Source organism: Paramormyrops kingsleyae, chromosome 9, assembly GCF_048594095.1.
Source record: "Paramormyrops kingsleyae isolate MSU_618 chromosome 9, PKINGS_0.4, whole genome shotgun sequence".
Taxonomy (NCBI): domain Eukaryota; kingdom Metazoa; phylum Chordata; class Actinopteri; order Osteoglossiformes; family Mormyridae; genus Paramormyrops; species Paramormyrops kingsleyae.
Genome location: NC_132805.1, coordinates 35887870 through 35956605, shown reverse-complemented (window position 1 = coordinate 35956605; position 68736 = coordinate 35887870). Strand labels below are relative to the sequence as shown.

The window sequence follows — 68736 nt, the reverse complement described above, 5'->3', positions numbered from 1 at the left end:
CTTACCTCTAAGCCACATACACGCATAAATACATACATATATAGGTATACATCCACACTTACCTCTAAGCCACACACAGGCACACACATGCATAAATACATACATATATAGGTATACATCCACACTTACCTCTAAGCCACACAGGCACACACGCATAAATACATACATATATAGGTATACATCCACACATACCTCTAAGCCACATACACGCATAAATACATACATATATAGGTATACATCCACACTTACCTCTAAGCCACATACACGCATAAATACATATATAGGTATACATCCACACTTACCTCTAAGCCACATACAGGCATAAATACATACATATATAGGTATACATCCACACTTACCTCTAAGCCACACAGGCACACACGCAAAAATACATACATATATAGGTATACATCCACACTTACCTCTAAGCCACACACAGGCACACACACGCATAAATACATACATATATAGGTATACATCCACACTTACCTCTAAGCCACACACAGGCATACACGCATAAATACATACATATATAGGTATACATCCACACTTACCTCTAAGCCACACAGGCACACACACGCATAAATACATACATATATAGGTATACATCCACACTTACCTCTAAGCCACATACAGGCATAAATACATACATATATAGGTATACATCCACACTTACCTCTAAGCCACATACAGGCATAAACACATACATATATAGGTATACATCCACACTTACCTCTAAGCCACATACAGGCATAAATACATACATATATAGGTATACATCCACACTTACCTCTAAGCCACACACAGGCACACACGCATAAATACATACATATATAGGTATACATCCACACTTACCTCTAAGCCACACACACGCATAAATACATACATATATAGGTATACATCCACACTTACCTCTAAGCCACACACAGGCACACACACGCATAAATACATACATATATAGGTATACATCCACACTTACCTCTAAGCCACACAGGCACACACACGCATAAATACATACATATATAGGTATACATCCACACTTACCTCTAAGCCACATACAGGCATAAATACATACATATATAGGTATACATCCACACTTACCTCTAAGCCACATACAGGCATAAACACATACATATATAGGTATACATCCACACTTACCTCTAAGCCACATACAGGCATAAATACATACATATATAGGTATACATCCACACTTACCTCTAAGCCACACACAGGCACACACGCATAAATACATACATATATAGGTATACATCCACACTTACCTCTAAGCCACACACACGCATAAATACATACATATATAGGTATACATCCACACTTACCTCTAAGCCACACACAGGCACACACACGCATAAATACATACATATATAGGTATACATCCACACTTACCTCTAAGCCACACACAGGCACACACGCATAAATACATACATATATAGGTATACATCCACACTTACCTCTAAGCCACATACAGGCATAAATACATACATATATAGGTATACATCCACACTTACCTCTAAGCCACACACAGGCACACACGCATAAATACATACATATATAGGTATACATCCACACTTACCTCTAAGCCACACACAGGCACACACGCATAAATACATACATATATAGGTATACATCCACACTTACCTCTAAGCCACACACAGGCACACACACGCATAAATACATACATATATAGGTATACATCCACACTTACCTCTAAGCCACATACAGGCATAAATACATACATATATAGGTATACATCCACACTTACCTCTAAGCCACATACACGCATAAATACATACATATATAGGTATACATCCACACTTACCTCTAAGCCACATACACGCATAAATACATACATATATAGGTATACATCCACACTTACCTCTAAGCCACACACAGGCATAAATACATACATATATAGGTATACATCCACACTTACCTCTAAGCCACATACACGCATAAATACATACATATATAGGTATACATCCACACTTACCTCTAAGCCACATACACGCATAAATACATACATATATAGGTATACATCCACACTTACCTCTAAGCCACACACAGGCACACACACGCATAAATACATACATATATAGGTATACATCCACACTTACCTCTAAGCCACACAGGCACACACGCATAAATACATACATATATAGGTATACATCCACACTTACCTCTAAGCCACATACACGCATAAATACATACATATATAGGTATACATCCACACTTACCTCTAAGCCACATACACACATAAATACATACATATATAGGTATACATCCACACTTACCTCTAAGCCACATACAGGCATAAATACATACATATATAGGTATACATCCACACTTACCTCTAAGCCACACACAGGCACACACACGCATAAATACATACATATATAGGTATACATCCACACTTACCTCTAAGCCACACACAGGCACACACGCATAAATACATACATATATAGGTATACATCCACACTTACCTCTAAGCCACACAGGCACACACGCATAAATACATACATATATAGGTATACATCCACACTTACCTCTAAGCCACACACAGGCACACACACGCATAAATACATACATATATAGGTATACATCCACACTTACCTCTAAGCCACATACAGGCATAAATACATACATATATAGGTATACATCCACACTTACCTCTAAGCCACATACAGGCATAAACACATACATATATAGGTATACATCCACACTTACCTCTAAGCCACATACAGGCATAAATACATACATATATAGGTATACATCCACACTTACCTCTAAGCCACACAGGCACACACACGCATAAATACATACATATATAGGTATACATCCACACTTACCTCTAAGCCACATACAGGCATAAATACATACATATATAGGTATACATCCACACTTACCTCTAAGCCACACACAGGCACACACACGCATAAATACATACATATATAGGTATACATCCACACTTACCTCTAAGCCACACACAGGCACACACACGCATAAATACATACATATATAGGTATACATCCACACTTACCTCTAAGCCACACACAGGCACACACACGCATAAATACATACATATATAGGTATACATCCACACTTACCTCTAAGCCACACAGGCACACACACGCATAAATACATACATATATAGGTATACATCCACACTTACCTCTAAGCCACACACAGGCACACACACACATAAATACATACATATATAGGTATACATCCACACTTACCTCTAAGCCACACACAGGCACACACGCATAAATACATACATATATAGGTATACATCCACACTTACCTCTAAGCCACACACAGGCACACACGCATAAATACATACATATATAGGTATACATCCACACTTACCTCTAAGCCACACACAGGCATAAATACATACATATATAGGTATACATCCACACTTACCTCTAAGCCACATACAGGCATAAACACATACATATATAGTTATACATCCACACTTACCTCTAAGCCACATACAGGCATAAACACATACATATATAGGTATACATCCACACTTACCTCTAAGCCACACACAGGCACACACGCATAAATACATACATATATAGGTATACATCCACTCTTGATGGTCCTGGATGGTGCCTTGTCAGTCTCTGTCCTGGCACAGGGCCCACTTTGTGGGCCATAACTGTGTGGCTTCCACATCCAGCACATTCGGTAATGAGTCACAGAGTCCCCATCTTAGAAAATGATATCCTCTGAAATTTAATTGAAAGCCCAGAAAATCAGCCAAAGAACTGTCTGGGAAAATGCTACTGTGCTGCCGGTCGCCTTGAGGGGGTTGTTGTGTGGGACAGAATAAGAGCAGTGCTTGCAGTCAGAGGAGAAAACACATTTATCACATTCCCCAGCAGGTATTACATAAACACAGTGCTACAGCTTGTCCCCCTGCCTGTCTGGGGTTAGGAGGGAGTCTCACTGCTTCAGTGTCCAGTTTGCTGCTGCCTGTGTTGCTTTGGATGGAAGCACTTACTGAAAAACCATGATTGTACAGTAAAGAAAAACCACGTGATGTGCGATTCATGAACCTCGGCGCTGCATTGCTACTGATTTTCAAGCTCTTGGTAACATTTCTGCTCTCTGTGAGGGAAAAAGCAGCTGTAGTTTTCGTTATCTTGTGAAAAGACCAGGCAGAAAACAGTCAGAAAGTCCAGTATGGAAAAAGGGGGGGGGGGCAGTGTGTTTCTGAGCTCTCTGGGTAATCGCTACGGCCAGAAATAACTGATGAATGTGGCCTGTGGCGCTGTCACATCTTTCGCTAGGAGCTGAATGTCAGGTGGGCTTGTTCTTCTTTGGAACGTCGTCATTATTAATGTTATTACTACACACTCACATTAGGGCGTCTTCCTCCAGGGCTACATTGTTTCGGGCAAATTAATATAAAAATGAGGATGGAACAGTTTCTAGTTACAGAGCCTGAGATGTCTGCTGAATCTGCAGAGGATCCTCCAGGGGTGTCAGCATTCACCGGCTCCGTGAGTCACGCTCGCCGCTGGGGACGCGGCACCTTTCTCGCGTTGATGCCCGTCACGTCCGTAGCCAGAAATAAATTTCGGCGGGGGGTGGGTTACATGCCTGATGCCCGTGGCTTTCAGGATACCGGCACAGCAATATCGCTGCTGATTCAGGAAACAGCTGCCCCACGAAAATGCAGTGTGAAGGCGGGGTCTAATACTCCACAGAGAGCTGACAGAATGCAGTGTGCAGGCGGGGTCTAATACTCCACAGAGAGCTGACAGAATGCAGTGTGCAGGCGGGGTCTAATACTCCACAGAGAGCTGACAGAATGCAGTGTGAAGGCGGGGTCTGATACTCCACAGAGAGCTGACAGAATGCAGTGTGCAGGCGGGGTCTAATACTCCACAGAGAACTGACAGAATGCAGTGTGCAGGCGGGGTCTGATACTCCACAGAGAGCTGACAGAATGCAGTGTGCAGGCGGGGTCTGATACTCCACAGAGAGCTGACAGAATGCAGTGTGCAGGCGGGGTCTGATACTCCACAGAGAGCTGACAGAATGCAGTGTGCAGGCGGGGTCTGATACTCCACAGAGAGCTGACAGAATGCAGTGTGCAGGCGGGGTCTGATACTCCACAGAGAGCTGACAGAATGCAGTGTGCAGGCGGGGTCTGATACTCCACAGAGAGCTGACAGAATGCAGTGTGCAGGCGGGGTCTGATACTCCACAGAGAGCTGACAGAATGCAGTGTGCAGGCGGGGTCTGATACTCCACAGAGAGCTGACAGAATGCAGTGTGCAGGCGGGGTCTGATACTCCACAGAGAGCTGACAGAATGCAGTGTGCAGGCGGGGTCTGATACTCCACAGAGAGCTGACAGAATGCAGTGTGCAGGCGGGGTCTGATACTCCACAGAGAGCTGACAGAACGCAACATCCAGAGGAGGAACCGCCTCTGCTGCCAAAAGTGGACCCACATGACCCAAGACGTTCTAAACGCTCTCAGTATGGCAACCTCCACATGCCCCACGATTACAATTTACCACAGCCAACAGTAATTACTGATGGGAAGGATGCCCAGCCACAGAGTCCTACGGGTAAAGGGTTTCGGGTAAGTGTGGGGGGTGAAACTGAGGTTAGATGTAATTGACTGGCATCCTGCTTTATCCATGTGTCTTTATGTAGAGCTGAGGCGCACAGTATGGGCGCTAAACTCGTTACTCATACAGTCCGCCAGCAGGTGGCGATATACATCTACATTTACTTGCTTATCTTACAGTTTTTTCCCACATGATATAAGCGGAGTTTATGTAGCAGCTCCGGTTAAAACCTGCAGCAGACTTCATGCTCTTAACCAGAGTGCCGTCCGCTTTCCTATGAAAGATACACAACAGGCAACAATGTAGCTTCCTAACTGGGGGCTGTTATTGCTGCTTCCCAGCTTAACATCCTTCCTGGTTGGTAGAAAACTTGGCACAACTACAGTAAATACATATAACAGAAAACGCATGTTTTTCATATGCCACTGAATTTTCATTGGATTAGATTTCCTGGGTGTGGGCAAGTTAAGATGTTTCTTTATTCCGGCTCTGAGCTACATAACAGGTCAAGCATTGTGCCTTTTTGCAACTATGATTAAGCAAATACTTTGTCAACAGACTGACAATTTACAAGACTTACTGACAAAGACTTGGATTGTCTGCTGGATTTCTTGTCCCCACAGATTAAGGTGGAACATCTGGCTTCTATTTTGGCAGCAAAAATGTCAAACTCATTCACTGATGCTGGTACAAGCAAGGAAACTGGCAAAAGCAGACCTCTATTAACTTCCCGGAAAAACAAAAAAGGAAGGATCTGGAAATTACTGTCTTCACTGAACTCTTAAAATATATTATTATATTAATTGGCATTGAAGCATCAATGAATTACAAAATCTCCTGTATGGAAGAGCTGCCTCATAGGAAACAAAATACAGAAAATGTCTTTTATAAATATTAATAAATGGTGAAGCTGAAGTATTTCAGCAGGGAAATCCAGTCAGGGGGGCCAGGGTATTTGATCCCTAGTCAAATTAGAAATCTATACATATGAATTATTAACTCCAACCGAAAGGATTATCAATCTCCCTCCCTGCTCTTGTGGCAACAGCAATTTGCAGTTTTCTTTTATAACCATTTCAGAGGACAGCTGTAATGGAATGAGTTCTGAATTCAGCTTCATAACTGGGACTTGTCAAATTCTTCAGTTCTTTAGATTTCATTACAATGAAGAAATACAAACTGGACATATAATTTTGTGAAAACAAGTGATTTCATATTTGACAAATATTTCATGAAATAAGTCATAAAATGAAGTAAACAGATAAGCTTAAAAAGAATCACACTAATTAAGCATAAAATAAGCGGTTTAAACTGTAAAGGTGTACATTAAATAACAGCTGGTAAAATGAAAAAACAGTCACATTTATGGACAAATGACTCTGGTGGTATAATCGCACCAAGCTGTGAATTACGTAACAATCATTTTAAAACTGCCACGCTCTTCATGCTGCATTATAAATGACCATCGTCAAGTATAAATTAAGGATAAACACACTTCGCTGTTGGGAATGACGTAACGGACGACTGGGAATGACCTGAGTAAAGCTGCAGCGGCCTCTGCTGGAAGAATGCGGTACTGGAGCTGCCACATTCAAATGACCTGCCACCATCCAGAAATTACAGCCGATGCCACATATGCGTATTAGGGAAAGCTCTGAAACAGCAGCTCCTATACTAGGCGAAAACAAAGGTAATAAATAGCTGGTTTTCATTACTGTTACAGGCATGGAATAATATTGTAATGTTGGTATTATGGCCATTAAAATAGCAGTCACATGAGACTGAGCAGTCTGTCATTTTCACCAGTCCTCACCGTAATATAGAGCAGACTGTGTTTGTCTCTGTCTTTCATTACCTGCTCACTAGCGCCACCCTGGACACTGTCTGCTGTGAGTCTTGCAGTAGGTGAGGGATGACTATATATATCTTGTCTGTGACCAAGATGTCCGCTGCACTGCTCATAAATAATTTACACACCGATTATGTGCGATGCAGGACTCACGGGAGCCCAAATCACTGAGCAATGGGGGCCGTCATGTGACCCACCATTCTCAACTTCTGTCACCCTTATGGGCTCCAAAGCCACTGGACAGAGAGAGACACTCAGTCCCCAGGTTGCAGTTACCAACCGGACAGCAGAACGGGGTCTGGAAAGTCTGCTGGTAAGAGCTGTATCTGCAGTGCAGCCGCCGGTCCGGTCTGTGGCACCACAACCCAGTGACCCATGTGTGCTGCTGTACTGCATTCAGCCGGTCTGTGGGGTCTGTGGAGTCTGTGGTTATATATCTACCCTGTAGCACACCTGGAAGGTCAGAAGAGAGGAAAAAAAAAATGGCTGCTTTCAGCAATGAGCACAATCAGCCAAATCAGGACACAGACAAACGCCATGATTATGCAGCACAGAGGGATCTGAAATACGATTTGCGGCCTCAAAGGCCATCAGCTCATAGCTGATACTTTGTGAGGCCTTTTCAAAGGAAATAACTAATGATGCAACTATTATGTCTCGTTTTAATGGCTCCTGCGGCATTTCAGAAGGCTGTGAATGCTTTTTGTTTTTACAGGTTTATGGAAAGGTTTTTTCCTCATTGGGCCCAAACAATCAAGTTTCACAGCTTTTATAAACGCCAGCAGCTTTACATGCAACTTCCCAAGCTCTGCTGGCAGCTATGAGAATGTGGTGCATGTTTAGGGCACAGCACTGCAGAATCGCTACGCATCGCCTTTTTTTTATATCTGAAGTTTCCATCCGTGATCAGATGCGGCGATGCCCTGCATGCACTGAGCATGGGAAGCAGCGTGCGGTCACATGACCCAGAGAGGGCCATGTGACCCAGTAAGCCCACAAGCAGCAAAGGCAGAAACCACATGTTACAAAGGTTACCTGCTGGCGGGCCGTGGCTGAGTGAGCGCCGCGCCAAACAGAAGCACATGAAGACAGAATTTTTCCTTTTGTCGCCGAACGTCGCTTTTTTATCAAAGAGACAGGCGGCCCCCACAACAGAGTCCGCGCCATGAGATGGAGGAGCAGACTGCTGCAGACGCTCACTGTCCTTCAGGCTGTCAGCCTCTTCCAAGGTAAGAGGCTCCGGCTGAGCTGCCGCATCCCTCAGGTCAGACCACGACGGACAGGCGGCTCGCCTGGGTGTCATGCAGCCCGGCTCTGATCGATCAAGGTAAGGGGAGCTGCCTCTTCTGTCTACTGATGGTTTTCAGCAAATCATTAACCTGGGTTTGTAGCTGTTGACACAGACGAAATCACACAAACAACCAGTCAGTGGTCAGTGGATAACAGGAGAAGAAGGATCCAATGTTCCGGCAATTTTGTGCTTTTCGTTTAGTTCAGATGGTAAATTTTAATACTTCGCTTTCATTAAACACTGATATTATCAAAGCAGAGACAGACACTGAGCGGGTCGGCAGTGTAACCATAAACAAAGTGCTTTGTTAAACATGCCACATCCCCTGCATGTCAATTAATTTATCCTCCATTGCCGAAATCTGAAATAGCATGGCTCTGTGCTGCGTCCAGTGCAGGTGACACACACAAACACTGGTGCCTGGAGGTTATTTTTAAAGACAAACCGCACATCTGGCTCGTAAAGCAAGTCCAGTGACCTGGATTCAAATCCAATTCAGAACCCAAAGGGAATTCCTTAAATTATTGTGCTAAATATTTTTTTTTTAAATAGTTTCCATATTTTACAGAGCATCCAAAATAACTTCGAGTGCATGTTTGAAGCGATACTTTAAACTCGGTAAACTTTAAAAACACACCTGAGATTAACTGCAACATATGTATCGGTGGCAGGTAATAGGTTTGGTAGCAATTTAAAAATTTGCGACATCGGAATGAACAGAGAAGTTGTTTCCGTTCAATGGACCGGAAGAGAAAAAGAATGGGTATTCCTACTTGAAGAATTTTTATGTGTTTTTATTTATATTTTTGCTTTAAACTTGTACCTTTAAATACTTCATTTAGTTTGCAATTTTTAAATATATATATTTGTAAATATATATATATATATTATTTGGGGAAATTCCTACATGGTTAGACACCACTGAACACATCTTCCTCAAAGTAATTAGCTGGAAAGTGCTGGAATTTCACAAAAAAGAGTAAAAGAAAACTGAGTATAGCGTGGTGAGAATCCTTAATGAAATACTGGATAAGTTCAGGATGGACTGAGTACGGGGGGAAGGTCCTTTGGGGAAGAACAAGCGAGTGTTATAACTGACTGCTGCTTTCACTGAGGCCTGAGGCACGCTTAGCACTCTCTGGTGATATAACCAGGACGACCACAGATGGGACACTCAGTCTGACCGCCGCGGAGCGTGTGAGCGTATCTGCGTGTATCATGGCCACTCTTCTCCGCCGTGCTTTCTGCCGGCCCCCCTGGGCACGTTAGCGAGCGCCAGCCCTCATCAAGGCATCGATTACACTCCACAAAGTACTGAACACGCAGAATACCCTGAATTCTGCCCAGACTGAGTCAGTGACTGAGAAATTGGCACCGGATTTGCCGTGCGTCCACATGGACCCAAACGTGTGCATCCTGCCTTCCTCGGGAATGAGACAGCAGCAGCTCTGCTTATTCAAACTGTTATTAACTTCTCAGTTTAAAACGAGTCAAAGCATGAATACATAAAAACATATTAATATATAAAATAAACTGCAAACCCTAATCCTAATTTTAAAAATCACACTCAACAGGATTTTAATAGTTAACAGGTGAAAATATGTATGTTAATTAAACGTTCAAGTCATTGAAGTGTAAATTTGGTTTAAAAAAACATCCAATGTTGACAAAAATCTAAGACATAGTAATCCATAGAGAAACTGGAAGTCAGATGTTTTCCGACGTAAAAATGAAATCCGAAGGTGACAGAATGTGACGGCGACAGGCCAGCTGAGCCGCGGGAACTCCGGGATGCGTGGCAGGTCCACATCAGACCCCCTGTGGCCTGCAAACGCTGGGCTTCTCGTTAGCTACGTCTAACAGAGTACCTAAGGGGAGGTCCGCTCAAAGGAGAAATGGCACAAAGCTCATTCTCGACGATTTTACCGATAAACATGGCAGCTCTTGGCTCCCTTGCCTGGATTATACCGATCTTTGTGACAATGCTGCTTCTTACGGCCTTGCGTGGCACCATGTCGGCTGCCGGTCTGGGCACAGACTGTCCTGTTTGCGTAATGGGACACCGATACCTGCTGAGCATGGACATAAAGAGAGCCTTAAACTCAAGTCCCAGATAAATGGGTTTGAGTGGATTGATAAAGAGCATTTTGTGGTAATGATGAATCACTGGACTGTATAAGCAAATAGGTAGTTGTGTTGCCATAGCAGGGTGTTCATTTATCACATGGAGTGTGACATTTTTCTGACAAAATGAAAACTACTGGTGCAACGGACTGTAGCTGATCCATGATCTGTGCGCACCCCCCACCCAGGTCCGGCAAGCACGTGAACTGAGGACCAATTACAAAGTTTAATCACAATAGTGTGAAATATACAGGGTAGGTCAAAAGTAGGTATACACTTTTCATTTTACAAAGTAAGGTTTTTATTTTACAATGTTATTATTTAAAGTAGCTGTAGAGTTTTTGTTTTACATTGATTGGGTCATGTTTAGTCTCTTAGGTGTTTGAAATGTCCTCTGTTAATGTTACATTCCTGATACATTAATGATACATTCCTGATACATTAATGATACATTCCTGCAGCCCGTCCCTGACACTGACACACTTTAGGTACCTTGAGAACACCTGCACCTTTCCACCGCATTAGATTGGGTGACTTGCCAGCATAGACTGGCCACCACACTCACCTGACCTGGACTTGGTAAAGCAGAAAAAGCAGAATGTTTTTGAGAGGAAGCCCTACACAGTGGATTAATCGAAGGCCTTCACCTAGTAAGCATTTGTAGACATTGATGCTACCCGGGATTTGTGTGCCACAGCGTCAGCGACAGGCTCTAGTAAACAGCAACGTTGACGGAGGACATTTCGAATTCCTAAGAGACTAAACGTGACCCAACGAGTACTGTAAATAAAAAACTGTGTACCTACTTTAAGCGATAACTGTGTAAAATGAAAACTTTGTACCTACTTTAAGCGATAACTGTGTAAAATAAAAACTCTACACCTACTTTAAGCGATAACTGTGTAAAATAAAAAAACTGTGTACCTACTTTAAGCGATAACTGTGTAAAATAAAAACTCTACACCTACTTTAAGCGATAACTTTGTAAAATAAAAACTGTGTACCTACTTTAAGCGATAACTGTGTAAAATAAAAAAACTGTGTACCTACTTTAAAAGATAACTTTGTAAAATAAAAACTCTACACCTACTGTTGGCCCACGCTGTAGTTTTACTGTCGCTGTTATTTTTTTAAGTAATAATTCACTAAATCTCAACGCTACAGAAGTTCATAGAGGACTTGCATTCAGAGCCTGAAATTCATTTTTCATAATGAGCTCATGGGGGGATCTTCACATTTTTGGTGGGAATGCAATTAAAAAAAGATCCAGTAGCATTTCTAGTGGAATCCAGCTCCCTTTTTCTCTGGACAAACGCAGCGGACATCTTGGTCACAGACATGATCTGATGTGTAATTACAATTCTGGTTTTCCAGAGAAAACTTTCGTTTTTTTGTGATCTCGAGAAAACAACTTCGGCTACGGTGAGATCATAAGAAAACATAACAAGACAGAAAAAGATAATGATGGATGTTCTCTGTGGACTTCCGTACGATGTGGAGTTGCAGTGAAGATACAGACAAAGCAGCCGTGTGTTCGTGTGAATGAAGCATATTAGAAATTCCCTGCTTTACGTTCTTTAGGCAATAAATGGAAAGCAACATTGTCTCCTTTCAGTCTCGATCCAATCCGTGACTGAAACACCATGATCCCAAACCATGAGTTTTTCCTTACAAAAATGGTTGGAAATGTGACCTGTGCTCTTTGACACGCATCTATATGTGGAATGACTGGCATTAAGGTTGTTCTGTCGGTGCTGTAGTGTCACCAACATGTCTTCATCAACACGCCCTTCAACCTGGAAGTCAGTAACTTTGAAATACATGGATGTTATTCCTGGGCATTCTTCTGTTGGAATAAAATGTCCTTTTAGGTGATGAATGTTTTGAACCATTCACTCTGTTCATGATTAAAGGCGTGTGATTCTGTTCTAGACAAGCAAAATGCTGAACAGAAGAGCCAGACATACAGTACCAGGTTGAGATTCACATCTTACATGACTGTTCTGGCCTTTCCATCGTAGATATATCCACATAGCTGAAAATTATTATTTTTGGATATAAAATATTCTTTGTTTTAAAAATATTTAAAATATTAAAAATTTTACTTCCTGAACATCTGATTAAATAGGACTGATCAGACAATTAATTTCAAATTAAACCCGTCAATAATAAGTAACAGAATGGTACCACTTTCTGTGTACGCCTCAGTATTTTTCGACATGATTTTCTTACCTGTCCCAGAAGTCATACAAACAATGATTTTGTTTGGTAAGCTTTTCCCCCCCCATCTATACGTATGAACTAGCACTTGGAATGCTTAACAGAAACTATTTAACATCCATTAGACTGATGAACTTAACAAAGATCCCCCAGACCAGGTTAGGGAATACTGGTTTGCATCCTTTTTACGTATAACAATATTTCTATAACCAGTTGAATCTCAGGATCATGGTAACGGGGCATAATGGTATATGTATGACTGACTCATCCCCAGGATTATCATAACAAAACACTGGTTTTACACCAGCAATTCCCAGTTTGATCTATAACCTTACTTCTATAATGATAACTGGGTACCACTCTACAATAAGACTATCCTTGCTTTAGAATGTAATTAATTATTCTAATTAAAATTTTATTTGTCACATACCAATCGCGCACCGTATGACTTCCAGTGCATGACACTCTGTGACAAAACACAACAGTGGGATTCAAATGTAGCATAATGATGAGGTACTGATGTGCAGTAATTAGGTTGTAAACACTGTAAAATAAACAATTATAAACAAATGATAAATTAATTCATTATTAATAAGGTACTAATGAGTTACTACTACTTATAAATGGCAAAAGCAGGCCCTCTTGTAAAGTGGTACGGATAAATGTAAAACCTGATACGGCTGCATTCCATTCTCCCTTTTTGATACATGACATAATGCCCCATGACCTCTACTAAAGGTCAAACTACAGGTAAAACTCCAGGTGACCATGACCGTACTAAAGGTCAAACTACAGGTAAAACTCCAGGTGACCATGACCGTACTAAAGGTCAAACTACAGGTAAAACTCCAGGTGACCATGACCGTACTAAAGGTCAAACTACAGGTAAAACTCCAGGTGACCATGACCGTACTAAAGGTCAAACTACAGGTAAAACTCCAGGTGACCATGACCGTACTAAAGGTCAAACTACAGGTAAAACTCCAGGTGACCATGACCGTACTAAAGGTCAAACTACAGGTAAAACTCCAGGTGACCATGACCGTACTAAAGGTCAAACTACAGGTAAAACTCCAGGTGACCATGAAGTAGTAATAATAATAATAATAATAATCATCACTTTATTAATCCCTGTGGGGAAATTGTCTTCACACCTCCCTCAACTTGCTCTTTGTAAGCAAGCTGGCTGTGAAGGGCAGCCACCCATAGCAGCGCTCAGGGAGCTGGGGGTTAAGGGCCTTGCTCAAGGACCTGCAGACATGCTGAGGCTGGGTTTGAACCGGCGACCTGATTACAAGCACACAGGCTTAGCCCACGGAGCCACACGCTGCCCCTAACTGAATGGTATTGCTGTAGGATGTGACTCGTCTGTGTCTGTGGCAAAATGTTTTCCTTGGAAAAAAAAAACTATGTAGGCTATGTGTTTAAATACCATGTCTGTGGTAAACATTTTTTTTATTAAAATGTTCATCGGCATTTGCCATGGTGCTGGCAGACCTGCCGCGGCGCGGAGGACGGTGCTGCCTCTTAACACGGACTGTCTGGCCGTTTGTCACCCCGCAGGGATCGGCACCCCACCCGAAAAGCAACATGATAAGCTCTCGAACGGCACGGAAGCGACCAACACATCGGCCGCACCCCCGGGTGAGTTTAAAGAGCCTCACTAACTTAAAAGCACACGTGCTTAGTGATACTTCGCCGCACGTGTCGCCTCTGGACTTGTTTGTTCAAACTCGTGCGGAACCCAAACAGAGGCACCGAGGTGAAACACTTAACCATAGATGGAAAAACTCTATGTCCTCCTGTTGGTCATACAGCCATTATCTCTGTGAAGCTGTCACCCCTGTTACCACAGAAACAAGCCCTGGTGCAACAGGAAAACAGAATAAAAGATTAACAGATAAAAAACAAGATAAAGCCAATTGTGCCTCATAATTATAAATGTATCCAGATGAGGCCATCTCCTGTCCTGTGACGTATCCAGCTCATCCACAACACCGACGCAGCAGCACAGATCACCACCGTGTAACATAAGCTGCATTCTGCTTGCGGAAGCTGCGCAAAATGTATACTTGTCCTGTTAATAGTTAATTTCACATTAACATGGCGCACAGGCAATTTTAGAGGCTCTCCAGCTCACTCTCCCCCGACATAGTAAAACTTATTACCATTATTTTAGTGTGAAGTCTAAGTAGGAGAATTTAATAAACACTAGTGCTTTTGTGAAAAGCAGAATACACAAAGGCGGCAGATTTTTCATTGCATCGCTCTGTCTAATCGGCTGCCCTCACGCCCCCCCGGCAGTCGGCCTCCTTGCCTGTCTGGTCGCTTCACCTCTGAAATGGTGTAACTGTAGTATACATACAGTACCTCTGTAACATTTCTTATTTTTAACTGAATAATGTTTTCTAAGGAACGAACGTCCTTGATTACAGCTGTTATCTATAATAATCCCAGTCTAGATTCTGGCTATCAACAGCATTTACAAGTTGATAAAAAAAACCTAACCCACCCACCCTAAAGCATCACAGCAGCAATTAAGTATCTGGTTGCAGCTTGTTTCTTATGTGTAAATGATATATGTGACGTGAGTCACATGCTAGACTAGCTGAGGTCTGAAGGTCTGAGGCCTGATGTCATGCTCAGGGTTCTGACAGCCAGACCTGTGACCCCTCAGTGAGGTACTGGGGGTCTGCCTAGGGTCTGCCTAGCCAAGCTGCATGGTGCGAGTGCAGAAGATTCCGGAAAGAGATCATGCTGTCGGCGGTCCCTCCGTGTATCTGGGTGTTTAGTCGTCATGCCTGCAATACTAATTTTATAAAAATGCCGGCAATCAGTCAGTTTTTATTTACACAATAACATACTCAAAGTGGCGTGGTTGTACTCAAATAGATCCTGGCAGGAGACCACAGACCAAGGACCGCAGAGTCATAGCTGTGATGTGCTGGAGTTGAACCACACAGCTTTGAGAATGTTATTGCTTATATACAACAGTTCATCTAGTAACATTTATAAGGTAACAGCAATAAGATGCAACATTTTTTGTTTGCTTACTTAAACATTTATGGGCCTCCACAAAGGAAATTAGTGCCCGTAATGTCAGAGAAAGTGGGACAGGCTATCTCTCAAACCCTCTGCATCCCCGGAAAATTTAGTCCATAGCCGATATAGTTTTGTGTGATGTCGCCGGTTACGGCAGTGAAACAGCTAGACAGCTTATTAGCGGAGTAACTTTGCACTGTAAATTAAAACCATGCCACAGGTCTAATAAATAAAATACTGTGGCACTTGAGAGGTGAAGAGATCATGAGGAGCACAGCAAAGTTCAGTTATTGGCAGAGTCTCTTTTATTGCGCGATCCTTAAAAGGACAGCGGTAACGCAATGAATAAACTCACTTACGCACACAGACAGGGAAGCCATTAATGAGACAAAACTGGATACAGGCAGTACAGACTGGGCGCAACGAGTCATACCCTGAAGGCTTTGTTTCGTTTGGCAGCTTATGAAAACTTAAAATCCGAAACAGATAAAAATAAATCCAACAAAACGGAATACATATGAGCCTTTACCTTACTCTCACTTCCACCTACATTCATTTTTGAAAGTGGTGGAAATGCGGGCAGGTTCTCGAAAGGCGCCGAGTGAGAACCAGCACAGCCCCGGCTCCATGTTGGTGGGAATGAGGCATATGTGATGGTTTTTAGATACACCTGTAGAACCCTGTGATCTGTGCACTATTAGTCTGAACGACACCCTTCGTTTGTGAGCCGTACACGGCTGTCATGGATACATCACTCATCTGGAATCATTAAAAGGAATAATAAAGAAAAATCATAGTTTTTCTGAGAATTTCATGGTGAGAATAAACTTCCCAGCTTCCATGAATACAAATCTGAGTTCACCGCCACCAGCCTACGACTGTGTGACCTCCGTGCCACGCGGATCACATGGTTTGCATCGGGGTGGAGGGGTGGGCTTTGCTGTTCTAAAAACTGCTCCGACCCGCAGACAAAGGAACGTCTGACATTTCCAGAGGAAATGAGTCACAGGATGTGGTGGCGGCGCAGATGGGCCCTTGCAGCAGGCAGGGGTGCCGTGCTCGGTGCATCGAGCAGCGCGGGCCGCAGCCGCCGGGCCCCCCCTCGCTCTCAGGAACCCTGCTGCCTCAGGAATTCAGCGTTGCTGGGGGAACTGCATGCCTCATAGGGAGACATTCTCTGTAATATATCAGATGCCTGTAACCAAGGAGACCAACATAGAATAACCCCCCACCCCTGCCCCAGCATGTCCCCATCAGGTCCCCATTATGTCCCCATCATGTCCCCGTCATGTTCCCGTCAGGTCCCCAGAATGTCCCCATCATGTCCCCATAATGACAGTCAAACAGGAAGGTGTGACAGTTCCTGTGTGTCTCCCACTCCCTCCCCTTTTCAGTGGGTTATACACCCAGACTGTCCAGCAACTACTCTGGGATCCTGGAGGTGTTTCACCACGGAAACTGGACCACAGTGCAACTCTCCACCGAGGACACGAAGGCGGCAGCAAGGACAGTCTGCGGGGGGGTGTATGAGGTCACCCGGGGCAGAGTGGCCCCCGACACCCTCTGTCTGATAGGCTGCAGCTATGGGAACGGCCAGCTGCTCTGCAAGGGGGGCTCGCTGAGTGTCTGCACCGAAGTGTCCAACATCACCTGTTGTGAGTTTGCATTTTAAAAAAGATACCTTGTTGGATCATTTTGAGGGATACCACCTCATTGGTGGGTCCGTGTGTCACTCAGGGCACGCTGACGTCCGATTGGTGGGAGGCTCGGACCACTGTGCAGGGCGGGTGGAGATATGGCAGAACGGGACCTGGGGGACCGTGTGTGACGACGGGTGGGATGAGAAGGATGCGCGGGTGGTCTGCGCGCAGCTGGGATGCGGCGTTGCTGTGGATGCGACGGGCGAGAGGGAGTCCTTTGGGCCAGGCAAGGGACGCATCACCATGGCTGAGGTCAAGTGTTCCGGAAACGAGACGCAGCTGCGTCAGTGCCCCTTCGAGACACACGAACAGTTCTGTGGCCATAAAGAGGACGCAGGAGTCGTGTGCTCAGGTAATCCTCACCTCTGCTAAGTGCATGGCGCCGATGTATGATTCATCTCAAGCAAATACATAATTAGTGAACAATACCTGAGTATTTAAGACTTCACATGCACAGCTGGCCTCTTCACCAGCAGGGGCATAATCAGTGTTTATTAAACGCCTCTAACAGCCTGTGCCAACAGGCAACATTGCAACTGTCTTCCGATGACTCTACCCATGTCTGCTGTTGCAGAATCAAAGCATCCCTATTCGACTACGGCCAACATGACACAGATGCCCGACAGCCCCACCTTGACCACAGGTGAAAGTGCACATGGCCAAGTTGCTGTTTCTCTGCTTCAGTGTTTCCCAATCCGATCTTTGGGGACTCAGACACTCCATATTTTTGCTCCCTCCAGGAGCTGGAAGGGATCAAAACCGTGGGCCGGCTGTGGGTCCCAAAGGACCGGACTGGGAAATACTGCTCTGCTTAATTCCAGTGTTGTTGCAGATGAGGCACAGACTTGGACCCACTAAAGAGTTCATGTGTTGCAGTTATGGAGAGCACGGTCATGACCACAAAAGCCCTGGCCAGACTGCCCCCCGCAGTGACCGGCTGCATCGTTCTGACCCTCATTCTCCTGATGGTTCCAGCTGTGAACATCGCGCTCTGCCGGTATTATAGGAATGGGCACGGTGAGCAGCCATTCCACACAAAACATCATCTCTGCCTCCTTTTGCTGATACATGCTTCTCTGCAAAACTACAACGTTAGGGCCATTTGACATGCAGCTCGAAAGGTCATGTGACTCCGGTCCTTATCCAAACACAGAGAACCAGGTGGTAGCCCAGTGGGTCGGGACCGCCCCCACATCCCACATGGGCAGAACACATAACCAGCATTCCAGACTGACACAGCTTTGTTTTCCTGCTTTGTTTCCACATTGACACCCCCCGACGGTAAGGGGGATCGGGAGAGCATCACGGGTTTGCACCGTAAAACATGCAACCTGTGCTTGTGGCTGTTCCTCGTTCTACTTTGCTGCGTGACTGACCTCCCTCATGTTCAGAATGTATCAGATAAGCAGGTTTTAGCCCAGATGTCTACATGCGGCTTCTTTGGACAAAATAGATTTTAAAAAATTGTTCCTTATTTAATTTTTTATTTATATTTATTTCATAACTATGGACTTCGACATGTAGCTACAGCTAATTTTGTGTTAACAACTCTGACATGGAACAAGTACAGAGACAAAATAATTAATGCTAAGTTTTTTCAAATTATGAGGAAGGATATTCTGAATCAGTCCTGCATCTGCAAGAGACGGAAGATCACAATAAGGAGATACGTGTGTTTTTAGTGAATACGAAGTCTATTGCACTGTGAGATAGTGTGAGATGGGTTGTAGCTGTTTTGTGTGAACAGTCTGATGTCTATGTTTCCTCCTCAGTGTTTGCCATCCTGAAGACAAACTCCGGCTTGCCAGCACCCATACAGCATGAAGAGCATCAAAGAAACAGCATCATTCAGATGAACGCCCCAGCCGACAGCCCCCCCAGCGGCGTGGTCAACGGGGGTCAGTACCACACGTGCAAAGACGAGACAAATGGCGCCTTGACGGACTTCCCAGCTGCCGACCTCTTTGCCCGTCACCAAAGCATGCCTCGTTTTCGCTGCCCACAGGCGTGCCAATCCCTAGGAGGCTGCAAGCCCAGGCCAGCGCTGACGCCTCGACGTCGGACAACTCAGAATACGAACACTTTGATTTCAGTCTGGAGCCTGCAGTTGCCATGGCATCCTATAAGAGTGAGACAATGCCTGTATTTCACCAAACACAGGTCTTTCGGGGTCTGGGAAAAGTAAAAAAATGCTCACGAAAATAGCACATTGAGGTTGATATAGGAATGGGTACGTGTTTGTTATCCGAGAACCCGGCAAACGCAAAATGCATTTATTTTCGCACCCATTAAGCTCAGGCTTGTAACTTTGGATTGGTATAACGCATAGACATTATTCACATATTTTTGCAGTCGAGAGGATGTTACATCTGTACAGAAGCATTTTTATTGAAATTTTAAGAAAAAAAACGTCCATCGTTCGAATTATACTTGACGCAAAATTTAGGCCATATTGCCATGCCCCAAGATGGTGCCTATGCTCCACATTAAATGTGTTGTTTGATCTAGTCTGTTTCTGATCTTGAACTGGTCTAGCCCTGCTTTGGTCTTGGTCTTGTCTCAGTCTCGATACACTCTGGTCTTGGTAATGACTTGGTCTCAGAATAGGTGGTTTTGACTACATCACTACTATTAACATAAATACATGAATACACATATTGATTTACACTATTAAAAGATGAACGGTGCGGTGCAGAGCATCTCAGTAACTGTGTGATTAGTCCTGCTGACCAACCCCGTGGCGTCGCATTATGTCAGCCAGTCGTGGGCAGTGAGTGGAATCATAACCAATGAGAATGTTTGCCTCGGGCTCCCTGCACAGACATACCATTGCATCAATTTCTTTTGACGTAGGTGACCACCGTAACCATGTTATCTAAACCCCAACTCTCTCTCTCTTATTCTGCTCCACCCTCCCATGAGCACTTAAATACTTAGCACTTGTTTTTTGTCAGATAAGTGAGCCCTAAAAATGACTATAATTCTCATCCCTAGTTGATAGACAGTAATATAATCTGAAGTGCCTTAAAAATTGAATCAAAAGAAAAACTGAATAGTTAAACTGAATAATTCGACTAAATGAAAGACATCCTCTGTTTCAGACTCTGTACGTGGCGGAACTGTGCAAAGCAGTGCAGTGATGCAAAAGCCAGCTTTTCACTGCCTTGAAGAACAGGGTAAGGAATGACTCAACTTACAAAGTAGTGCAAAGACAGCTTCAAGAACAGCCCCTCCACATCAAACACACACAAACGCAGTAAAGGTTAGCTTCACCTGGAGCTGGATTTTGATGTGTTAAAACTCATTTTCCAGCCAGCTGTCCCGAGAGCCCGATCTCTCCTCCACATCAACAAGCAGCGTACGAAGACAGCTCGAGTACATCGTCTGGAGAGAGCTACATCAACACCGAACAGAAATGCGACACCAGAGCAAACGGTGAGGATGCTCTGAGCCTCTGTAGCCCTACTGTCATTGATTAAATGCAAACATGGGTGTATCAGCCATTCTGGATAAACCCCCACTGCACTATTAGGTAACTATGCACAAAAAAGTGCCGGTATTATTCTGGATCCATCTCCCCTTCTCATTACATCACAGTGAACCTGCTTGACCACGATTCCTCCAGCACGTCATCTGGAGAAGAGTACAAGAACACCGGGCCTAACGCAGAGGAGCTACTCAAACAAGGTCTGCCCCCCTGTCCCCAGTGGCTCCAAACACACACAGCCACACTGCTGACTGCTGCTTAATTCTGTATGCGATTGACTTTGGCTTCCCTACACCGGCGTTCTAAGGAGCAGCCCGTGGGTGATTAACAAATACAGCAGAGAATCTCCTGTGCATTTCACTCAGAATTCGTTCTCTCTTCCCCAAGGCCACGGTGACGTCTCGGCCCCTGAGAACTCGATGATGCCTCCCGTCATCGACTCCCCATGCCCTGCGGGCAGTGGTGACCCCGGAGACCGTGGTGACCCCATCCCAGCAGCTCCGTGGAGTCCTGGTAATTTATGGTCCTGGCACCCGAGCCCTTGCGAGCCAAAGGGCCGGTGGGCCGATGCCGTGCCGACTTGAGTGATGGAAAACACGACTGGAACTTGAGCGTGATCCCGGTCCCTTCTGACGCATTCGTAATACTCTGGCTTTAAACCTGTCAATTAATATGCCAATTATTTTAATTTACCACTGCGGTTTTCTGCCTGGTTCTTAGCAAGAAACAAATATGGCAGGAAGGAGCAGGTGTTAAACTGATTTTCAGTTTTTTAATTGCTGATTATTTAAACAATAAACAGTGCAGCTTTAATTTGGTGACATGTCAATATTGAAATTTATGCCTTTTCAAAGAAACATATCTGTTAAGAGCAACTTCTCCCAGTTCCTTGAGTGGTTTTGTTCCATTTCCAAGATGGGAAGATTTATGGGGCTCCAGCCTGATACTGGATTGTCGTTCCTCTTCCAGAGAATTCTAGCACTTCCTCAGAGGATGACTACCAGAATGTGGGCTGGGATATAGCCCCCCTGCGAACATCTGTGAGCCAGGACCCAGACTGCTCCTCTGACAGTGACTATGAAAACGTCATGGACGTGCCGTGAAATGATACCCTGAGACTGACGTTTGCAAACAAGCGACATGAAATCTGCCTGCAGCTCTGTTGACAAGACAGTCAGTACCGTGGTAAACAAGGGGCAGACAGACAACCACCCGCTGGTGCAATACCTCAAGTGTTTACAATATCCCCCGACACAAGACAATGTACACGTGCCGAAGGGTGTGTTTTACATGATTTATTTGTTTGTTACAAATCATTCTAGTCACAGATCATTCCTGCTGTGTAAAAAAATAAGCATTTGTGACATTTCATACCAGACACACAGAAGTGAGCATGAACACAGCTACACTTTAGAACATTCTAGAAAGCAATACAAGTACTCCTAGTTCAATATTTTGGAATCTTAACCTTCTAATTTTCTTCGAGGCATTCAAAGGTTTTATAAAATTAGCTTCCAAATGTCATTTTTGTAATTATCTGTTACAGAGTCCGTCTGTCCGTCCATCTATCTATCCATCTATCCATCCATACATCCATTAAATTATCCTGCTCAGGGTTACATGAAGGCCTTGAGCCTATCCCAGGCAGCAGAGGGAATGAATGTTACAATGATGAAAAAATCCTACTTTTCTCACATAATATGACCCCTGAAAGGAGGAAGAAACACATGCAGAGTGAAGCAGAGGGCTTTGGTACAGCAGTTAAGGCAGAACCAGCAGGGTAATCCGGGCCTTGAAGTCAAAGCAGCCAACAGCAGCCAAAGAGATAAACATTCTGATGGCAAGGATTAAACATCTATCTGTAAATTAACTATGTCCGTTTGTATATGTACAATGAGCAGCCACACACGCATTTGTTAGATGACCATGTAAAGTAACCAGATGCGTATGTCTCTGTGAGTTTCACATTTCACATACAAATACAAATTCAGTTTAAATTGTGCTTTTCTCAATCCGAAGCTTCTCCACTGTAGGACAGGCAGCCTACACCAACAGATACTGGAGAAAATTATACGGCCAGTTTGAAAAGCTGAACAATATCAATGAGTGACATTGTTATGTGACACGAGGATACCATTAAGCACGAGAGAGTAACGGCCCTGACAGACGCCTGTCGGGGGTCCCCCGTGTTCACTGCCCAGACCCAGCATCTCACCCATCTTGCCAGGGTCCTGACAGCTGCTGTGTCTCCGCTCCAGCCCACCGAACGGCACTCTGCAGAAAGCAGGTTCCCTTGGTAGATTTCAAGGGGCGCCCAGGATTACTATGATTGGAAATTTGTCAATAAAAAAGGGTGAGAACACAAAGTGACAGAGTGGCCAGAACACTGCATGGGATCCCACTGGGATAAACATCAGCGGCTCATTATTCCACCCCAAACCCTGGATGATTAGGAGGTGTGGCCAAAAGAGAGGCCAGGCCAGCAGAACCTTATTCAATATTGTCAAATACGCAGACACGCATGTATGCGTATATATGACATATAAACACGCACATACACACTTGGAAGATATCTTTAAAAAGTTATTAAATTAGCAAAAATACCAAGAAACAGATGGGGATGGCAGCTGGCGGAGCCGGACCTTCAGCCCGGGTGCTTCCCGCAGACCCACTTCAGACGGGCTTCGTCCCTCAGGTGTGTGAGGCGCAGTGCCGAGCGCCAGCTGCACTGGCAGGCGTACGCCCGCGCCCCCCTCCTCCTCCTCAGCTTGCAGTGCAGCCGCTCACGGCTGGGCATGTTGTTCCTGCGGGGCGGAGACCGACAGCGCGGCTGTCAAATCTGCGGCCCCCCCCCCCGGCGAGCCAGCATCCCACCCCCAGCCGAACATGACCCTCCAAGCTGCTGGCTTCACTCATGCTGGCAAATCAGTCTCTGGGTGTAAATTATAGCTTTGGGGGGGGAAATGAGTTCTGTAAAGGTGGGACTAAAACCGAATTTCATTTCAAACACCAGGTCCGCTTTTCTTCTGCTGGGGGGGTGGGGGGGGGGGTTTGGCACAGCGGGGTGAATGATTCCAAATATCATTTGGGACTAGCAGCACAGCCGGCTGCCCGGAACGTGCCTTAAGGATAATTACATCTAGTTAATTGCCTTAGCTTACTAAGTAGATAATATAAAATATAAATGAGAGTCAATTCAGCCAGTTGGAACATTAAAACAGAAGTGCACACATGCAGAATGATTTTCAGATATTGCTTGTACACACTGCATGGCCAAATCACTTCACCCAGCACCAGTGACAGGGACTTTGAAGTTTGAAAGAAACCTCAGACATGCCCCCCCAATAGGTCACTGTAATTTTCGACCCACTGTCAGATAAATTAAACAGTCTGATGCTCACAGTGGCTTGAAGTCGCTTTGTGATCACCTTGGATTGGACATAAGAGCCAGGACATTTGAATTACACTTAAAAGCGCAGAAGCTATTTTCTTCACACAATAGGAGAAAATTGTCATTACACCATGTTGACTGTAGGCTTGCTACAAGCCCACAAAGAGGAATTACCCAAGTTGATTGCATGCATTTGCACGTAATTTGTGCAACAGACAACTGCTCAGCCAACACTGAACCTGAGATGGATGGAAAATGACTTAAGACAGCAGGGGTGCAACAAACAATTGTCAGATCAAAATGTGAAACGGAACCCGTCACATTCATCGTCCTCCACGTTCAAAAGCTGGTGCCATGGTTACAACAAAAATGAAACATTTTTCAAAGAATTCTATTGAGAAGGTGTTATGCACTTTACAAGATATTGCAACACTGCCATGGAAATTTTGCAAAAAGTTTTATACTCCTCATTACTCATGCCAGTGCCAGGAGACTTTCAGGTATGTTTCATTGCGAAATATCATAACTATATTGGGCTTCAGTACTCAGACGTCGGTACGATTTCATATAATTTGTGTATTAAAGTTGAAACTCGGACGATCTTTATGATTCAGTCTTGGGATGAAGTTTGCTTTTCTACTGAACCCTAAGCACAAGTAAGAAAACACCACAGTACACAGCTAAGGGCATAATCTCCTCTGCAAGATAAAGTTAATGTTTCTGAATGCATAAAGATCATTAAAAGACCTTCATAATCTCTCATTTTATATACTAGATATTCTCAACATCACCGTGTATAATTCATCAATAACACGCTATCTGTAATACGTGGCCAGTATATTAGGTTCACCTGTTTGCAGCCAGCCTGCCTCTCAAATCGACTCAAATGATACCAACCGAACACCTACAGCATACATGAAGGGTCAAAGCAAATGTGTGACGAGTCCGAGGATTCAGGCCTGAAGCTCTGAATGAATCTGAACGGGCCTTGAATGATTTGTTTAGCTCATGTTCTAACTGCCATATTCTCAGTTCTCAAACCTTCAGAAAGATTAGGTCTCTGGGCTGGTCCCCAGATGTCTTAAGATTCTCCTAACTTCCCTGCTCAAGAGCGTCTCTTACTGTTCCATTAAGTGATAGAACAGCTTAGACACCTGACTGAACTGATTTTTAATGTCATTTGTTGTTGGTGTCTAATGTGGTGGGATTTTCACACGCTACAATATCCAGCGTTTACACAGGATGATGTTATGAGCAAAAGAGTTTCCTTATATTTAGACGCTAATCAAACGACAGCTTCTTGCCACATAACTTCCAAAAAAAATATGCGTGAAATATAGACGACTAAATGAATGCACAGTGTCTGCATTTGTGTGCCCTGAGATAAACTGCAATCCCGTTCAGAGTCTCTCCGGTCATGTGCCCAGTTATCCTGGACAGATACTCGTGCCCTATCATGTGTATCAATGAGGATCTGAGTACTTGTTTAAAATTAACGTAACATTTGAATGTTTCGGCTACATGTCCCTGCTGTCTTGGGCTCCCGGCATGGCATTATTGTCCTGCCCTCCCTTTCAAAAATGTCCCCAAAAGAAAGTAACAGCTATCAGCTGCTAGGCCCCAAAAATGGTGTCAAAAAGTCTGCATATTTCATTTATGAACTACAACATTTTGTTTATGAACTATTGTCCATTAGCTGCAGGCAGTAGAAAACTGGTTTGCATTTCAGCTGCCCTTATACTCAGAGAAAATAGCTGCTGAAAATGAACACCAAGCATAACAGATTTACTGAACTGAGGCACAGGGCTCCTGATGACTCTCACGTGTGTTTTCTCCCGTCTTTCCACAGGCCCTGCCAAAGAAGGACTAACACTGCCCCCTTATGACCAAAGGGGATAAGACATCCTGCAGTCACGCACTCCTGTGTCCGGTGCAGCAGAACCTTACCTGAAGAAGAGGTAATCACAGGAAGGGTCCCACTCATAATCGTCAAACATGGTCACACGGAAATCGCAGGAAGTGCAGCGCAACTGGTTGCAAGCCCTGTAAGCAAAATTCACAACTTTGTTTGAAACAAATTCGAAAAACAGGCAAAGCGCGCTTATACATCCGTTTTAAACCTTGAGTTTACATCCACTAAACATCCACTAAACACACAGAGCACACATCATTAAATGAATGATTACACATTTACTGAAATTCTCTGTACACATCCCCCAGCTTTCTCTCTGTAGCTCTCCCATAGAGGGCCTGGTTCGAACCAAAGACCCTTCTGATCACAGGCACAGAGGCTTAGCCCACTGAGCCACACGCTGCCCCCACACTGTTATTCAGAAATGCTAATAAAAGACCCTCTGGTACCACATAAACACAAAGGGAGTGTGAAGAGGGGAAAAAACCGTAGACAACGAGAAGCTCTGCATGGTAACCCCAGAGACATTGTGACGGTGCATTAAAATTATGCTGCTGCAGCACTACAAGAGGTGCGAATGTCCCATCCCCCACCTCGCTCCCAGGCTCAGTCACTGCCTTAATAACAGCCTCGCTGCTGGTTCTCGGTCCTTAAAATAACAGTTCGTTCCTGACATAGAGTGAGAGATCATAAAAAGATAAACACCAGTGACCCCTTTTCCAGCGAGTGTGCGTGCTGGGGGTTTTCTGATCGCTCTCCAACTCCCCGAAATACCCGATTAACAGGTCCAACCGCAAAGGCACACAATGCGGCCTGGTAATGCTGGTCGCTCGGTGGGGGCTCCGCTTCAAGAAGCCAACTACGGATCACGTCTACGGAAGTATATATGTTACTAGACTGAGCTCTGCTCCGTGGCTCAAGCCAACTGAGAGACCGTTTCGGCCGCTGGAATGATGGACTGCAAACACTTAATCGCCTGCTGCTGAGGCTTTTAAAGTCTTAACCCCCGTGTTCCCTCCCAGCGAGCAGGCCGGGAGCAGGGACCAAACGCACGTCAAGCTTCTGCGTGTGGACGGCGTGTTTACTTAGCCAGAGGACCTGGCATGACATCATCCAGGTGACAGAGCGCTGATATACGGTACTGCTGGGGAGCCCGTTACCACCTCAGCCATCTCGCCCGTGTGCAGTTTAACGGCTCACATCAATCGCCTCTGTGTTACTGGCTGCAGCAGCCTTGGAGAATTCGGAGCGAAGGGTTCAATACATTTGAGCACAGGCCAGAGAGAGCGGCCAGTGATGCAATGTGTTATTCCACAGATTTGTGTATTTTCCTACGTTCCACATTCTCAGTTTCTCTCCCCAACGCTGATTTCAGAACCCAACGGATCCCTTTTTAATTACAAATAAGACAACCCTACAGAGCAAGTGATGAGAACAAGCAGTCTGACTGCAGAAGAAAGCTAGCCACATGGGGAGACATGGTTACACTAATAGCATCAACCTTAAACCTCTGTTATTAAGAAACTGGGCTTGTGGGCAGCTGTGTTCTGCACCCGCTCACCCTACGCCAGCTGCACCCAGTGCGGTGCCCTTAAGATGCCCTTAACGGAAAGGCAGCCGGCTGGATAACTTCGCGGTTTGGATAGACACAAGTCAGAATTCCGCCTGCTTCGGCTAAAAGAGCCGTTCATAAAGCAGATCCAGAGACTTCCCTCAGCGCCTCAGACTCTCATATTGCACTGCAGATATTTAACTGCTCTAGTGCATGTGATGTCGCTGTACCCAGATGTGTTCAGAAATATAAGAATATTACCATTTCAGTGGACTAACAGCTGTGTCAACAGTGTATATTACCAGCCTTGTGTGTCGAGTCCCAGCAGTGTGACTATAGCTTTCCTCAAACTTGGCTACAACAAGTGCAATGGTGTAAATACTGCCCGTTCACACAAGAGGGATCTGGGAGACCATCGCAAATACGATGTATCACTGACAGCATTTAGAAAAACAAAGTTGAAACACATGACTGACTGGTGGAAAATGTTAACCTGCCATGCTCAAGATGGGCTGGAAAAGCTATAGTGTTTTCAACACAAAGGGCACTGACAGGGAGTGAGTGCTGTCACTAATGACACAGGGCGTGTCTCTGATGGCACTTTCCCGTTGCCTTCTCGGCTGTCCACCTGCACATACCTTTGAGAAGTACTGGTTCCCAGGCCGGTTTCTACTGAGCTTCCACCCAAGAAGACAGGACAGCATCTAAGAGTGTGGGACAACAGCAGGGAATCATTAAGTCATCCAGCTGAAAAAGGAAATGGCTGCCAATGAAAAACACAGGGAGTGTGAAGGGGGAGGGGGGCACTGGGGGACTGTGAGGGTCGACTGCACCACACCACTCAAACATTCAGCTCCTGGTACATCAGAGAAGTGAGCTAATTAAACACCACAATGCAGTGCTGCCCTTACTTTCTATCTGCTGGAGAAAGCGGTGAATTCTTCGTGTCGTGCCTGGCCACTTTTGGCTCCTGTTCAGTTAGCAGATATAGAGGCACAGGATGAGAGGCACAATCTCTCCTGCCTAACCTGCCTGACACACTCCCTGGACAGCTTCAAGATGCCAGTTATCTGACAGGCGCTGAGATGGGGCAGCACTAAGCATGAAAGATGAGCATTTCAAGGAGAATAAATAAAGTCGGCCTTAATCTTATCGTGTGTACAACACTATTATAGGCTGTCATGGGGGCGACAGTGACACGGAAGTTACTAAAGACATGCCTATCGGGTGTGAGGGTCACGTTTTATATAGTTTCATTAACACGCCCCTTACATCTAAACGGAGGGAATCGAAGTCGTTGTCCAATATGTCATCTAGGAACGCGTCTATATCTTCTTCCTCGGCTCTTCCTTTTGACAAGCCTGATTTACCGGAACTGAAAAGAAACGATTGGAGAAAAATACTTCAAAGGATCGTCCACCTTCATTAACTTTTTAGTAACTTTATTTAATTTATGACCACTGGCCTAAAAAGAAAATAATTATAACCATTACAATGAAATGGTAAATCACGACCCAGGCAGAAATACTTTAATCCAAAAGCCTGAAGCTAAATGCAGTTCAGCAGAATCCGCAAAGGTTACAGCTGCTTATTACAAACTTATTAGCCATCCACGAGAATACAGATTTCCACTACTACAATCTGTATTTTAGCGAGGTGTAAACAGCCAAGTATAATTACAAATGCGAGTACAGTGTTAGAAGTTCTTTAAAAACAAAGAAAAGCACGCGCCCATCTAGCTGGCCACAATGCACGAAGGGACCGGCGCAGCTGTTACAGCTGCTACCCGCTGTTAGCTTTGGTTACGCACTAGCCTAACTAGCCGGCGAGCTATCTAACTTCAGGACAACACCAGAACTGAAGAAAGTACAAAATAACTCCTGCAATATGTTGCCGAACAGGTACTACCCAGCAGTTACCACAACCACCTAGCCACCAAGGCTGCTGGACATGGAGTTAATGCTAAGCTAGCCATGCTAAGCTAGCCATGCTAGCCAGCAAAAACGGTACCCGTTCGTTCCGCTTTTCCTCTCTGATTTCTTTTTGCTCCCAGATGAGTGATCTCTGTCCTCTTTAGAAGTAGAAGAGGTCACTGAAGTTTCGGAAACATTACGGCAAAACCTTAATTCCACCTCGTCTAACAAATCATCTAAATCGTCCGCCATGTTTTGGTGGATGCTCGTTGCTAGGTTAGCTGCAATCAGTTATTCGTTGCTAGGAGACGACGTTATTGCGCATGATCGAGAAATATGAGGAAAACACGCGCTCTACGTCCCAACTTTGTTCGTAAATGTATCTCTCTTAATTCACTTTTCCCCATCGAAATTATAATTCGAAAAGAAAACACATGTCTTCTGGTTACATAAAAGAACTACCTGTTTTGGCTACATTAACAGCAATCACAGTTTTGCCTCACTGGACGCTGCAGGCGCATACGAAGTTCTGCAGATTCGTTTTTCCATCAATGAGGAACCTAGGAGGACCATAGCCTGCGCGGGAAGACCGCAAAGGACTTATAGTCCATACTTTATACTGTATATACTTCATACAGTCCATCATCTTAACGACTGCACCACGACAACTATACATGCAGTAGGCTAGTTGCCTACGTGCCGCTGCTGCAGGTATTCTGTATACGGGCTTAATTAATGATGTTCACTTAAAATAAATCTTATTTTCAGAATAAATAAAACATGTATATCTTTGACATAAATAAAGAATGAATATGGATTTTTTTTCAGGTTTTGCCCTATCACCTTCAGTTTTCTATGTGGTTTCAAAATAAATTATAGCCAACGATATATTTCAAAATGTAACACTACCGCCCAAACCTGCATCTTTACATTTTAACTACCTGTCAGTATCCGCATAAATGAAAATAAAACCATGAACTTAATTTTACATGAATGCATGTAATAAGTGCATTTTAAATGTACAGCTTTATAGCGCTTAGGACAACATAAGACAAGAACACGTGCATTTTTATATTCCACGATCATTTTAGATTATTTCTTCTCAAAGCTTACAAGAAATACCATTATTTTACTGTATTTACTATTCATATGTATATCAAATGTAAAAGTCGCCTTGAATTTATTCATCGAATTTATGAGATGTGCAAGAGAAGGAAATCAACACTCTCGACTTATGCGATTTTCTCAGAAGAAAAAGAGGGGAAAAACTGGCACCGGACAGCAGCGGTCTGAGATGGTTTAATGTATTTACACCCCGTGGTGCCATGTGGGACCTGTTTTCCATAAGCTAATGAGGCACCGGTGTTTTTCCTGGCATCCGCCGTCCAGTCACAGGCGTACGTCTCTCATTTTTCCTTCAGTAGCCCAGTGCAAACAATAAATAGGAGGAAATACATCATCCCTTTTAATTTCAGAGCCAAGCCGGGGTCTGCCAAAGTTAACACAAAGCAATCTTAGGTAATGACCAGAAAACGTGTATAAAGTTTCATAGAGCATGACTTCACATTATTCTTGTTTAGCTCATACTGGCCGGGTGTCCTGTAGGTACGCGGCGTTGACACGGCCGCAAGGTGGTTCTTCTCAAGTTTTACTTTGTTGCTTAGCCGACGCTATAATCCAAAGTGATTTGTACTATTCCCAGTCATTACAAATGGATTACTAATCAAATCTCGGGTCAAGTTCTTAGCTCAGAGTCATAACGCAATCCTTGCCTGGAAAGGTCCACCTTCACACTATCACACCAACCACTAATAACTGTAAACTATTTGTGGATGTCAGCATTATGCTTTTTTTTTCTTTGAAGCTACTTTGAGGTCTATATAAACACGTTATCACAGAAGCACAGCCATATTTCCTGTTTGTGTTAGTTATGGGAATGTATAACTGCTTCTTACGTTGTCCCCGTTATTTCTTGCTTCTCATCTGGAGAAGCAGATCGAACGGCCTTTAGGATGAAGCGGAGACGAAATGAAACGTAGAGGCGCAGTTCAGCATGTTCCGCAGTAAGCCTCTGCAGTTTTTGCCGACCTTCTTTAAGGTCCTGCCTTTGAAGTACCAGCGCCTTAATATTTTCTGACACTTGCGGATGGTGTTCGCCCCCGGATGCACAGTTGCAATCTGACGGCACATGTGTCCCAGTCTGGGGCTCTGACCCGCAGCCCACAGAGAACCGGAACGGAGAAGGCGGCTCACCGCCGGGATGGTGCGGGACGCTCCACATACCGATGAAGGGGGATTATGACATTGCCTGGAAGAGCGATGGTTTCAGTTAAAAATCTTGGGTAATGGCTTTTAGGAGTGTGATATATAGCTGACCTATGGCAGCGACACGCAAAACCCACTCCCCGGCGATTCGATCAAAGGAAGCGGTAGTGCCTGCGCAAAGCAGCGCTATCTAAGGATTTGGTTGATTTACTGCCTGCCTCTTCTCCGTTTCTTTCGGTCGGGTCGTGTGCTGATACCACCGAATGGGCGTCTCGTCTTACAGGATCACTCTCCGGGCTGATTTATCATGAGACTCAGAAACGTGGCGATTGCGTGTGTGTGTGTGTGTGTGTGTGGGGGGGGGGGAGGGGGTTCAGGGTATAACGGTTCCTCCTCATGCCTGGGCGGGGGGCGGGGTGGGGGGTGGCAAAGTTTGTATGTAAACTGGCCCCACGGGAGTGTGATGGCACAGAGACTAACCAGAGACTAAGAATCTTTCTGAATGGAGGACGGATGGTTGCACTTGGACACTTGAACTGCATCTACCTGTTAAGCAATTAATCAAGCAAAATATATTCCAAAGTATATAAGATACTAAAGAACTTGACAAATTAATAATTTGGGTACATTTAGTATTGTTCCAAGTAAATCATTAAAATTAAAAGTGAAAGATTTCAATAAGATACAACAAAATGTAATTATTTTATGTTTTAAGAAAAAAAATTGAATCATTAAAATATTTATTTTTAATAACCTGTAGGTTAATTTTAAGAGTAACAGATTTAATAGCTTAGAATACATGTTGTAAATTGAACTTGGCCAATTCCCATGAGAAATTACTGCTCCTAATATAAGTGTGAACTTAAACAGCAATATAACAATGTAGACCATCAGCCAAAGCCAAATCCTTTAATTACCCCTTTTGATTAAGCGGTTAGATTTGTGGGAGGATATATTAATTCGTAGCAATCTAAAACAATGTTTTATTCGTATATTATTCATGGTCTTGAAAATATAGCTTTGAAAATGTTAACCTTTACAAATTTAAGGGCGTTGAACTATTTCCTGCATTTACTTGTTCATAATACATAGTCACCTGTTCGAAAATAAAACGTTTTCCACAAGAACGTGCGACATCGTCAAGTTGCGGTACCTACTTTCTGTATAGTTGCCAACTACAGTTTCAAACTTTCGCCGTAAGATGGCGCTGCATGCCAGTCAATACGCTACAGTACGGCAATACAAGCAGAGCAGGGATACCGAGCTCATTTCCTGGTCGGGCGCGTCTCTGCGGGTTTCTGATGCTTCCTACTATTTTCATTTAAAAAAATGATCGACATTCGTGTATTAGGAAAATAATAGAATGCAATTGAATGCATATTAATTCATATGGCTTGAAATTATTTCATTTTTAGAAGCGGGCATTGGGAGTAATTTAGTAGAACTGTTTTTATGTAGTTTGTTAAACTATATATGTAGTGGTTAGTCTACAGGTCCAATGGCCAAACTGACATTCCCAAAGCCATTTAAAACAGTATGCCAACTTTGAAAAGTTTCTGATTATACGTACATAAATTCCATTGTTGAGCTAGTGGTTATTATATATGATTAGTCCCACTAGTGGGTGAAAGAAGGACTTAAAGCATGTTGTACCGCATATAGACGAAACAAAGATAATGTAAAGCTTTTTGTGCGCACTTATTTTATGTAGTGGGATAAAATATTAAGCCAAGAAGCTTTCAAAGTTTCGCGCGCAGCCCTTTGTACTGCGGGTTACGTGACCGGCACGAGGGGACGGGGCCGCGCGCTGTGAAGAATGCACTAGGACCTGGTAAGTCGAGGTTACATTCCTGAAATATTCTCAGTCCTACGGAGCAGCTGATAAGCCCAGCGTTCCGTGCTTAAACTGCTGGGAATCTAACTGCAATAAATGCCTTGGGCTTGAGCAGAGCCCGCTGGTTTATTGGATATGAGCAATACTAAACAATCCATAAGATAAGTTCAAATTCTATCTGTATGCTCTATTGCAGCGATAGTTCGTGTGGAAACATGGCCTGTTAAATTTGTATATAAGAATTACTCAGCCTCCTGAAAAGATGAATTTGTATCTCTACAGGGAAATGTTCTGATGAATATCTGGTATCTGTGATATAATTTATATGAATATTATTTTAAAAGAACAATATAAACATGGTCAGGTTTCAGCACTTTATGCGGCTGACATATGTGGAGTGCAGCCCTATTCATAGCCTAGAGACTTCATGACATCACTGAAGTCTGTCTTACTCATTGGTTGATCCGCTGATTCATGTCTAAGTGATGTGGAGCAAGAGATTCAAGTGCAGCAGGCAACCTGGCCCTTTGGCTCCCGGCTTCCTGACTACTAATCTCTCTCTATTTTGCTACATCATCCTCTTCACAGGAGAAAGAGGCTCAAATGAACTGCTCCGACCTTGAGTCTCAACCATATTTTGAACCAAAACAAATGAAGTCAAATTTAAAGGTAGTGCAGAGTGAAGAGAACAATCTTGTAAAAGCGACACAACGAAGCCCAGGAAGGTGAGAACAGAGGAGATCCCGCCGGCAGACGGGCCGCGAGAGTGCGACCGGTTCTGGCCAGCGACAGGCAGCCTCCGCTCCACAGCCATGAAACAGTCATCACTGCTTTGGACTGCAAATAGGCAGCTTCTCCAAACCCTAACCCTGCCTGCCAAGTACCAACAGAGCAAGGGAAAGGGCAGCCAGCCCCCCCTGAAAGCCCCCGCCACGACGCCTTCGCTAGCTAAGTCCCCTCCCCGACGAGGACAGCCTCCTGCCTGTTTGCATCTGCAGAGCCATGAGGATGTGTGCTCTTCATTTGTCACAGCAAGTTAGGGGACACGTTTGTCCTGCTGATAAAGGTTGGAGTTGGGGTGCATAAACACATTCTGCCTGGGAACAGGAAACCTGTGAGGCGGACAGATATTGACATTTATTGACGGGCTGCAGGTTGTAAACCCCTGAATCTTCAGGTCCCAGCTGGACGGGACAAGGTCTTATCATGATAAAGGTTCAGGAAGCTGGAGAGGAACCTGATTAGCCCAAGCGATATGTCTGACCCCCTCCCCCTCACAAACGAAAGGTTTTCTGCTGTGTAATGCTCCCCCCGCTCCACACACACTAGACTCAGACCACCTATCCTGGTTCACAGTTCACACCAGGTCATGGCCCTAACCATCTCAGCCTCTGCGCAGCAGGTGATGGCCCTGGTATGGGCTCAGGGCTCAGGGCTCAGGGCTCCCCAACACCAAAATCAAGCCTAATACCACTTTTCACCTGATGTGGCAGAAAGCAGCTGTGAAAATTTTGCATCATCTCAGCCATTACAGCATTAAGAGGCTCTTCTGTGCACTTGGACCTGGAGGAACGTCAGTGACATGCACACCGGCCTGGTTCTGGTGCCAGGCCCAAACAGACGGCTCCTTCAGGTAGGATGCGGCTCGCTCCCCCTGTCCGCCTCGCTGCGTTCGCCGCCCCACGGCATCGGCGTGGAGACAAACCTGTTGTCCATCCCTTTAAGCCGGCCCAGCTCAGCCTCGATTCTGTTAAGCAGAAGCTTCACAATCCGGCAAAGCCTGATGACCCGTCTGTAAAAGATGGTGCCGCCCGGCTGATATCCGCAGCCACCGGGGACTGTACCGGTCATGGGTGCCTGGACCGGGAGTCGGGCCCTGCTGGACGCTGCTGGTGCAGGAGCCCAGGGGAATCCCTGGCGGGGACTGCGCTCGCCACAACTGCGCTCGCCACAACTGCGCTCGCCCCAACTGCGCTCGCCCCAACTGCGCTCTCCACAACTGCGCTCGCCACAACTGCGCTCGCCCCAACTGCGCTCTCCAGAACTGAGCTCTCCACAACTGCGCTCGCCCCAACTGCGCTCGCCCCAACTGCGCTCGCCACAACTGCGCTCTCCACAACTGCGCTAACAGCACCTTCAGCTGATTCCCGGTGCATGAAATGAATCTGACCCCTGCTGTCCAGCTTGGGGGCGCCGGTTTAGCAGGTATTACAGAAGCCTTTAAATCACTGGGGGAGGGGGGGGGGGTTTAAAGCTCCTTCAATTAAAGGAACAATTGGCTTAATCATGCAGCTAAGAGCTAAGCAGGGAAAGAGCCTGAAGGACCAGTGGAGAAGATGTGGGGTGGGGGGGGGGGGGGGTAGGTTGTCCCTAAAAGTGCCCTGAAAGTGTTGTCAGCATCAGGGCCAGCAGTTCCCTGCATGCCTTTCTGCAGGCCTTTGGCTCTCTCTCTGCAGGCCTTCGGCTCTCTCTCTGCAGGCCTTCGGCTATCCTTCTCATAGGGGCTCCTTCTCCAGAGCAGCGGCAGCAAAAAGAGCAGGTGTCTATGGGCAAAAGTGCATGTCGCCCTGGCTACGAGTTTTGGCCGAGTGGCAAAGAAAATACTCCATGCCCATGGCACATGTACCGCAGCACTTAGGACCAGCGTGAAAAATCTGGAACAGACTGTAAAAATGTAAAAAATATTAAAACGTCCTTTAAGAGTCCCACATTTTCCATTATTTCTGGCTTTTTTTTTTAATCAGACACCTGGCATTTCTGAACATTGTAAGTAACTCCTTCACGTATGGGAGAGGGATTCTTGGGCAGGTGGTGTCTGGGAAGTGGGCGGGGTGTTATGATGTCAAAAGAGTTTCCCGTCCATTAATGGGTGTAGCGGGATGTGCTGGAAACCAGTACTTTCTCAGCGACCCTCAAGGGACCACAGCTGTTTATGGAGGAGGTCCCCATCCAAGTCTATCCCAGAAGGGGCTCATTTCCAGGTTCACCGTGAACAGACCCCGCCTACTGGCAAGGCTCAGCCTGTGTCATGTGATGAAGAATTACAAAGACTCCATCAGCAGTGGGTAAGTCGCTTGCTATCACCTCTGAGAAGCGCTGTGTCATTCTGCGGGCCAGTTCTACTCAGTCAGTGGCCTTGTGACACTGACCAGATATAGCGCCGTGCATTATGGATTGGATCATCCTCTAATTTTATTTTCCATTTTTTTTCTTTTTGCTGGATTAGAGTCCAACACAGTTCATCTCCTTGTCTAGCCATGTAAGTGAGGAAAACGTGAAAAGGTCACCAGAGAACATCTCCTCGAACATGGAAGACTTCCTGTCCCCCATGGGCCCTGACTGACTGAGACGGACGCTTCCTGTCCCCCATGGACCCTGACTGACTGAGACGGACGCTTCCTGTCCCCCATGGACCCTGACTGACTGAGACGGACGCTTCCTGTCCCCCATGGGCCCTGACTGACTGAGACGGACGCTTCCTGTCCCCCATGGACCCTGACTGACTGAGACGGACGCTTCCTGTCCCCCATGGACCCTGACTGACTGAGACGGACGCTTCCTGTCCCCCATGGACCCTGACTGACTGAGACGGACGCTTCCTGTCCCCCATGGACCCTGACTGACTGAGACGGACGCTTCCTGTCCCCCATGGACCCTGACTGACTGAGACGGACGCTTCCTGTCCCCCATGGACCCTGACTGACTGAGACGGACGCTTCCTGTCCCCCACGCCATGCTGGTCTTTTCAGCACGTCTCCCTGGCTCTGCTTCTGTCTTGCTCCTCAAGGATACATTAGATAATGTGGAAACTTGGCTCTGACCTCTCTCTCTCTCTCTCTCTCTCTCTCTCCACCGAGCGCGCTCTTGTCACTTCTCGTCTCATTTGAGCTTAATTTACGAGGAAAATAACCAACGTGAGTGAGAGCCCAGGGAGTGTTCAGCAAGCGGGGTAAGCCAGCGAACTGGCTCGTCTCCATTAACACGTATAACAAGCTCCATGGCTAATTCCAGTGGGACAGCTCTGACTGTTAGCGCGCGGGCTAACGCTATCCAATAGGCCGAGAACTCTGATAAAAACCGACCGGTTTAGCCGCTGGATTCCGGGGAGCAAATAAAATGCTTAAGGTGGCCCCACTGTGTACCTAAGGACTGGTGTCACCTGTGTCCCCTGGGCTATACCTAAAAAGAGCAGTGACGCCCCAAGACCATGTACTGTGTATAGGATTGTAGTAACTAAGTGGGATGGGGGGGGGGGGGGGGGAGTTTGCGTACTTAATACTTAATTTGGTTTTTATTCATCATGGTGTAGCTAATTGATGGACCTGTCCTGCCCCCCCCCCGTTTTGTAGGCATGCATAGTGAAGCTGTTGTCCCAAGCAATGCCTGGAGGGGGAGACGTCCTGTGTGACAGTGATACTCCTTCCTCACTGGAACTCACGACAGTGGGGGGCATTAAGGGTAAGAAGCTTAAACTAGCACCGGAGGCTTGATGGTTCAAATCCCAGGTGTGAAATGTCTGCTATACCTTTGGTGAAAAAGACCCTTAATATCCAGTGTATTAAAAACAGTGAGAGGTCTGTAAATCTGTTGTGGGTGACCACCCCCTGTAAGTAATGCGGTCTCGTAGAGAAACTGGGGGGGTGAGTCAGCGGCTGCCACACCTGGAGCTGCCTGTAGAGGGCAGTGTCCGCTCTCTACTCTGCGCTCAGGCACAGGTGAGCGATTGCTTCACCCCACTTGGGATGGGGCCTGGTGGCTGGACGCGAGTCCCTGCCTGCAGCACCTTTTACATACTTTCTGCCCATCTCCATGCCACAGGTTCTTGTTAATGGGGGCCAGCACAGGCAGACAGGTTGTGAAAGCCCTCCCCAAAGTGCTGGGCCCCCACCTTTAAGGGACACTAATGCAGGGCTTAAGCCCCAGTGTAAACAGGACTCCCTACATGAAAGTCGCGGTCCGGCCGCTTAAGCGGCCATTGCCCATTCCGAGGCCTAATGGCTCTGTTTTATTTTGTTGTTTAAACGTTTGGATTGCGTTATATTAACAGAGCAATCCACGTACCCCGTCTAAATGGAAGTGCGTCTCTGTTTTCTCCGAAGCAGCTGTTAAAATACTCTCTGTTCCACAAACTGCCTCCGGCTGCGGGAGCATCCCTTTTTCGTCGAGTAATTTACCGCCATCCCTAGAGCGCGGTTGGCGTGAGAATCACTTTGCGAAACATGTTAATCCTCCGGAGACACTGGGGAAAACCACGCCAGTTAATCCATCAGCAGGCCGAATCCAAATGATGTCAGGATCGACTGCTGGTGCCCTTGGGCTAATGTGCGCGCTCCCGTGAGGAGAGCTCCCGTGAGGAGAGATCCCGTGAGGAGAGCTCCCGTGAGGAGAGATCCCGTGAGGAGAGATCCCGTGAGGAGAGCTCCCGTGAGGAGAGCTCCCGTGAGGAGAGATCCCGTGAGGAGAGATCCCGTGAGGAGAGCTCCCGTGAGGAGAGATCCCGTGAGGATGCCAGTAAGTCCCTTCACTCTGCTTCGGATGGGAGCTGAAACGTGGAAGCTTGTTCCTGGGCGCCAACGCTACATGGTTTTCTTTCGGCAAGATGGGTGCCGCTGGAGTCTGTCTCAGCCAATCACCGCCTAACCTTTCCTCTAGCATATGGGCTCGATCCCAACGCTGCATTGCGGCCAAATCCGGCCACCGCACTGCAGACGTGGCCCCTGACCCCCCCCGATCTGCCCTGTCACCACGCCAACCGGCTTCTTCTCAGACGGTGGCCAGACTGACTACAGAATCTGGCATTGCCACGGCAACCACCAGGCTGTGCTAATCATACATTACTGTGAGACATGAGATAATGAGGCGTTTGCCATTTTGTTAATTGGCTTTCAAGGTAGAAATCTTTTCCACATGAATAGACAGGAGTTTTTCTCTGCAAAGCTCTCAGGGAACCGCACTGCTGCCAGCTGATATCACTGATATTAACGATACAAATACTACTGTTACTACTTCCATACTCTCCAGTACTATACCCCTTTAATGCTACTGTTACTACTTCCATACTCTCCAGTACTATACCCTTTTAATGTTACTGATATCAATGTCTGCTCAGTTCTTTTCCACTTATTTCAATTTATTGAAATGTCTTCAAAAGGACAAAAAGCGGATTTACTCCGTACTCTAAATTATAAGGATTTGTCTAGGAACTGCAGCTTAGAGAAGACAAACACTAGTGAAGAGCACAATATTCCCCCGGATTTACACAAGCTGCTTGCCAGTATAGGTTAAATTCCCCAGTAGCACTCTGTGGTCCCCTCAATGGGCAGTCACATCAGGAATTAAAGGTGAACTGGGGGGCAAACCAGTTACCCAATCACAATCACTGATCGTCGACCCTGAATGTTGCCTTTTCCTGAGTAACCCCCCCCCCCCACCACCCCACCTTGGGGTCGTGACCCTGCCTCAGACAAGGGGAGAGCGGACTGTCGGTGCTCAAACTGGACTCCATGGCTGCGTCTCTCAAACCCTTTAGCGCGGGATGGAAACTGTCTCCCAGAAGTCTTTGCTCTGGCTTGACAGGAAAGCAGAAGAAAATCACGTCGCAAACTAAACGTGTCGCCTGAACGTAGAGCTACTTCATTTGCAGGATAAAGGAGGGAAGCTCTCTGTAAAGCCAGCTCCGGTGTTAAGGACACAACAATGTCTCCTTCCCAGATGTTCTCTTAAGCCCACCTTAGTGCAGTAATCAGGCTGCCACCAGTGTGTTCCACTTCACCTCAGTGAAATTGAGTTCTGGTCTGAACTCTGTTCAAACTAAAATATTTGCATATCTGGTCAGCCTATTGTCCCGAGAAGTTTATAGGAGTGGCCTGTACACAGTGTTTCTGTTGCTGTCCACTTTGTGTAGTTTTGCTCCTTGCACTCCAGAACACGCTGGCGCTAGTAAATTTGGTATGTTCCGGCTTTTATTGTGAGTTTATTAGAACTCATTTTATTTTTATTTCAACATTTTCGCCAGCCAGTGGTAATTTTTCTGATTGATGAAATACTCAGTAGCTTTTAAAAGGGTATTTATTCCTCATTTGTGGTGAGTCCGTATGATTGTGGGTTTGGTCATAAAAAACAAAATGTAAAAAGTTGCTTTGCTGCTCAGTGTCAAGTTAAAATGTAGAACTTGATGTAGTTTATGTATCACTGATATTAAATGTGGTGTAGCACTGATATCCAATGTGCTGTAGCACTGATATCCAATGTGGTGTAGCACTGATATCCAATGTGCTGTAGCACTGATATCCAATGTGGTGTAGCACTGATATTCAATATGCTGTAGCAATGAAATCCAATGTGGTGTAACACTGATATTAAATGTGCTGTAACACTGATATCCAATGTGGTGTAGCACTGATATCCAATGTGCTGTAGCACTGATGTCCAATGTGGTGTAGCACTGATATCCAATGTGGTGTAGCACTGATATCCAATGTGCTGTAACACTGATATCCAATGTGGTGTAGCACTGATATCCAATGTGCTGTAGCACTGATATCCAATGTGGTGTAGCACTGATATTCAATATGCTGTAGCAATGAAATCCAATGTGGTGTAGAACTGATATCCAATGTGCTGTAACACTGATATCCAATGTGCTGTAGCACTGATATCCAATGTGGTGTAGAACTGAAATCCAATGTGGTGTAGAACTGATATCCAATGTGCTGTAGCACTGATATCCAATGTGCTGTAGCACTGATATCCAATGTGGTGTAGCGCTGAGGAGGGAGTGGCACCCATCATGTGTTAAGTCTCCATGGGACCAGCACAGACACAGAGGGGTACAGGCTTCTCTGCGCAGAGAGGATCAAGCGTCCCCCTCCCTAATCAGCTGACTCTGGTCCCTAATGATGTGCTTTTTGATGTCCTGTCATAAAGACTGAAGGAGAATGTTGAATATGTGTAGAATTTTTGATGCCTCTATTTACCGTCTTAATAGAATACAGCCTTTTAGATGTAGCCATAAAACAGCTTTATGACTGTATTATCCGAACCCCTGCTGTCACACTGTAATGCCCCATGTGCTGAATGAGAGCTTGTGTGTGTGACTTGAGGCTGGCCCAGAAAGAATCAAAGCGAGCACAGGGAAGGGCTGCTGTCATGCACAGAGAGCACAGGGAAGGGCTGCTGTCGTTCACAGGGAGCACAGGGAAGGGCTGCTGTCATTCACAGGGAGCACAGGGAAGGGCTGCTGTCGTTCACAGGGAGCACAGGGAAGGGCTGCTGTCGTTCACAGGGAGCACAGGGAAGGGCTGCTGTCGTTCACAGGGAGCACAGGGAAGGGCTGCTGTCGTTCACAGGGAGTACAGGAAGGACTGCTGTCATTCACAGGGATCACAGGGAAGGGCTGCTGTCGTTCACAGGGAGTACAGGAAGGACTGCTGTCATTCACAGGGATCACAGGGAAGGGCTGCTGTCATTCACAGGGAGCACAGGGAAGGGCTGCTGTCATTCACAGGGAGCACAGGGAAGGGCTGCTGTCGTTCACAGGGAGCACAGGGAAGGGCTGCTGTCGTTCAGAGGGAGCACAGGGAAGGGCTGCTGTCGTTCACAGGGAGCACAGGGAAGGGCTGCTGTCATTCACAGGGAGCACAGGGAAGGGCTGCTGTCATTCACAGGGAGCACAGGGAAGGGCTGCTGTCATTCACGCTCTGCTGCAGAGGCCGGGTGACACGGCTGTGCTGCAGAAAGGCATGCTGTGGGGGGGGGGTGGGGGGGTGTGTGTATGTAGGGGGGAAATGAGCTGAAATGCTAGTCTATACTGTATATACTCTAATAACAAAAATTACTGAGCAGACACCCTCCTGTGTATCCATATGAATGTTCATACTACAGTGCATTATTATTTCATCTCCCTGTGGAGCCGTGAAAGTCACCTCACACTGATGCCAAATGCTCCTGGGGGTGATGGGTGAATGGGGGGGTGATGGGCATGAAAGGTGATGGGGGGGGGGCATCCAGTGCAGCTAATGCCGGGTCTGTGAGGCGTGTGTGTGTCTTGGTGGCGTTTCTGAAACCCTCTCTAGCATGCAGGAGATCATTAGGTATTAGAGGGTTAAAATAACAGATGAAAGACTGGGCAAATCTATGGAAACAGTGGAGATGGGACAGGATCGCAGCCAGGTAATTGTCCTGAGTGCACTGAGTGACAACAAGGTGATAGAGGTCGAAGGGCACAAAGGGGGGGGGGGGGGGGCATTGCTGCTGACCCCAGACAGGAATCCCCCCCCCCCAAACACCCCCAGAGCAACTTGCCAGCCAAAAGCCACCTGAACGCTACAGGATATTGTGTGTTTGTGTGTATGTGTGCGTAGGGACTGCTCACGGTCCAGTTTGATGGACAGCTGGGGGCCAAGGTGGGACACAGGGGTGGGGGGTGGGGGGGGGGGTAGCGGCATGGCTGTTTGTATGCTGGACACACAGAGCAGACGGCACAATGGGGCGAATTCCTCACACTGCGTCTGAGCCGGTGTCTAGAATGCGTGAGAATAAAGGCTCCGTCCCGATGACAGATGCAGCTCCCAGGGTCGCCTTTCTGTCCCCGGCCCCCCCTTACAGACACCACTGTCAGGGGTGCCGGGGGCACGTGCATGTTATCCACCCCATCCCTAAAGTCCTGGAAGTGGAAGCCACCTTCCGCTAGGGCCACTCTGTCATTTTAAGGTATAATCTGCGAGGGGGGGGGGGGCAAGCTGGGGAGTGCAGGAAAGGGCACAATTAAATGCTGAGAAGAGGGCCAGCTTAACAAACACCTGCCCCCGACCATCTGGTGGACAACGACGCACAAACCCCCCCCCCCCCGGGGAGAGACGGCCACAAGGTAGCAGGCCCTAATTGTGAGTGAGGGTCCAGTGAGCGGTACTGTAAACACGTCGGTTTAACCTTTAACACAGAGGAATTTGGCTGCATAGCCAGGCCCAGAGAGGGTGGATTAGCAGCGATTAGGGTGGCCGTGGGATGGGGGGGGGGGGAGCATCACGCAGATCTAATCAAGTTCAGGCTCTAGGCTATACCTACGGACGACTCTTCTAAAGGCTTTGAGTGGCTCTGGGGTTGGGGGGGGCGTGGTCTCCTGCCGGAAGGATGCAGAGGTGGATGAGGAGGCCTAGCGTGCCCCCGGTGGTGGGGGCCTGTTATCTTAGTGATGGATGGGCTCCACCAGCATGTCCGCCGCCATTTCTCGCCGTGATAAAGAGCTTCGGTAAACGACGCGATTCTGCCCACGGTGACGGGCTTCCCCTCGCTAATCCCGGGAAGCACAAAATAAGCCGGGTTGAAATTCCTGTCTGGGTCCCCCCCCCCCCCCCACCCAGATCGGCCACCTCCGCTCTGTGGCTCCCCATCTTGCCTTTGTCTCAGCGGTTGCTGCTTTGACGTCTCGCCTCGTAGGATGCAAGCAATAAAACACCGAGGCGGCTGGGAGGAGTTAAGGCTGAACTTTTTACCTCCGACTAAAAAGTTAAATTTGGCTTTTCCAGAGGACTGGCTGATCGTCTGTCCCGCTCTGAGGCTAACAGCAAAGAGTGTGGTCCGAGCGCTAATCTGCTTCTGAGAGCCTCCGAGAATTTCAGGTCGCATTCCACCTCGGCTGCCAACCCCCTTGCTGCCGTCGACCAGGATATCTACTTTCTGGGACCTCTCAGCATGAAAGGGACACTAATCATTTTATCTGTGTCACAAATGCTGCAGATTTTAGCATGATGGATAAACAATGAGACCACAAAGTGAGTCAATGGGCTTAGTGTGGGTTGTGGACCACACCCGTAATTCTGTCCAGAGACGCGTGTGGCAGAAAGGCGGGAAGTCGCATATTTCCAAGCGGGTGCGGAGCGTTACAGTACGAGCCGCCGTGTCCGCGGAGAGGCTAATTAGGAGGTGAAACCTTAAACGGCTGACAGTGCGGTTTTCCGGGGGCTGACGGACAAAGGCTTCTGTAAACAGCACGGTAGAGGAATTCTGACAGGGGAAAAAAAAATCCGAAGATCTGCCCTCCTTCAAGAGTCTGAAGCTGAGTAAACAGGAAAAACTCATTTATTTTGAGGAAAACGTGAAGCCCTGAAGATGTGTCAAAAAACATGATCAAAAATGTGTTATTCTAAAGCGCCACACTGCAACTTCAAGGGGCGGATTTTAGAAGATGAAAAAATTAATCTGAAAACCAGAGGAACCCTAAGTAAGATCTAGAGTGGCTGATTTAGAAGGCTTATGGCTGTCGTTTTTATATGAAACATTTGTTTTTCTTTCCTCTGTTTTTTTAAACACATATTTATCCAGACAGGTGTACCCATTTTCCAATTAAATGTCTCCGCAGAGCGGAAGTTCAAACTACAAAGCCTGTGAGTACTTTTTCCCAGATTGGAAAAACACCACTGATTCTGTGATCAAAAGCAGAAAAACAGAGGGGGGAAAAAAAAAACAAATTGTCCTGTCTTTTCCTTCCATTTTAAAATCAGAGGGGCCATGTCCGCAAACAGAAAGAGCAGAGGAGCAATGGTGACAATTTAAGGCGTTTTTGTGTTCTTGAGGCGTTTGAAATGCCATTTTTGGGAGTCCGCTTGGGCCTGCTGGCCGTTTACGTGTAACTGCACAGATCCAGCTGAAATCCAGCTGAAGTGAGTCCTATAGGAGGAACGTAAACACAGCACCAGTGCACAGTGGGTGAGGCCGGGACATTTTTATTGCTGTTGGTCTTACCAATTACCGAAAGGCTGGAGTCACTGGCAAGTGGCATGCTGCCAACGGCAGAGGCTCCTGGTTAATGTCGCGGGGCCCAGCCGACAGCCGTAATGAAGCGACCCCACGACCGCAGCCGAGCTCTTTGGTCCAGAGGGACTTTGGTTCGTGGCCCGTCCCGTAGACAAGTTGGGACTGATAAACCAATCGCGGACCTAATAAAGGTGGCAGATGACGATGGCACAAACATTTGCCGGGTTGAACGGCAGCTCTGCAATGGCGCCGATTAGAAATGAAGCGAACCGTGCAGAGTTTGGCCTGGATGGATCCCGACGCGGGAATCACCAAGTCTGTAGGGCCAGCTTTCGGAACAGACACAATTTTTCCCTTCTTATGCAGCAAAGCGGAGTTTCTTCAGTGATGACAAACACAACAAACAGGAAATGAATGATTCTTAAGGGATAAGCACACGTATCCTGTGAGAAACAGAAAATGTTGGGAGAGTAACCGTAATTGATCAGTGGTTTGGTTTGCAGCCCCCTCATTTTAAGGAGCACTGAACCTGAAAGGGGTAATAAAGGCCCCCGGTCAGTGGGCCTCTTACCTACAATGAATAATTCAATATTCATATCAATCAACAGGTTAACATGCCATCAAAGAAACAAAAAACATTATTCATATGTAACATGAACCCTGTCCACCCCCCAAAACAGACACACATATTCACAGAAGTCTAAAAAGCCCCCAGACTCCCCCCCCCCCCACCCAGGAAGATAATTCTCCGAGGTAAGAGGAGATTGCAGGAGACCAAGGGTGGGGGGGAGGAGCACAGAGGGAATAATATGGCCCGGGGCGGGGGGGTATGAGATCTGCCATTCCGAGACTCTTCATACCTCCAGTATGCTCTCCCCCCCTCCCTGGGTGTCAGCTGGGGGGGGCGGTGGAGGCGCTGACAGGCCCGGACACCGGTCAGTCTACATGGGTGCTGCCCACGGCGGTCCCGCCTGCGTGGCCCGTGACCCGACAGCAACACTGAGATCCTTGGTGACGGGTCCCAACCCCCCCTCACCCTGGGGGAGGAGGGATTCACCCCCCCAACCCTGGCCCCGTAGGTCCGCTCCATTATCGGAAACAAGAAACGGCCGCCCCGCCACCGTGAGTGCCGATTTCAGGGGAGGGGCACTAACCCCGTGCCCCCCCCCGTGCCCCCCGTGCCCCCCCCACCCCTCATATTCTCCAGGTATGACACATTCACTCACTCAGCTCAGGCAGTTACCTGCAAGGTTAGACAGGCCTGATTCAAACCACTGACTTACATCAAACCTGCCTTTTCATTTATCCTCTCACTGTTACCTCTTCCATTGTTACCCTTTGCAGACCCCCCCGTCTCCCCCCACCCACCCAGCCCTATGCCTGCTGCTCCAGCTTCATGGAAACTCACACCGCCCCCCTCTCTAAAAGCGCCGCACTGCGGCTGCACTTCCATTCTCCATTGTCTGGCTTGTTTATGCGCGGCGGCTGCAAACAGCCCCACCACAGACCAGCATTCCTCACTTCTGTTTCCAAAGCCCGGGCCTGTTTAGCTGGGGCTCTGCCTTCCGCGCTGTGCAGGACCCGTTATGGCTTTTAAAAGTAGAACCTCAAAGCTCTAGGGTTTCAGTAAGAGCCCCCCCCCCCCCCCCGCCCCCCACATCCCCCTAAGGTTGCTTCTCCGGACATTTTTTACAGACGTATCATCTAGGTGTTTTGGAGAACTGAGTAAAAATGTCAGCGGCCATCTGAGCGTCGGCTTCGGTTCGCGACAGAAGGAAGGCGGAACCTGAATCTACCCGATAGGAGCTGAGCGGAGCTGTACACTGAAAACAATCAGTTTTATATCTATTTCAATGGCTTAGCTTAGCTCTCAAATTTCTGCATAACAAGTAATTGTGCAGTGAAAAATGCCCAGCTGTAGTCCATCTCCTAAACCACTGCGCCACCTAATGTCACATTTCCTGTTTATCACACAGGACCGGAGGCACCGCTGTGTACTGGGGACGAGCGGCTCAGGCAATCCAGGACCAGTCTGTGGGTCCAGTGGCCTAGAAAGAAATTAGTTATCAGTAGTTTGAGAAACGCTTTCATTCATCTTTCAGCCACTTACCCAAGCAGCATTAGGCGCAAGGGTCAGTCCATCACAGACCATTCATATTGTCACACTTTCACATTCTATTCTGAGATGACAGCACCAATGACCTAAAGTCAGGCTTCCTCATAGGTCGTACTTTACGTACTTTCGTTAAATTAACTAATTTCCAAAACTCATACAAACTCCGCATGCAGCACGGGGGCCGGATTTACACCCCCAACCTGGAGGTATGAGGCCCCCACTGCGTCAGCCCCCTTCTTTCACTTAAACAGCTGAAGATATTGAGGAGGAAATTTATGAAGTTTCTCCTCAAGGGGGTCAGTAACTGAACCTTCAGCCTTCCAGGCACAGGCTGGGGGGGGGTCCTGTTATTGGGCCTCCGTGGTACCTAATGCCCGACTCCTAATGCCTGCTCCTCTCGGTCTGCATAGAACCCCTTCCGCTGCAGCCAGACGGGAGGTCAGGGCCGCATGCAAAGCACCCCAGCTGCTTCAGCTGGACCCAAACTGTGCCATCTGCTTTGATTCAAACCCTTTTCCCTTTTTTGTTTTTCGATTTGGCAGCACTCGACACGAAGTTCTCAGGTCCTAAACCCCATTAGCGAATTGTTCAAAAGTCATGGCTAAGTACAGTCTGTTTAAGTTACAAATGATTACCTTAAGGACCTCTGTAAGTGAAGACTGTTAAATGTCCAGTGTCTTTCTGGAACTCATTCGGGGGGGGGGGGTTCGGGGGGGTGCCCATACACGTTTTTGGTCATGCCAAAAGTTCCGGAAGGCTCTCCTGGTTGGTGCTGCATTGTGTGGCCTTTTTTAAAGATATTTTTCAGTTTCTGGTGTGAACTGGTTGTCCTGTTTCTCACTGACAGCCCAGAAGGTAGGAAAATGATGGTCGAGCTGCTGTTCTAAACGGACACAAGCTGCCTTTCCAGACAGTGCTCTGGGACCCCACTTGTTACTCTGTGTTTTGGGAGCTAAATGCTATTACCCAAGATATTTTGGCCTTCATGTGTTTGCCACATGGCCCTGGAAGTGGCACGGTGGCCCAGTGGGGGGGCACGATACCCCCAGGGCTGGGTGTTCGGATGTATCCGATTCCGTGTGTAGAGATCACGTTCTCCTCACGTTGAAGTGGTACTCTCGGTTCCTTTCGCAATCCAAACGCATGTGGTCTTAATGAATTGCTGTATCTAAATGGTTCTGCGATGGACTGGTGTAGGGCCCTGGGTGTCCCCTGCGTTGTATCCTGTTCTTTTTCAGATCCTCCTGTCTCACCAGTGATGTGGGAGTGGGAGACGCATGGATGGAATTTGTTCCAGTCAGTGCCGGTCAACCCATTAGGCAACATTGGTGGCTGCCTAGGGCACCGTCTTCTGAAGGGATGCTGAAGTAACAAGACAATTTCACTTAGACTTGCATTGGGACTCTGGTGGTAAACGTTGCCTACGACTCCACATGGGCTCTGACCAGCACTGCTTCTGGTCTCTTGAATCTGATGATCAGCGTTGGGCATAAAAATCAATTTTGCTTCTACCAACCAGCTGAGTGCCCTATGACTGACTCTTTATGCTCAACTGGTTGGTAGAAACAAAATTTTGGACCTGAAATGCCCAACATTGCTGATGGTACTTAAGCAGTTTACACCCAAAGGTACAACAGAATAGATCATTCTGAGCGAGTCACCATCTGGTCCAGCATCAGATTCATTAGCGCGAGCACACCTGCTTCCACTGCTACATGGTATGACGTTTCTGCTCTGTGGCCAGACGCCCAGGGCAACACCGCCATGTTTTTAATGTTCCCTGCCTTCGATTTTGGCAATTGGGAGGGGTGGCGGTTTGCCCGAAAGTTGTTTAATGTTCAATAAAATTCACACCATCCCAGCATAAACCGCAGCAGGGTGTCTGCGGGCTCTGTCAGGAAGCGGACTGGTTGCTTGGCTGCAGAAGAACATCCAAACTCCAGGAGAAAAGTCACTTCTGGAGCTTCGAGAGAAGCTGACTGGCTACAGAAACAAGGCCGGTCTTAAGAGGATCCATATGGGACATGAAGGATATCCAAGGCAGTGTATCTTCTTAAGAGACCCTCCATTTAAGGTGAGGTAATCGATTGTCTCTCTGGGCGAAGAGAGGTTCTCTTTCCTTAAACACTTCCCAGAACCTCGTTTTACAGGTGTTAGCCTTCAGACAGTCTTCATCGCGGCCTGGGAGTGAACAGCTCCCCTTGATACTTAAAAAAACCTCCTTTGTTTTAAAATTCCATGCGATGCTTTTACTGCTCTCAAAGCCCCCCCGAAAAGTCACGAGTGTGTTTGGATTTCGGTTCTTCAGCAAAGCCACCGTGCCCATCCTGTCTGAGCGCGACCACTCTGCAAGGTCTTTTCAAGGGCGCCCATTTCTGGGTTTATCGTCCTTAATGCTCTGTCGCAAGTGAGCTGTACCAGTTGGCGGATGACGTGTTCTCGGATAAACGCTTCGGAAGGCGGACGAGGACCAAGATGGGATCTGTTCCGCTCCGAAGATCTCTTATTTCTGCTAATCCTCGTGTGTTTAACCTCCACAGAGGAGTCTGGGCATAGGTGGAATTGACTTGAGTGAATAAGGAAACGCAAGTCAAAACAAAAGCAAGAATGGCCTATTAAAGTGCTAACATGAAGAGAATGGCATATACAGAAAAAGGGGCGGGCAGGGCGGGCAGGGCGGCGTTTATGTAAGTTTCCAGGGTAACTGATATTCAGGCACATGGAAGGCAACAGGAACTAGAACGTTCTAGAACCATCTGGCACAAATAAAGAAACGTAGGTAAATCCCAATCAGGATCTTAATTAGTCTTACATAATGTTGCTGTACATGTTACAGCTGGGTAAACACATAACGCCTAAGCATTTTTAGGCTTTTTTATTTTATTTTTTAAGCTTTCAGTCATTCGTATGTGACTATGCTCCAGTCACAGGTGGCGTCTACACGATGACATCATCAAAACGCACAAATGTGAAAAGTGCACAAACAAGGACACGGCTGTTTTTGTTCCAAGCAGCTCTGTCAGACGTCAGAACGGCGGCGAGCTGTGTGACCGCGCTCTCTCTCTTTGTGCTTGCTGTATGTTTACATAAGAATTTCTGTCAAAACACCAAAAAAAAGACAAATGTAGCTAATTAAAAGGACATTTCTTTGGTAGCCAGTCAGTGTAATGGAATCCTCATTGTGAGGTCCTTGGGTACGGCCTCCTTCAGAAATCACAGCCCGGTCGCCGATCGAATTTGACTCGAGCCAAAGCAGTTGATTATTCAGATGTCATGAAGCAGCTGTCTAATTTTCTGCCTCCATCGTTCAATGAAAACAAGTCGTTTATTACAGCATGTCCGTCCCATGGTGCCGTGTGACATATTCTCATGTGGCAAGAATGACAGTAGGTCTTGATAGAAAGCTGGGCTGCATGCAGGTCACAGCACAGCTTCATTTCCGCATTGTAACACCTGCCTGTCAGCGATTCAGAATCACCCCACAAATACTCCACTTTTTCTTTTCATTATTTGTGATTCTGATTTGCATGAACTGCTTAATCATTGCTAAGCAGATACCGGCGAGCTGATCTCCATGCATTGGTGGTGTTAGAAGGAATTGCTCCGTAAAGCAGGACTTTCTTGGAAAATGGCTCAAATCCTAAACTTGCAAGCAATTAATCCAGTGAACTGCAAGCAGGGATTGTTCAAAATGAGCTACTAAGGGGTTTTTAAGGGGTTTGTTTGCTGGCTACGGCTCCACCTACCAAATTCGTCCGTCTTTCACATTCTTCCGGCAGAGAACTGCGGGCCACTTGCAAATGAAAAAAATTGCCTGTCACATCGGGGACAACTGAAGTTATCACACACATATGCAACCCCCCCCCCAAAACACACAGACATGTTGACATACTTATCTAAATGGGAACTTTCCATACATTTCTATGGAAAAAACCCTAATGACACCCTTAACCCTTACCCAGCCCTAATCTTAATCATAAGTAATCACACAAAATACAAGACTTCTGGCATTTTTTGTTTTTTGATTGCAAAAAACTTTATAAAATTTTATAAAATTTAATTTCCCCTTGTGTAAGAAAATGGTCCCTACAATGTAAAAATAACAGGTTTTTATCACATTGTGGGGACATTTGGTCCCCTGCCCCACACACATATACACACTAAAGAACCTTAACCACACCTGGTAACAGTTGAGCCTTCAAAAAAGGTCTCGGTCATAGCTGTAATATTTCACCATAATTAAAACAGCATCCTTAAATCGTCAAAAGCAGAATGAGCTTTGTTGTGGCACTGAGAGGAAAAACAACAGAAAGAAATGAGACCGAAGAAGATTCGTGCTCCCCTGCTGCCTCAGGTTCGCAGCCGCACTTCGTTTCATAACTGCTTCTGTGATGCCATTTCTAAGCAGCCTGTTTCTGCTGCTTGCATCCAGATCTGCGGGGTTCTGCTTATTTGTACAGGTGGATGTTTTACTGAAGCAATTTGGACTCACAGAATTTGCTCAAGGACAGAAGAGCAGGAGGCCTAATGAGACTTTAACCTGCAGTCCTTCGCTTGCCGGTCCAGCTCTTGAACTGGTAGGCCATCTCTGGCCCTTTCCTGTGGGGGGTCTCGGCCAAGTTGTGGGGTCGTCATGGTAACCGTGGAACCTGGGGGGTCGGGGGAAGCAGCCCAGGGAGAGGGTAGCTGGGAAAGGCTACTGGTGTTGGGAAATGGAGTTCTGGGTCATTCTGGGACAGCTAATTGGGCCTGAGCAATCAACAGGACACTCTCATGTCACATTCTCACCAGGTCGGTGTGAGGGGAAACGATGCACTAACTAGCGTGTGTGTTTGCTGAAGTCTGCCATCATGGTTCACTTTTGCTTAGGGTGTTGGTACTCTGTCAGTCAATTGGTGGCATTTAATTGTGTAAATCTTTACAAGTACGTTTGTCACAAAGACGTTCACGGTGAGGTACTGTGAATTTCCACAAGGAACTGAAATAAGAAATATTCCCAAAGTCAATGTTAGGAGACCTATAGATTATTCCTGTAAAGAAGCTGAGTGAATCAGCGGTGCTGGAATACAACACGTACTGTACAGCACTGGAGAAAACTAAGAGACCACAGTTCAATTTTTTGTTTCACTCATTAATCTGCTTATGATTGTGAATAATACATTTCTTTCTTTGCAAAATACACCTTGGCTCTTCCCTGCTTCTCATTAATGAAGAGCTTCTTCCCTGCTTTATGGGACCTCAGTCCTGCTTCTAGCAGCCTGAAGCACATTGTCCTAGCTGTGCACTTCACACCTGCACTTAATGTTTCCCATTCCTTTAGAAGGTCACTTGAGGTCATCCTCCGATTCAAGAGAAACTCTCGGATAAGCTGACGGTCATCTCTGGCGTTAGAACGTCGCTTCCACCCTTTACCTGACTGGTTTCTGGTCGTTCCCAGTGTCTCCTGCTTCCCCTTGTTCTTGTGCACTGCTGTCTTAGAAGCTTTGAGCCTGGAAGCAGCCTGCTGCTCAGTGTGGCCTCTGCCAGCAGAACCAGGATTAAACCAGGATTAAACCAGGATTTAAGAATGCAGATTTTGAAAAAATATAGAGAGCGGTCTCTTAATTTTTTCCAGAGCTGTACATGCGTCACACATCACAAAGGCTGCACCCTGACCGCTGAGACTCAGTGATGTGAGCATTTGCAACAGAAAGGCTCACATCAGAGAAACATGATGCACAGGGGATGCTGACCCTGTGGACCTGAGCTCCCTCTTCACTGCCTCTTCCCCGTAACCCTAAACTCCAATTTGCCCTACTTTCCTGTTTTCCCCACGTGCATGAAATCACACATTTCTTCCATTATTATCAGTGCAGCGCTGGAACGTGCTAATTGTGGCTTCCTTAACGTGGGAGCTGGCAGTTCGACTTCCTTGCTGTGGGGCCTGGCGAGTGATCAGGGTCGCAGATGGAGCATCCTGCCGCAGTCACCGCGCCGAGACACGTCGCCTCGGATGCTCTGCGACGGGCAAAACAAGACCTGGAAAGAAATAAGAAAGAAAACACCATTACAGGGACATTATCCAGGGCGGCTCTTAAGGCGGAGAGCTGGATATTAAAGCCCCCTTCTGCCCCGCTGGTCTGGGTTAGGGGTCTGCGTCTCTGCAAGCAGATGTGACAGTGAGCGAATGACGCGGCTTGCAGTGAGAGAAGCGCTGGCCTGCTTTGGCGGGACTTGGCTGCTCAGCTCGGCACCTCAGAAGTAGAAAATGTGAAGAAACGTATTTCTGCACTTCAAAACGTTTTTGTTCTCCTTTCTGAGGAGGTGCAATAAATCACCTCCATACGGCCACATGGTCCCAGGAAAGCACATTTAAACACAAGCTGAAGATCCCCCCCCGACTCCCCCCACACACACACCCACACAAACACACACCTTCCACTGTGTAACTGGACCAGTATTGGTGCCATGGGGGGGTTGGGGGGGTGCCATCCCCCACAAATGACAAACTGTGCCCCCCCCCAAAAAAATAAAATCACCCAAAGATGTCTTTTCCTTTCTGTGGTGTGCTGATGCTTTTTTAAACTGTCCCCCCCCCCCCACCCGCCCCCCAATGGCATCCTGGTAATGCCACTGCTTCCCACCCGTGCCATGGGGCACCACATCCTGGGGGGGGCACCAAGCAGGGCAACCCCCCTTAAGCCCCCCCCAAGCTCTATTCAGAAATGTCTTTTAACAAATTAATGCGATTTAATATCTCGTATATTTAATATGACTGTATATTGTTCTTTCAACATGGCACTCGCTGAAAAACCTATGTAATGTTTTCTCTGTGTTAGATGCCTGCCTGAATCTCGCGAGCCACCAGCTCGCTCTCTGACATGACGTCATGCCTGCTGTTGCCCAGGGGCACTTAACACTCTTAATGCAGCCCTGGCTTCGTCCCGCTCTGAAAACCTTAGGCCCGGCTGTCAGATATGCTGTGGTGCCGAGACCGAACTGGACAGCCTCCTCCAAGCAGCCGGGAAATCCTGCCTGGGGAAGCGACACAAGCGTGACCTTTAATTTGGGTTAGATCTCGATAGAAAAAGTACAACTTATGCGGTTTGACCGAGCCGCAGTAAAACGCAGCAGAGTGTAGGATCTGGCTGCAGCGAAGCGAAACGTCAGCGTGACGAGCGAAGGCGGCCGACCCTTTTCATTTCTTTGAGTGATGGACAGCTACCTAATCCTGCCCTGAAGGTACACTCAGACAGAACACGTCTGCTCCACGTGACGCATAAGATCATGCCTCAAAAAGCACGACTCACACTGTAAATAATGATAAACTTGTGGGGGAAAAAACCAAAACGTACACGGAAACGTGCTTACAAATTGGGACAGACGTGTGACTGAGGAAATTTCTTTTCTGCCAGACCAGGAGGCTTTATCTTGAGAGCAGGTAGTGTGAAGATGCCCCCCGGCCCCCCCCCGCCACCCATGCTGTGCCCCCGTTACCCCTCCCCATGCAGTGTTCCCCATATTGCCCCCCCAGAGTTGCCCCAGGGGCAGCACAACCTCCTGAACTCCTCCCCCGCCTTGGGAACCCCACCGTCCACCTCCTCCTGTGTGGGTTCCCGATGGGGGGTACTGGGGGGCTGGGGGAGTTAGGGGACAAAACTGAACTGCCCCAGCAGACTGGGAATCAGATAATCAGAAGCGCCGCTGCCTACGGAACATTCCGTGGTGTGTCCTGCGGTTGTTCTTTCTGTCCACTTAAAGTCGAGTTCAGGCGTGTTGCAGCCTTGTTGGTATTTGTGGGACCATTTCTCAAAATGATGCAGCTTTATGGACAGAAAAATAGCCTCAGTAAGCCCACTGCCAGTGACTGACTGTCAACAGCACATTTCTCAAAAAAGTCTGCTGTACGGCCGCTGATCTGCAACGTTGATATATGTGTATGTCAGTGTATGAGCTGTACTCTACATAATGATGGAGCAAATTGAATTATAAATATCAATTATTGTGTTGTACAGAGACCGGTAGTGACACAAAATGAGAATTATCTCTCTTACAAATGTAATTCTAATTTTCTGATTTTCTGCAGTATGTTTCAATCTCTTTCATTGAGGGCAGAGGAACAGCAGCATGCATGTGGAGTGACGGTCCTCTGATCCTCATGACTTGTCTCTGCCTTATACAACACTGTATCATCACTACGGTTGGGGAAGTTTTCATTCCGATACTCAGTATCTTCCTTAAGGTTCTAGGTGTGCCCATCAGACCTGGTGTTAGGTCCTGAGTTAAACAACATGTTTGGAGACCTCAAACATGGACTAAATCATAAAAAAGTTTCAACTGTGCACACTTAATACATCTGACTATTTCCAGCATGTCCATTTATGCTACAAAAACACATTAGTGATGCAGACTTCTGAAATCTGTTTTTTATTTACATTTCTGCTAATTAATCATCTGCTAAGTGCGAGCTATGTGCATATTTCAGTTATATATTTCATTGATGTTTCCTGGATTCGCAGGAGTCTTCTGGAAAGCATCTGGTGTTTTGAAATTTCAGAACATTCGTAATATTTTTTCTTATTGTTTTCATAGAGAAAACGCCCACAAAGGCAGCATCTTGCAGGAAAAAGGCAGCAAATCAAAGCCTTACAGAAATACGTCCTTTACTGCAAATTCATTCTTAAGGCTTCATTTTAATGGTGGACAGACTGACAGGAGGCCTCAGAGAAGGTCCAGCAGGACCTGGGTGGACAGACTGACAGGAGGCCTCAGAGAAGGTCCAGCAGGACCTGGGTGGACAGACTCACAGGAGGCCTCAGAGAAGGTCCAGCAGGACCTGGGTGGACAGACTGACAGGAGGCTTCAGTGAAGGTCCAGCAGGACCTGGGTGGACAGACTGACAGGAGGCCTCAGAGAAGGTCCAGCAGGACCTGGGTGGACAGACTCACAGGAGGCCTCAGAGAAGGTCCAGCAGGACCTGGGTGGACAGACTGACAGGAGGCTTCAGAGAAGGTCCAGCAGGACCTGGGTGGACAGACTGACAGGAGGCCTCAGAGAAGGTCCAGCAGGACCTGGGTGGACAGACTCACAGGAGGCCTCAGTGAAGGTCCAGCAGGACCTGGGTGGACAGACTGACAGGAGGCCTCAGAGAAGGTCCAGCAGGACCTGGGTGGACAGACTGACAGGAGGCCTCAGAGAAGGTCCAGCAGGACCTGGGTGGACAGACTCACAGGAGGCCTCAGTCATGGCCCAATTCGTCTTGTGAGGCTCAGGCTTGGCGTGAATCTCATTAAGTGAACAGCATGCTGCCACTGGGCCGTATACTGCTCAGGATTGACGAATGCCCCCCCCCCTCCAGTTTGTCCTGGAGGTACGCCTGTCTGAACCCATCGAGACACAGGGGGCTGCTGTACAAAGGAGGGAACAACCATAACCATGCAGATAGAATGCCCCCCCCTTCTATCTTTTACTTAATATCCACAGAATATTACAGCCTCCTGTCAGCTTTAACCAGTCACTGTGTATATTCTTTTCCTTTAAGAAACTCTTCTCATTGGATTCGGTATTATTGTAACAAATGCTACTATATTTGTATGCTTTGGATGTGAAATCCATCATCAGGACGTTACGGTTTCATGTGTCCTGGGAGAGTGAGGAGCACATTACTGTCCAAATGCTACAGGAAGCTGATTTACAGGCCAGACTGCGACCTTTCCTAGCGGCCGAGGCTCATTTCTCAGTTTCTGAAATGTAATTTTACGTTTTTCTTGGCAGTTTTAGGATGCGTGCAATTATGGAATGTGATGGCTACTGCCCCCTGTGGACCAGTGAGGGGAATTTATAGATGCATGGTATTTTAATGGAAGCTGCTCACGCCGTAATTCAGCGCACTGTGGATCTGAGGGGCGTTCGTTACCGTCACTGCAAACGGTCCAGCTAGGAGAGGCATTTGTCATCTGAAGCCGGCACCACCCCTGTCAGCGTATCTGTGAGAAAATGAGTTTCCTCAGGGTAGGTTTTTCTTTCCAGTAGTTAAAGATGAATTACGCTCCAAATGAAATGCTGTAATAAGCCGTTAGCTTGTCAGCGCATTGTACTGTGACAATGACATCGGGCCTGCAGTCCGGGGCCCCAGGGATACACAGGGTTAAGGAAAGGTGAGGCATGAGGTGCTGTGAGTCCGGAGCAGTTAACGGGGCTTAGTGGGACCACCACAGTGTTCCAGGTGAGGCAGGCGCAGGTCTTACCAGCTGGCCTCTAGCCGTCCGAAGCTGTTTCTCGGATCCTAATCCAGTGAGACACTGATTACGAGTTCCAGGACCTTCACTTGGCAGCTCCTGGTTCTACTGGCCGCCACCACGCTGAAGTCCTCTCGCATTCCCGGGGAGTATTTGTTATTGCACTAATTTGCTAACGATACTCTGACCACTCCATATCTAACTATTAGCTTTAGCAAATTGACTGCTCCGAGTTGGCTGCAGTCCCGGAGTGGAAGGCTTCTGCTGCGCTGTTCAGTGTACACCATCTCAACTAAGAAAACAAACCAAACCTGTAGCCTTCTTGCCAAAAATTGCCCCAGATGGTTCATTTAGAGACTAACAAAATTACATTGTTTCTTTTTGTAACATGCTGCTTTCTCTTTTTTTTTTTAAAAAGAACGTATTATGCTTGGGAACCTTCTCTTAATGCCCTGAATTCAAACTCACTGTGATTCCTGGGGTCTGCAGGCACAAACGCAGATAGTGACTGATTTCAGACCTCAAATTTACAGAGCTGAGAGGAGCAACCTGTCACAGGCTGTGGAGCACTAGTCAGACCAAATGGTATTAGCTTCAACCAGTAAATGCCTCCTGGTGGACCATTCCATGACAGAACATCAAGGGTGCATCCTGCTCTGAAACACAGCACAGCTGATCTGAATGAGACAGGAAATACTTTGCCCTTAATAAAATTTGAACTAATTAAAGGGACGTGTGGTATCAGATGGTGCTATTTTGAACGTAGAGCACCGCTTTCCTCCAGAATATTGCAGTCCATAGGGACATGCCTCTCTTAGCAATCACCACAGTGTGCCCTCTCTGCCACAGTGGTCTCTCGTGCGCGAGCCTGTGTCGTAAAACCTCTGCACGCACGGCCTCCATTCCTCCACACAATGACTCTCACATGGCCCGAGCTCTGCGGGCAGCCGCATGTGGTGGCTTCGGGTGAATCATTAAACTGGAAGGAAAACTGCAGAAGATCTACGCTTCAGTCTTCTGTAATTAGAACTGCACATTCGATTGATGCTAGGCATGAAATGAAAGGGAAAAAAACAATAAAAGCCAAAAATAAAGCCTTCCTAAAGCAATCCTTTGTTCATTTCTACAAAGAGAACTCAGTGACACACTTAACCCTTGGATTAACAGAAGAATGTTTTTTAATATATAAAAAAATCCACCTCACACTGAAATTCTGCTATTCCATGAACTGAAGGGGGAGATTTCAGTGTGTGTTGCCTAGAATGAGTTCTGCCCCAACCTCAGCTGGAACTGCCTGAGGGTCCAACTTGGCTTTTAAGTGTGGACATCTAAGTGCCTGAAGTGTAACGCTAAGTAATCTATTTAGGGGTGAGATGATCTGGAGAACAAAGAGGGCTTCAGGACTTCCCTGACACGCTGGGAAGAGTGACTACTTATTAGCCCCCAATGTGATTTGACAGACCATTTAAAGTCAGTTTCCTTTGATTGTGACAGTGTAATTGTTCCACTGATACAATCTTGTCCCAAGTTACCTGGGGCAAGGGAAACTGGACTTTCATTAAAGCTTGGGTCCTCACCAAGAGCTGTTGACAATTGCTTGTTGTCTAACCCCCCCAGTTCGTGGCTGGTGAATGCAGCGGCACTAAAAATCACTGTGGCACAAACTCGGTGATGTCCTTTGTGGAGTCAGACCCTTAATGGAGGTAAAAAGTAAACTTGATTTATGCTATTTGTGTATTTGATTACTGACATTGTGACAGATTTGCTTGTGTTGTAAATCCCAGTAAGGAAAAACCAGTAAAAACAAGACGAGAAGTGACACCGAAAGTATGAACAGCACTCAGGGTTTTCACGTTCATTTTTAGTCCTTGGTTAAACTCCTGCATTGAGCCTCAAATCTTCACTGCGCTTGAAAGGCTGATTGAGAGATTACCACCCACGTGGAAGCCGGGTGGGAAATGAACGCCGCACTAACAGGCGTTATTTTACCTGCATGGTACAACAGTCTCTACCTTTCTCTATTCAAACTGCAGCGCTCCATTTTAATTACTCTCCATTAACATGGCCCTTGTACACAGTGGGTGTGAGCATCCAGAAATTAGCGTGAATGCTACAGAGGGACCTTGTCTCTGTCTTGGCTGCTCCCAATCATCTGCTTAGAAGACCTTCGGACAAAGTCCCAAACACAGACGACCAGCACTGGCACTAATGTGGCATATGCGTCACCTTACAGAGGTGCTTCTAGGGATTTTGGGCTCCCAACCCAGACCAATCCAATTATGTTACAAATTTTTTAGGGTCCCTGGTATCATCCTAATTTCCCTCCCCCCCAATTTACGATGACCCTGCCTACTTGAATATTGACATACAGAAAACACTGTGATACAGCCTGGCTAGCTTAGCATACCATGCACCCATAACAGTGAGGAAGTCAGAGAGAGCACTCTCCGTTTCAGCATGGAGAGTCCATAATCATCGCATTAATTTCCCCCACCTGTCCCTGTGGTTCCCAGCGTTCTGTCTCTCCTGCTAATCCTAGATCTGGGCCTTTTTCCAGAACGGAATATCCACGCACTGTTGTGGTTTAGTTTCCTATCCTGCCAAAACAAGTTTCTTTTTTAAGAATTTGGGAAAGTGTTTTTTGTTGTGCCAGTTCTTCCCTGCTCAGGGGAACCTCAGCTCTTAAATCCCCGGTGTCACATGGCTGTGTTTGCCGGTCCAGCCTGGCAAAGGGCACATGTCAAACACACAGCAAACTTACGGGGTTATAAATGCGACCGGAGGAAATTCGCAAAGAGCAGGAAACAAGCGGCAAGATCTCGATGCCGTCTAATTTGTTTGAGGTCTCAGATCGTACGGTCTGCTCCTAAAGCCCATGCAGACATCTGGTTGAGCAGCCTTTCTCGCAGTACACAGGAAATCAATCCAGGCAAAGAAATAACAACAGATTCATCCTTTTACGTTTCTTCCCAGGAACATGAACGTTATGATAGGAAGAAATGAAGAGGCAAACACTGAACACTGACTGGTTTGGAACATGGTCTGAAGCCGGTAAGAAAGTGGAACCCTTGTTGAGTGAAGTGGTGGCTTCATGCATACGTCCCTCTACCTGCTCTCCTAGTCGCATATCCATACATTTCTATGCATGAATGATCTGTAGGCCCAGTGCATGGAGGCTTGTCCAGTGCATGCAGACGGCACAAAGACCCCTGGAATGTGTGGCTGGAGAGGGACGCTGTTCAAACAGCCCCGAAGTGCTCCGAGCAGCGGGGTGGACCACAGTGAGCGCCCCCCACAGGCCTTCCAGGGCGACACGCTGCATGTCTGCCAAGCACCCCCCTCTTTCTCTGCCTTCCGGCCTTTCTCCAAATGAAAAACAACTGTTTGCTTTTTATTCCAGCTCAAAATATCACAAGTTGCTGAATATTCTATTGACAATGGCCAGTTATAGTGGGTGAAGAAAATATTCTAAGTATGAAAACAAAATATCAGCTTACCAACAGAGAGAGATGAATCCACTTATTACAGTGACCACTTTTACAACTGCTGTCTTCATATTATTGCCATGGAGCTGTTAAATAATGAATGTTTAATATGAAACAGACATTAAATTGTTATTATTATTGGAGAGCTGCATACACCAGAGACAAAAAATTCACAGCATAAAATACTGGGCAATCTGGACATATAAGGAATGCTTTGATATATTAAAATAATCAGTTAGCGAAATATGTGGTCAGTTAGTAGCTTTTTAAAATTGTTCCTTAATTGTTACTTTTTAAAATGAAACAGGACTTTAGCTACCGGTGGCTACGTTCACTTCAGGCGGGCTTTGCTGTAGGCTGGTGTCCCGCTCAGGCATATATAAACACAAGGCAGCCGCCCCATGACCGCTGCGTTGCGGCTCGGCCTTTTCGTGCAGTTCATTCCCGATGCAGAAACTTGGTGCGAACTCAGAGTTTCCCATTAATGAAAAATAAATGATGATTATTATTCTTAGCATCATTCATGAGACCCCCACCCCCAAACTCAGTGTGGGTAACACGACCCATTTCCTGTGACTAGTACGTTTTGTATTTCCAAGTCAATTTATATGATGGATGTTTGCTGTAAAATGGCAAATGTGGGGGACTGGTTCGCGTGTAAGAACCACAGCCTGCATCCAAATGCAAATCCTGTGGTTATTTGTGTTCTTTTTTATGCCTTTATATCGCTGGCTGGTGGTAAATCAGTGCAAAGGGAAATAGACAACTTATGTTTATGACATAACGTTTCACATCACCTTTGCAAAACAACTGGAACAACTTAGGTGACTTAAGCCCAGTTTTCACCAGCAGGTGGCATATTGATTAAAGAATTGAATTGTCTGGCCACATGTTTGCAGTGTTCACAGTCTGTATTGCTTCAGGGAAGTTATTCAGATTTATAAAAGGGTGAAATACTTAGGAGATACAAATCACTGGAAAAGGTGATGAATTCATTTCTAAACAAAGAAAAACATTTTCCTTTGATGTGGAGACACCTTGAATATCTGCACAGATTGGGGGCCGAAACACAGAAGGGGTTTCCGAGCATCACTGGGTCTGTGGAGAATGAGATGAATTCATCCATGTGGGACCCGTCTCTGAGATTTAGTAATGTGGGTGTGGGGTCGGGTGGACCTGAATTGCAGTATGGCGCCCCCTAATGCATTTAATGATGCCCCTCTTTCTGCCCCCTGAGTCTCGGCTCTCTGTTTATAACCCCTGAGCTTGGAACTGAAAATAAAAATATTGGGTTTCTTGCAGGTAAGTGCAGCCGGACATGTTATCTGTGATATGGCTGCGACGTCACTCTCCCCGGTACTGTACAACGAAACACAATACCTGCATTATGTACTTTGTGAAAAGCTGTTTCTACAGCATCTTGTCATCGTTTCATGGGCGGCTCTTTGAAGTGGTTTTGGTTTCTGGACCCGGTGCATAACAGCAGCAGCTCAATTGCACAACACAGTATTATTTACTTGGATGGGGTTAATTGCGGAATAAAAGAATGGGTTCTTTCAGCTGATCATTGTACAGTCCCCCCCCCTCCGCCCTGGATACAGATAGACGGCAGAGCACTGTGATAAATATCAAACCTTTGAGGAAAACTCAAACTTAATCCACGACCAGGAAATGCAGCCGCTTCTGTCTGTTTCTGAAAGAGAAAAACTGAGCCCTTTCTTAAAATTGTAACTCACATGGTGGATTGTCCTACAGAATACCCCAACCCCCCCCCCCCCCCCATAAATCCCCCAGTCCACAACCCCCCCACCTCGTGGACCTGGAAGGGAAGAATCTCCCACACTTAGGGGGAGATGTGGGGGCAGGGTGCAAAAGAAGGAATAACATTGTCATCCACCTCCTTTATTTCTGGATCATTCGTGCTTTAATTATGGGCTGTTGAATGGTCAATGTTTTATTTCGTCACAGATTGAACGTCAGAGTGACTTGTTAACTGTCTAGCTCCAGAACATTCTTGTTCCCTTAATTAGTAACGGAGCTGTTGAAGGTCTTCTGACTAACATTTACCTAAAACCCAGTTAACCAAACCTAACCCTAACTAATCCTAACCCATATAAAACAGCTTACAGCATTCAAATTCAACATTGTACAACCTGCAGTGAAATGCATCACCAACAAGTTCCTTCAGCTTTTTGAGTGTCAATCAATATACTGCATGTGAAGAAAATAAAATGTCATATATGAAAAAAGGCCACATTTCCGCTAGATTTACTGATGTATATATACTAGCTGCACAATATTATAATTTTCTTAATATTAAACTGAAAAAGTTTGCATAATCTCACTGTTTGATGAAAAACGTTTAGGCCGATCTCCAAAAATGCATATCTCAGGAGCGTGAAAAAAACGTGTTTTCTCAGAAACAGCTTTACAAAATAAACATAAATGTAACGACAGCCACAGCATCACTAATAGAAACCTTTACACAGCTGTCAGTGAACAGTTTATGTTTCAAGTGGAGTTACATGGATTAGTGTCAGAGCGGCAAATATCACTTTATATTCACGATTAAGAGCAATGTTAGCTGCCTAGCTATCGCTGCTACGTTGTGGAAATTTGCAATATAAAGTACCCGGCAATCCCCAGGTTATAAACGAGATCTGTTCCCTAAGTCTGTCCTTTAAGTCGGACTTGAGAGTAAGTTGGAAAAATAATAACACAGTGCATAATAATAATAATAATAATAATAATAACTATTAGTATTATTATTATTATACAGTAATACTAACGGTAACTAGATCTGATACTGTACTGTACCTCAAGCTGACGAACTACTGAAGCCACATTAGGTTTTCACAAGCGTCACGAAGTGGTGCACATTTGATATTACGGACCATTGTATTTAAGCCAAATTCTTAAGATAACAGGCTTTATGGCAGCCTGTTTGTACGAACAAGCCGTCCGTAAGTCAGATGTTCTTAACCTGGAGACCCCTGTAATCCATACTAACTGCCATCATGAATACAAATGTTAACTAATACAAACATACTATTAGTATAATATACTAGTTAAATAGATACTTTCATAAAACATCTTTTCATTGGTCAATTAGATGTCAAAGCTATCATTGGACAGAGGAGAATGGGCGTAGATATACGCGGTTATCATTGGACAGAGGAGAATGGGCGTAGATATACGCGGTTATCATTGGACAGAGGAGAATGGGCGTAGATATACGCGGTTATCATTGGACAGAGGAGAATGGGCGTAGATATACGCGGTTATCATTGGACAGAGGAGAATGGGCGTAGATATACACGGTTATCATTGGACAGCAACATTAAATAGGTACCATAATTCATTACAAATATGTTGGCAGTGTGCAAGAGTAAGAAGGTTAATTAGTATCTACCCAAAAAGTCGGATGATATGGTTGAATGGAACAGGGCCAGCTAAGGCTACCTATATCGCGGCAGCTTGGTGTCGAGCCACTGGTCCAGTTTTTTGCTGAGATACACGTGACCAGCCCCACAATTTATTGGTTGTTTATTTTAGTATCTGGGTTTGGCTCCAGATCCTTCGTGACCCTGAATAGGACAAGCAGGTATAGAAAATGGATGGATGGATGGATGGATGGATGGAGCCTAAGCAGTGAATAATGCAGGATGGGGCACAGACTCATCGCAAGAAGCACAATATTCACATGCACATTCACACTTACAAATACTCTGGTAACTCCTGTACCGGGGGCTGGAAACTGGAGAAGCCAGAATAAACCCCACAACAACACGGGGAGAACATGCAAACTCCACACGCGTGTGCTTTTAACTGAAATACTAACACAGCTGTTTAACATAAACATATTGGTACAGGTATAGCAGAAGACATGTGCAATGAACCAGATAAGCTTTAATCCATTATGGGTTAAAAGGGTCCTTTGTTTTCCTTTCTGACTGGGTTGATGGTGTCCAGTAAGAAACAGCACTTCCACTGCGTCGTCCCAGTACCTGTTCAGCATCACGTGGCAGATGAATAGTGGATTCTGATTAGCCGCCGTGCTGAGGGTGCGACTTGCGGGCTGACACGGCCCAGCCGTGGATGAGGTAAGACCAGCCCCATGGATAGCCGGGCGGGACTCTGTCATTCCACTGCGATTCACTGCAATCATTCCATACAGGAACAGTAGATGTAAAAAGGTCAAATTAGTACATGGAAGGAAAATCTAAATCGATTAATAAAATGACCATGATTGTGTGTCAGTAGGGACAGACGCGTGTCCAGTCATGATGGTGGTGGTTATCTGGTTGGGGGTGTCCTACACGGATTGGCCATGGTGGTGGTGGTTATCTGGTTGGGGGTGTCCTACACGGATTGGCCATGGTGGTGGTGGTTATCTGGTTGGGGGTGTCCTACACGGATTGGCCTTGTAGAGCTGACCAAGCTCCCCGCAGGTGTCTTCCCTCGAGAGTGACGGCTGGTTAAAAGTGCTGGCTGAGAGCTGACTTCAACTACACGGATCTGAGACAGAGATCTTAAAGCTCGAGGGAGTGAAAAGCAGCAGGTTCCTGTTCTCAAGGCATGTCTTTGGTCGGCGATGTTCTAAACAAGTGATTCCCAATCCGGTCCTCGGGGACCCATAGCCGGTCTACTTTTTTTCTCCCTCTGCTGGACTGTCTGTGGGATTGGGAAACACGGTTCTAAACAACCCATCTGAGGACGACCAAGCTACACACATCTTCCCTCTGCTCCGTCAGGGACACTCTGCCTAGATTGATGAGTAATAAGCAGATCTGGGGCAGTGGGCAGGTGTCCATGATGTGACACGCTGACCTGAACTGACCTGAGTGCAAAAACCTTTTTGAAAATATGCAGAATGTGGTCAGGTAACACACTCAGCATATTGTCCTTCATGCAGCTGGATATTTGCCAAATTTGCTTTGTTCCACTGCTGGAACTGAACCAGTACCGGGACTGCACCTGAATGTTCCTGGTTTTGGCCCACTTACGGTATGCCACTTGCTTTTCCTGAAGGTGTGAGATAGAGCACTATTTCCGGAATGTTCAAGAACAGATACTCGCATGCCAACCACTGGCTGCAATCCATCTTCCTCCTACCAAGTCACCTTTATCCACGTGCCGGGTGACTAGGAGTACCATCAACGGACACTGGCACAGAGGAGCTCCTTTGTATGGGGGGGGGGGGGGGCAGGAGGGGTGAAGGGGTCCCTGTGTCACAGGGAGGTCGCTTCTCACGGACGACGGGACACAGGATGTCGACCTTGCCCCCAGGGCGACCAGCCGCTGAGCCTTGCAAAAGGACTTCTCAGGATTGCCCCGCCCACCCCCTGCCCCAAAGATGCTGGCTCTCCAAACAGGGCTTGCATTGATTAAGCGAGGGGATGCTCCTCTGCCCTCATTAACGCTCCTTGGGTGAACAGGCCGCCATGCAAGGCGAGTGAAGAGGAAGGTGTTAACACAGCACCTGCCTGCTCCCGCGGCGAGCGCCTACTAGCCAGCGATGACCTTCCACATCATAAACCCAGCCCCGTCTATTTGCTCTCTAATAAACAGGGCCGCACTTTCCACCACGTCCCTTTCATTGAACCTTTCAGACTTTATTATCCTAAAAACAAAGGAACACCTGGAATCAACTAGAAGTAATGGAGCACATGTTAAGGAAGTCGTTTTAGCCAGAGAACCTCCAATCTATGGAAAAACAAACACTGTAGCTTGTACCAAGACCCATGAGGGGAATCTGTCAACAAAGGCAAAGAAAGGTCATCGGTTCAGTGGAAAAACCATCGGATTGGTACGTTGGCTTTTGGAGGTTTGGACCTGGCAGTTGGAGGATTGGCTATAGTCATAAGCACCAGCTGTCTGTGCAGTGAGGCGACTCCCTCAGCTGTCTGTGCAGTGAGGCGACTCCCTCAGCTGTCTGTGTGGTGTCGCTCTTCTCGGGGCACATTCTTTGCTCACCCAGTGGCGCCGCCCTGGTGACAGCTGGGAGATCTCAGCACCACCCCAAACAGGAAAAGCGAGTGACGACGGCAGTCTCTCGGCAAGCTGGAATGAGCTGTGATGTGCGGATGCTATTATTTAGTGACTCTGCCCCTCCGAAGAGTCGCAGGTTCAAAATCCGAAATGACGAAGACGAGACTTGGGCGTGGTGAGGCGACTCCCTCAGCTGTCTGTCTCTTCTGTGCCGATTGGGTGGGGGCCATCGAAGCCAGCATCAACAGATATGACACAGGAACTGAAGAATGCTCATCTCTTACAAGAAAAAAAGACATTGGATTTTATCGATTGTAAAACATGCTCGCAATATGGCTGTATTTATGCTGCAGAAAAAAATAGAATTGTTGCCTGTCTTTCAAATGATGTCTTGTGTGCAAAGGGCAAGCACATTTGTTTACATATTAATCATTATTTAATTAGTCATGCCTTTTGCTTAGATAACAAGGAAACCCTGTTTCTGGTTTATATCATCTTATTAATCTCTCTGAAGGATTACATGGGGAACTCATTTCTGAAGGCGTGCACAAAATAGTGAAAAATTAGAGTAATAACATAATATCAAGCAAACGGGTTCAGTCAGAAGACGCTTTCATGACATCATCACAAGCTAGGCCAATAAAAGCATGGTTCTCCAGGTCCAATGTCGTTTGGGACACATACGTTGTACTTTATTGCAGATTCTACGTGCAGGAAACGGATCGAAACAGCCGGTCCGTTAATTCATTAGCTACGCGGGCTGAGGGCGGGTTGTGCTGAGGCATGGGGTGACTGTATTGTGTTCCCTTTATTACACTTTTCAAAGCCCGTAGTGGTTGTTTTTGGATCAGGGGGCAGTGCAGGAATATGGTCAAAATGTTAAGGAAACATTAAAAAAAAAAAATGGCCTGACTCCAATCCGGCACCCCGACCAGGCATAGTTAGTGCTGAGCAGGTCAGTGCCTTGGTGAGCCTTTAAAAGC

At 46.4% G+C, this 68736-nt stretch overlaps 2 protein-coding genes across 5 annotated transcripts; one reads left to right on the top strand and one right to left on the bottom strand.

Annotated features, from left to right (window-relative positions):
• Nucleotides 1-8555: 8555 nt before the first annotated feature.
• On the top strand, nucleotides 8556-23193 carry LOC111845791 (uncharacterized). The gene is made up of 13 exons (XM_023815461.2): nucleotides 8556-8688; nucleotides 14658-14738; nucleotides 17531-17791; nucleotides 17874-18188; nucleotides 18411-18479; nucleotides 18713-18853; nucleotides 19609-19734; nucleotides 19842-19964; nucleotides 20938-21012; nucleotides 21149-21271; nucleotides 21434-21523; nucleotides 21711-21836; nucleotides 22293-23193. Exons 1-13 carry the CDS (start codon nucleotides 8625-8627, stop codon nucleotides 22424-22426), a joined length of 1728 nt encoding a protein of 575 aa, XP_023671229.2. The 5' UTR covers nucleotides 8556-8624; the 3' UTR covers nucleotides 22427-23193.
• cfap418 (cilia and flagella associated protein 418) lies at nucleotides 22604-30398 on the bottom strand. Of its 4 annotated transcripts, none has more exons than XR_002838732.2 (7): nucleotides 30189-30398; nucleotides 29451-29553; nucleotides 29090-29148; nucleotides 28817-28882; nucleotides 26662-26757; nucleotides 23539-24127; nucleotides 22604-23381 (listed from the first exon to the last, which is right to left on the bottom strand). XR_002838732.2 is itself a non-coding variant. In XM_023815481.2 (7 exons), the coding sequence occupies exons 1-6, from the start codon at nucleotides 30341-30343 to the stop codon at nucleotides 23968-23970; spliced, it is 639 nt and encodes a 212-aa protein (XP_023671249.2). In that variant the 5' UTR covers nucleotides 30344-30398; the 3' UTR covers nucleotides 22604-23646; nucleotides 23928-23967. The 4 variants fall into 4 exon arrangements, 3 of the variants coding, with proteins under 3 accessions (XP_023671249.2, XP_023671261.2, XP_023671239.2); XM_023815481.2 differs by having other exon boundaries at nucleotides 22604-23646; nucleotides 23928-24127; XM_023815493.2 differs by having other exon boundaries at nucleotides 22604-23615; nucleotides 23928-24127.
• Nucleotides 30399-68736: the final 38338 nt, after the last annotated feature.

What these genes read in the sequence shown, in the direction of transcription:
- cfap418 (XM_023815471.2), bottom strand. Translation starts at nt 30,343, where the DNA reads ATGGCGGACGATTTAGATGATTTGTTAGACGAGGTGGAATTAAGGTTT. An exon ending in AGGAAAAGCGGAACGAACGG is followed by an intron (nt 29,554 to 30,188) that starts GTACCGTTTTTG and finishes GTTTCTTTTCAG; the next exon opens with TTCCGGTAAATCAGGCTTGT. An exon ending in GGAACCAGTACTTCTCAAAG is followed by an intron (nt 26,758 to 28,816) that starts GTATGTGCAGGT and finishes TTTTGCTTACAG; the next exon opens with GGCTTGCAACCAGTTGCGCT.
- LOC111845791 (XM_023815461.2), top strand. Translation starts at nt 8,625, where the DNA reads ATGAGATGGAGGAGCAGACTGCTGCAGACGCTCACTGTCCTTCAGGCT. An exon ending in GGCTGTCAGCCTCTTCCAAG is followed by an intron (nt 8,689 to 14,657) that starts GTAAGAGGCTCC and finishes GTCACCCCGCAG; the next exon opens with GGATCGGCACCCCACCCGAA. An exon ending in CACATCGGCCGCACCCCCGG is followed by an intron (nt 14,739 to 17,530) that starts GTGAGTTTAAAG and finishes TCCCCTTTTCAG; the next exon opens with TGGGTTATACACCCAGACTG.